The sequence below is a fragment of the Pipistrellus hanaki genome, assembly GCF_964339955.1.
Source record: "Pipistrellus hanaki genome assembly, chromosome: 3".
Lineage (NCBI taxonomy): Eukaryota > Metazoa > Chordata > Mammalia > Chiroptera > Vespertilionidae > Pipistrellus > Pipistrellus hanaki.
The window spans coordinates 169,667,028-169,727,975 of record NC_140505.1 but is presented as its reverse complement, the minus strand read 5'-3'; the positions used below and the strand labels follow the sequence as shown (position 1 = coordinate 169,727,975).

At 44.7% G+C, this 60,948-nt stretch overlaps 2 protein-coding genes across 3 annotated transcripts; one reads left to right on the top strand and one right to left on the bottom strand.

Annotated features, from left to right (window-relative positions):
• Positions 1–11,530: 11,530 nt before the first annotated feature.
• Positions 11,531–28,952, top strand: C3AR1 (complement C3a receptor 1). 2 transcript variants are annotated; one of them, XM_084879650.1, is made up of 2 exons: positions 11,531–11,648; positions 26,241–28,952. In XM_084879650.1, exon 2 carries the CDS (start codon positions 26,251–26,253, stop codon positions 27,709–27,711), a length of 1,461 nt encoding a protein of 486 aa, XP_084735776.1. In that variant the 5' UTR covers positions 11,531–11,648; positions 26,241–26,250; the 3' UTR covers positions 27,712–28,952. The 2 variants fall into 2 exon arrangements, with proteins under 2 accessions (XP_084735776.1, XP_084735777.1); XM_084879651.1 differs by lacking the exon at positions 11,531–11,648 and adding an exon at positions 20,733–20,862.
• A 1,783-nt stretch (positions 28,953–30,735) lies between these two features.
• On the bottom strand, positions 30,736–50,763 carry FOXJ2 (forkhead box J2). Its single transcript, XM_084879074.1, has 11 exons — positions 50,514–50,763; positions 44,220–44,566; positions 42,617–42,691; positions 41,584–41,652; positions 41,262–41,402; positions 40,604–40,802; positions 37,324–37,767; positions 36,799–36,900; positions 35,793–36,002; positions 34,801–34,899; positions 30,736–33,925 (listed from the first exon to the last, which is right to left on the bottom strand). Exons 2-11 carry the CDS (start codon positions 44,550–44,552, stop codon positions 33,837–33,839), a joined length of 1,761 nt encoding a protein of 586 aa, XP_084735200.1. The 5' UTR covers positions 44,553–44,566; positions 50,514–50,763; the 3' UTR covers positions 30,736–33,836.
• Between the last annotated feature and the right edge of the window lie 10,185 nt (positions 50,764–60,948).

Sequence of the window (60,948 nt, the reverse complement as noted above, 5' to 3'; positions counted from 1 at the left end):
TTCCCTAATGGTCCTGGGTGGGGATCCCGGACGAGTTCCCCCATATGTTATGCCCAGACTTCGTGATCCCCCAAGGACCACCAGGGAGCCAAGTCCGATGCATTAAACAAAAGAGCCTTCACCATGCTAGCATGGGCCCTTCCCACCAACGCCGGCAGCATGGTGGAAGAGCGCGAATTTCTCCCAGTCCAAGGGTTTTGAGGGCTAGGGATAACTCCGCCCTGCGGGGCGGAGTTGGGAGCTCATCCTCGCCCCGCCCTGCCCTCTCAAGAGCACTAAGTTAGGTATGCAATTTTACCTATATGTTCTCAAAAATTCTAGTTTAGCACTTCTTAGTTGGGATTCAGGAATCTGTGTTTTAACAACTCCACCAGGTGATTCTCATCATGAGAGAAGGTTGGGAAACACTGTTCTACAGTATGTCTCTGGATCCACTCCGTTCATCAGTTTATTTTGTTAATTAGATTCCACCTATGACTGAGCATGTGATACTTGTCTTTCTCTGACTGGCTTATTTCACTTAGCATGATACTCTCCTGGTCCCTCAAGTCATGGTTTTCTTTACTCATCTCCACATATAAGTCATATGTAGTATGTACATGAAATAGTAGTAATACGAAATAGTAACATATTTTCCAGCTGTTCCTTCTTTGACTACACTCAAAAAGTTACTTATCACAGATGTTTTGCTGAAACCAGTTTGGCTCAGCGGTAGAGCGTCGGTCTGCAAACTGAAAGGTCCCAGGTTCGATTCCGGTCAAGGGCATGTACATTGGTTGCGGGCACATACTCGGTAGAGGGTGTGCAAGAGGCAGCTGGTCGATGTTTCTCTCTCATCGATGTTTCTAGCTCTCTATCTCCCTTCCTCTCTGTAAGAAAATCAATAAAATATATATATATTTTAATTTTTTTTAAAAAGTTACTTATCACATATTTTTAATTTCTGGTTTATCTTTGTTCAGGGTACTGTTATCCATTATAAAATGGTACTTGTTAATTAGATAATTTCACTGAATACTGTGGTTGCTATAAATGCAGTGATAAAAATTTTAATGAGATTGAAGCATAGTTTACAGATCTTTCTTACTAAGAATGGGCCTCACTACCATTGTAGTTGACATCTCATATTTTGCATGACAGGTTTGAACCCTGGATTTATTAAATCATTTGTCCAAAGACAGTTGATGATACAGTCAGAATTGAACTTATGATTTACAAACTAACATTCTTTACCACACCACACTATCTAACATATGAAGCACCCAAGATACTAGTTTTAGAAAAGCACATTTATATAGTTTGTACTATGTACATCTATGTTTTTCATTTAATATAAAACTTAAATATAGCTTCATATCTATACAAAGATATATGGAATGGTTATTGTGGTAATTTTATAATTAAAAAATGGAAACAATCTAAATATTCCAACAATCTGGAATTGATTAATTTCATAAATATATGGTACATCTATCAATACAGTCTTATGTGCCTGTTAAAAATTGAAGTCATTTATATGTTTTGGTATGAAAAGGTAAATTGATTAGTGAAGGTACAGAAGAAAAAATATAATATTAAGTCATTGGTATAAAAATTAATATAAAATATTTAGGCATGATAGGCATAAAATAGTTTTGAAACTATAGTCAAGACTTTTTTTATTGATTGATTTAAGAGAGAGAGGGGAAGGGGAAAATAGAGAGCATCAGAGAGAGAAAGAGAGAGTGACATCTAATTTGTTGTTCCACTTATTTAGGCATTCATTGATTGCTTCTTGCATGTGCCCTAACTGGTGTATCAGAACAATGCTTTTCCAACTGAGCTATCAGGCTAGAGATATAGCCGAGAGTCTTAGCAGAGGCTGTTACTTCTGGGAAAAGGGAAAGGAAAGGAAACTTTTTTCTCTTATACCCTTCTTTCTGTTACTCTTATAATTATAGTAATAATTTCCCTGGCCAGTGTGGCTTTGTTGGTTGGAGTGTCATCTCATATACCAAGAGGTGGTGGGTTCATTTCCTGTTCAGGACATATGCCTGGGTTGCTGGTTCAGTTCCCAGTCAGGGTATGTGCAGAAGCAACCAATAAAGTTTCTCTCTCACATGGATGTTTCTCTCTCTCCCTGACTTCCTCTCTCTAAAGTCAAAAATAATATTATTAATAACTTGAAAGAGTAGATCAATAAATATTGCCCTGGCAGTTTGGATCAGAGGACAGACTGTTGGCCTGCAGACATAAGGGTCCTGGGTTCAATTCCAATCAAGGATGCATGCCTGGGTTGTAGTCTCAATCCCCAGTAGGGGGCGTGCAGGAGGCAGCCAATCAATGATCCTCTCTCATTATTGATGTTTTTTATCTCTCCTACTACCTTACTCTCCGAAATCAATAAAAATATCAATTTTTTAAAAAAGAACCATTTATGTAAAATTTCAAAACATAAAAATAAAGCTACACATTGCTTATGGAGCTATACATCTATAATAATAAAAGCATAATATGCTAATTTGACTAGATGGCCTTCTGGGTGTACTTCCAGATGAAGCTGCAGTGGCCACGGCGATGCCAGGGACTGAGACCTTGGCACGAATTTCATGCATCAGGCCTCTAGTATATAATAAAAGTAGAGAAAAATTATCTCTGAGAAAAAAGGGAGATAAAAAATTGGGGGAAGGTGTATATATCTTTTTAAAATACCTGAATTAACCAAACCAGTTTGGCTCAGTGCATAGAGCGTCAGTCTGTGGACTGAAAGGTCCCGGGTTTGATTCCAGTCAAGGGCATGTATCTTGGTTGTGGGCCCATCCTTGGTGGGGGGGGGGGGGAGGTGTGCAAGAGGCAGCTGATCGATGACTCTCTCTCATCAATGTTTCTGACTCTGTCCCTCTCTCTTCCTCTCTGTAAAAATTCAATAAAATATATTTAAAAAAAAAAAAAAAAAAAAAGAAGAAGCCCAGTGAGGAGAGACTTTAAATAATTAGTTAATTAATTAATTAATTAAATAAAAATACCTGAATTAAATATAACAAAATCTTAAGACCTAAAGTGTGGGTGCTGCCTGACTGGTGTGGCTCAGAGGTTAAGCATCAACCTATGAACCAAGAAGTCACAGTTCAGTTCCCGGTCAGGGCTCATTTGGGTTGCAGGTTCGATCCCCAATGTGGGATTTGCAGGAGGCAGCCAGTCAATGATTCTCATCATTGATGTTTTTCTCTCTCCCTCTCCCTTCTTCTCTAAAATCAATAAAAATACATTTTAAAGTACATATTCTTTATATACACTTTTTCATAGATATATCTCACCATAAAATTTAAAAGTTAATATGTGAAGCAGCTAAGTTGATAGTTATTGATTTCAACAATAAACTTTCTATCTTATATAATAAAAGCCTAATATGCAAATCGAACGAACTGCAGAACAACTGGCAGAATGACCAGTTGCTGTGACTTGCACTGACCACCAAAAGGCAGACGCTCAATGTAGGAGCTGCCCCCAGACCACAGGTCCCAGGCCAGCCAAGGAAGGTCCCAGGGGGGGCTCCCCTGATCATCCCACCAGTCTCCCCACAGAGGGAGGCAGTGGTAGCAGCAGGGGGCAGGGCTAGCAAGTGGGCAATGCCAGGCTGGCCAAGCCGAGTGCCAGCAGGGGCCCCCCAATGGCCCCACTTGTTGCCTCACAGACAGGCCTTCTTCACTGGCCAGGCCTAGGGACCCTACTCATGCATGAATTTCATGCACCTGGTCTCTAGTGTAACAATAATTATTATAATATCCTATATAATAAAAGGCTAAAATGCAAATCGACCAAACAGAATGACCAGCCACTATGACTCACTCTGACCACCAGGGGGCAGATGCTCAACACAGGAGCTGCCCCCTGGGGGTCACAGCACTCCCACAAGAGGAGCATGGCTCAGCCGGAAGCCAGGCTCATGCCTGGAGAGCACAGCGGCGGTGGCAGGAGCCTCTCCTGCCTCCATAGCAGCACTATGGATGTCTCACTGACAGCATATATTGTTAGTATGCCTGTGCCTATGGTTGAATTATAGTAATAACTAACATTCATTAGGTACTGAATGCTGTTTTACATGCTTATGTGCATTTTATCATAAACCCTCACAAAAGATGGGTACTTATAATTATCCTGCCTATTTTACAGCTGAAGAAACTGATACAGTGTGATTAATTAAATTGCCCACTGGCAAAAGTGACAGACATAGATCCACATGTCTTTAAGCTCAGGTCTTTAACCAATATGCAATTTTGCCTCAGCAATTCATTCCTTCTCCCTCCAACTTCTTTATCATTCTTTATTCTAGAAAATAGGTAGAATATTCAAAAGTTTTGGCAAATACAGTAGATCCTCATTATTCATGGATTCCATATTTGTGAACTTGCCTATTCACTACAGTTTATTTGTAACCATAATATCAATATCCTCTGAAATGTCACAGTTTTTCCTGGCCATGCACAAAGTGACAAAAAAAAAAAAAAAAACTTGAGTCACTGGACATGGATTTACATAGATAAGGTCAAACAAAGCAGTGCTCTGCCTTCCTGTTTGGGTTTTCATTTTGTAAGCCTAGGTTCTGGAGACCAACTATCTGGTTCTAATTCTGCCATTTATATAGTGTATGAACTTGGGTAACTGATTAGTCTCTGCATCATCAGTGTACTTTTTAATAATGAGATACTACTATTTGTATCTATCTCATGATTGGAGTGTTGTGAGAGTTAAATAATATACAGTCAATGAGATACTTAGCACAGTGTCTGGTAGATAAGCCCTCAATGTATAAGGGCTTATTACTATTATTACTATTATTAATACTAATTTACATTTGAAATAAGAATTATGTTTGTTTATGTAAATACTAGAGGCCCGGTGCATGAAATTTGTGCATGGTGGGGAGGTCCCCTCAGCCCAGCCTGCACCCTCTCTAATCCAGGACCCCTAGGGGGATGTCTGACTGCTGGTTTAGGCTAAACTAAACAAGCTGCCTGCTTGTTCAGTCTTTTGGTCATCCCTCACTACCCCCCTGTCAGCCTGGTCACCCTATGCAGCCTGCTGGTCGTTACTGTTACTGTAACAGTGTCCCAGACAATTTGCATATTCCTCTATTATTAGTTTAGTATAGATAAACATTGACACATTCATTCTTGGTATTTTAGAAGCTGTACAACAGAGAAGATAACTAAATGGAGTTACCATTTCAACAGCATTTTCCCCTAAATGGCTGACAAATGTGCCCAATGTAAAATGACTTGAAGATATTTAGAAGGAGCATTTATTTCACCTGAAATGAGTACATGTGATATTGTGATTTATAATAAGAAATTGACATCCTGGTCTCTACCCACGGTTTCTTATTCGGGGCTTCAAAAACCTTGTACATTTCAAACTAATAAAAAGCACCAGGGGCATCTTTTGTTCTAATATGTGGTCTTTGACCCCAGTTCATGACACAGGGCTCCTGAAAGCCTTAGGATTTCCTGAATGACAGAAGTGCCTTTTGTTCTAGTGAGGCAACTCTGGGTGGGCTCCTGGATGGTTCCTTGATAAGAGTTGGTCAGTCAATAGAAAGATCAAGCTATGATCAGAAGCTTAAATTTTTTAGAATCCCCTTTCCAATTCTCTTGAAGGTCATGGTTCGATTCCGGTCAGGGCACATGCCCGGGTTTCAGGCTCAATCCCAAGTATAGAGTGTGCAAGAAGCAGCCAATCAATGATTCTCTCTCATCATTGATGTTTCTGTCTCTCTCTCTCTCTCTCTCTCTCTCTCTCTCTCTCTCTCCTCTCCCTTCCTCTCTGAAATCATAAAAATATTTTTTAAAACACACAAAGAAAAAGGGCTGAAAATGAAGTTAATAATTTATCCTATCTACCTGATGAAGCCTCCACAAAAGTCTCAAAAGTACAGGGTTTAGCCGAAACCGGTTTGGCTCAGTGGATAGAGTGTCGGTCTGTAGACTGAAAAGTCCCAGGTTCAATTCCGGTCAAGGGCATGTACATTGGTTGCGGCCACATCCCCGGTGGGGGGTGTGCAGGAGGCAGCTGGTCAATGTTTCTCTCTCATCAACATTTCTAGCTTTCTATCCCTCTTCCTTCCTCTCTGTGGAAAATCAATAAAATATATTTTTTTAAATGCTAAAAAAAAAAAAAAAAGTGCAGGGTTTAGAAAGCTTCCAGGTGGGTGAACACATCCACCCTGGGAGAGGGATGGAACCTCAGCTCCACACGTACAAAAGCTCTTGTGCTCAGGACCCTCCCAGGTATCACCCTAGGTGTCTCTTCATCTGTATCCTTTATCATATCCCTTAATCTGGTAAAGGTAAATGTTTCTCTGAGTTCTATGAGCCACTCTAGCGAATAATCGAACCCAAGGGAGATGAGGTTATGGGAAACTCTGCTTTGTAGCCAACTCGGGCAGAAGTTATGGGTAACCTGGGGACCTACTGGTTGAGATTGGCATCTTAAGTTGGAGGCAGTCTTGTGGGACTGAGCTCATATAATGTGGTATCTGACACTATCTTCAGGTAGGTAGTGTTAGAAATAAGTTAATTGTGTGAAATGTAGCTGATGACACAGAAATTTTTTATGTGTGTGGGGAGGGGAAACCCACACATTTGATTACCAGTATAAGAAGCGATGTTAACTTGTGAAAGCAAAGGAGACACCCTGGAGATGAAGAACTGGGTTTTTCCCTACCCAAAGGTGGAAATGAGTGTTTTCTAACCCAATATGTTTTACATATTCTTTTACATGCATACTACCAGACACGAAATGAGGAAGGAAAGGCAAAAGAGAAAAAAATTAAGAAGACATTTTCTAAATAATTCACAAATAGGATAGCTCACCTAAAAGCTCAATAAAAATTTACTCAAAATTTTATCTAGACCTACAAAATTTATGAAAGCCATCTACCCCTCAATAGTTCTGAATCCTGCCCCCAACCCAAAAAGAGTTCCTATGGTTTCTCATTAGTCTAAATAAACACAAAATGAAGCTTCATGCTCTTGTTTACTTTCGTTATTATGTAACTGACCTCACAAAAAGTGTGAATTAAGCTCAGTTTACTTCCCCTCTAGACTCCCTTCCTTGGCTGTCCTGGATACAACTATAATAGACAACCAACATATTATTAGAAGAAGCAAGGTTGGTTAAATTTTCGTTAAACCACTCCGATTTGAAATATGGCTGATTTCTTCAAGATCTAAGCATAAGTACATTGGATATCTGTTGTCATAACTTCATTGGCTATTATGTTATACAGTTTCAATTTTATTACATTAGTTTCTGGGTCACTTTGTTCCTCAATTTGTGTTCCTACTTGGTTTTGCTATATGTGCAAAATTAGGCAGCTATGCTATAGAGAGCAGAATACATTTAATCTGTATCCTTGAGGGACATGGGTTGGGATTTGATTAGACATAAAGGCTGTGACTTAACACTAGGAAGGGAACATGCTGTAGTTTATTTGCTGCATGTCCAAGATGGGAGACTAGTTTATTTATTTTTTATATGTTTTTTATTGAGAGAGAGAGAGAGAAACATCAATGTGAGAGAGAAACATCAATTGGTTGCTTCCTTTACACACCTCTACCAGGGATCGAACCCGCAACCTGGGTATGTGCCTTGACTACCAATTGAACCAGTGGCCTTTCAATGCATGGGACTGAGAAGGTTAACTTGAAATGCAGGCAGATGGGGCAGGGTCCAGTGGAAAACAAAGGCAGGTGGAACATAGGCAGGGGCAGACTAATCACAGAAACCAACCAAGCAGAAATAATAAAATGTTTCTGGACTCAAAATGGGAGGCATGGACACCCAGGGAGGGCCTGCAACAGTAAGGTGAACTGAAACAGAAACAGAGAGAGCTCAGCACAGGAAAAGAGGGAGGACACGTAGAAACAGGGAAAATTCAGGACCGTGGCTGAGCAAGAACCATTGAGGGAATCGATCAAGCGATGCCATGGATAGATTTAGAAGCAGGCCTCTAGTGACTATGTACCCCTGGACTACAAAGCGTCAAAGAGGCGGGTCAGCCCATGGAGTCTGAATGTGGGGAGTCTCCGTGTGGGGAGTCTGAATCTGCTTGTAATAAACTTTCCACTGGGTAAAAATCCTTGGATCACCTTTCTGGTTATCAGGATGGCACTCAGCTGAGCCACACCCACCAGGGCAGTGGAAGATTCATTTTGATCTAATGAGTAAATGGAAGCCACATTAGTATTTGATATAATAATTGCTAACATTTATTGAAGGCAGGCACTGTTTTGAGTGCTTTGCATGTATTCATTTGCTTACATTAACAATCCTATAGCGTAGGCACAGCGAATATTTGATTTAGTCACTCCCAGCCATTGTAGATATTTCAAACAGGATATTGAAGACAAGGATGTGGGTACAAAAGTATTGAAAGGACTAGAGAAATAAATGAGAAGAAAATAATATAACGTCAAGAGGCTGCTTCCATAAAATTGGAAGAAAGAAGTAGAAAAAGAAGTTTCCTAGAATGGGCAAGTGTGAATTTGTCTTTGAGACTGGGGCTTTTGTTGCTGCTTAGCAGAAATCCAGGAAATCGCAGGCCTGTGGCTGCTGCTGAAACTACTAATTTTGCTAGAGCCCACAGTTGCCAGCAGCTGCCACTGACACACCTGGCATCTCTATTATAGGAGCCCACCAGAGTTTTTTGCCTCTGCAGAAACCAAAAACTAAGTGATTCCTCTCTCTCTCTCTCTCTCTCTCTCTCTCTCTCTCTCTCTCTCTCTCTCTCTTATTTAGTAGTTTGAATGTTTCTTCTGTTTTATAGTTTTTGGTCTTTTACTTTTAAAATGGGTTTGCAATCTCTGCACAAACTAAATTCCAGAATCAAATTCAATGATTCTCTGTTCCCTTCACTTTTCAATAACCCATGACAATCCCTCTAGCAGAGCCTTTCAGAAAGAAGGTCTAGGAAATGCAGTACCCAGGCTTCCAGTACAGAGACGAGCTTGAGTATCAACAGATAGTATTTGACACAATCCCCATTTTGCAGGTGAGCAAATAATCTGAGTAACTTCTGTACAGTCACATAGTTAATAAGTGGCAGAGCTGGGATTCTAACTCAGGCCTACTTACCCTTCATTCGTCCTTGGTGTATCCTGTTTACTCCAACTAAACCACTTTACTGTGTCATTCACTCACGTTGGGCTCACCTCCACCTTTTCCCCTCTGCTTGACATGCCCTTTCAGCCTCTCTCAAGCCCTGATCAAATGGGAGAATTATTGGTTGTTAGATGTGAAAGCAACCTTAAAATAGTTCCTCCCAGGCAGTAAAATTGAAAATGAAATTTTTTACTCTTTTACCCTTTATAATTCTGTATTTTAATTAATCTTTTTATAAGCATGTATTATTCTAGTAATTAGATAATAACAATGGAGATGATAGGTGATGATGATAGATAGATAAATAGATAGATAGAACAATAAACTCAACTTTTGGTATTTTTTTCTTTGGTCTTTCTGCCACAAAAAATATTCTTCAGTGATTTGACTGAAAACAAAGCAGGAACAGATATTATTGTTTGGACAATAAGTTGATTAACACAGAAAGCCCTTAACATAGGCAAGAGTGTTCAAATACTTTTGATCCAATAAACTTTATTTCATATACATACATGTAAAAGAATAATGTGGGTGAGGATTCCTTACAATGTATACTTTAGGCAGGAATCATTGCTCAAGGTCCTGCTTCAATCTTCTGCACTCTCCTGATACTACACAGGCTAATTCCCCAAACTCTTGTCTATTCTCCAATACCTAAAGCACTCTCCCCCTACCTGCTTCTGACTATGCTCTTCTTAAACTCTCTAAACAGCTTGTCATCTTTTTTGCCTTTAGAGACCCTACAGTTTTTTAAAACCTTATTTCTATGTATGTCCTCTTTCAAAAATACTTTTCTAAAGAGGACATACTGAAGGCCAAGAGATATATGAAACATGCTCAAAGTCAATAATTATCCCAGAGATGCAAATCAAAATGACATTGAGGTACCATCTCACACTTGTCAGAATGGCTATCATCAACAAATGACAAGTGCTTGCAAGGATGCAGAGAAAAAGGAACTCTGGTCCCTGCTGGTAGGAATGCAGACTGGTGCAGCCACTGTAGAGAACAGTATGGGGTTTTCTCAAAAAATTAAAAATGGAACTCCCATTTGACCCAGTAATTCCACTTCTAGGAATATATCCCAAGAAACTAGAAACACCAATCAGAAAGGATATATGCACTCCTGTGTTCATAGCAGCACAATTCACCATAGCTAAGATTTGGAAACAATATATGTGTCCATCAGCAGATGACTGGGTTAGAAAACTGTGGTACATCTACACAATAGAATACTATGCTGCTGTAAAAAGGACGTAACTCCTACCATTTGCAACAGCATGGATTGACCTGGAGAGCATTATGCTAAGCAAAATAAGTCAGTCAGAGAAAGATAAATATCACATGATCTCATTCATGTGTGGAATATAATGAACAACATAAACTGATGAACAAAAACAGTTCCAGAGATAGAGAAACATCAATCAGATAGTCAAACCTCAGAGGAAAGGCAAGGGAGGGTGGGAGGAAGGGGGAGAGATCAACCAAAGGTTTCATATAATCATAACCAATGGAAACAGACACTGGGTGTGGTGGTGAAGGAAATGGGGGGGGGGGGGGGGTAATAAGGACCCATATGTAATATCTTAATCAATAAAGAAAAAAAAATGAAAATCACAAGACTCAATAAGAGGGAATAGAAAAAAATCAATGGAAAAAATCCTCAGGTAAGGATTAACAATAAATAAATAAATAGAAAAAAACCTTATTTCTACCTTAAGACTTTCCTAGATTGTCCCAGGCAAAATATACTGTTACCTAGTTAAATATACTTAAGTTCTACTATTTTATGTCTATGTTTATACTGTTATAGCCTGAGTTGTATTACAATTTTTTGTGTGTATGGGTGCATATTTCTACTAGATTGTGAATCTCAAGAAATAAGAACATAGTTTAATTTATCTGATTTTGGCATGGCACATTTCTTTACACATGTTAAGCATTTAAGAGATGTTATTTGAGATTCATTACATGGGGTTGTGCAGGTCATTCCTCCCAACCATTCCCAACCCCCACCCCCACATACCCCAGAGATTGGGGAATTAGACTGTGTTTTATGAGGAGAGTGCAGAAGATTGAAGCAGGACCTTGAGCAATGATCCTGCCTATTAATCAACTTGTTGGCATATATTCCTACAAGTGTGATCCCTGGCTCAAAACAAAACAAAAGCAAACATTTAGGAAGTGAGTAGCTTATGAACGAAGTATTCTCTTCCTAACAATGCTCTGTCCTGCAGAAAACTTCTGAGAAGTGTGCTCTCCCACTTCTGTTTATTACTTTTCTTATCTGATAACATTTAGAAACGACTCATTTTGAAACACTTCCTGGAAAGTCAAATAGTCGTCAAAAATGTGTTGTTTATCAACCTAAAGGAAAAGAGAGGAGAAAGAGGAAGAGCTCAGCAAATTTCCTAAACATACTTCATGACTCTATGAGGACAGGACAGACAGGACTCGGAGGGCTCCAGTTCGGTGCTAAAGTCTTCAGCTACTGTCTCAGGTTTCTGGTAAGAAGCCCTAGACCCCCTTGATGACTTGAGCCTAGTTTATTTTGCTTTTTATACATGATGATTGGAGGGTCATTATCTTCTCTTTCCCCTTATTCCTTCCCAGCTTATGTATCTTTTATGTTCTCCTCATGTGCACCTTTCTTCTTCTAAATATTCCACATTCTATTTATCTTCAATTTTAATATATCCATTCTGAACTATTAGTGAATTTTTATGTCATTCCCCCCCTCTTAAATCAGCTATGATTCGCCTTCTGACTTTTGATTTCCATTTTCTCCAAAAGTTTTGTTTTGCAAATCCTTGAATATATGCATATATATTCTTATTCTATTTCTCTTTTATTTTTATTTGTCCTTTTTTCTTATTCCTTCTTGCAGACTCTTTCCCTATCACCAGTATTTGACTCTGGAATCTACTTGTCCTATCATAGTTGAATTTTAGTTTCAAATTTTACTTATATTTTTAGTTACTGACAGTCAACTCAGTATTTAAAGTAAAATAAGGAAATTCTCTATTTATCTTTTTTTTATTTAAAATTCTTTATTTTTGCAAGTATTACATATGTCTCCTTTTCCCCGGATTGAGTTCTCCCCAGCACTTCTACCCCCCAGCACATGCCCTCCACCCCTACTGTCTGTGTCCATTGGTTATGCTTATATGCATGCATACAAATCCTTTGGTTGTTCTCTTACCCCTCCCCCACCCTTCCTTGCCTTCCCTCTGAGGTTTGACGGTCTGCTCATTGTTTCTATGTCTCTGAATCTATTTTTGTCCATCAGTTTTACTCTCTATCTTCCATGTAGAGGTAATTTATAGTCAAAACACTTGAAGAATCATAAAAAGTGATCTTATTCTGAAAAACTTTAAAACCATTTTTTTAAATATGTTTTATTGATTCTTTACTGAGAGGAAGGGAGAGGGATATAGAGTCAGAAACACCAATGAGAGAGAAACATCAACTAGCTGCCTTCTGCACACCCCCCACCGGGGATGTGCCCGCAACCAAGGTATATGCCCTTGACCGGAATCAAACCTGGGATCCTTCAGTCTGCAGGCGGACACTCCATCCACTGGGCCAAACCGGCCAGGGCTAAAACTCTTTATTTCAAGACAGATAATATGTGATATTTAAAAAAAAACTCAGACTGGATGACTCAGTTGCTTTATATTGGAATTTTGCTTTTGTCAGTCTTTTTTTTTTTTTTTTTAAATATATTTTATTGATTTTTTACAGAGAGGAAGTGAGAGGGACAGAGAGTTAGAAACATCAATTAGAGAGAATCATCAATCAGCTGCCTCTTGCACACCCCCCACTGAGGATGTGCCCACAACCAAGGTACATGCCCTTGACCGGAATCGAACCCGGGACCTTTCAGTCCGCAGGCCGACGCTCTATCCATTGAGCCAAACCGGTTTCGGCTTTTGTCAGTCTTTAATACTTCAGTCTGTGCAGTTCTCAGTGCCTTTCCCTTCGTTAACAATACCAAAGGCATCTCAGTTATATTATTTTTTTGTCCTAAGAACTTACATGCAGCCCTAGCTGGTTTGACTCAGTGGATAGAGCATTAGCCTGCAGACTGAAAGGTCCTGGGTTCACTCCAGGCAAGGGCACATGCCCAGGTTGTGGGCTAAATCTCCAGTTGCAGGGGGGAGGAGAGGGAAGGAGGGTGCAGGAGGCAGCCAGTCAATGATTCTCTGTCATCATTGATATTTCTATCTCTCTCCCTTCTTCTCTCAAATCAATAAAAATATATATTTTTTAATTACATAATAAAAAATAACTTACATGCATATATGTATAGCCCAGGGATACAGACAATAGTGTGGTGAAGACCTGGTTGGGGGCAGGAAAAAAAGGGGGATATCTGTAATATTTTCAACAATAAAGATAAAATAAAAGTATGTACTAAATAAAAGATGAACATGGTGGATGATGCATATGGGTAGGCTAAATAGCCATCTCAGATGGTGATTGAAGAAAGATGACTGGGTCAGAAAACTATGGTCCATCTACACAATGGAATACTATGCTGCCATAAAAATGAAGGATTTCTTACCATTTGCAACAACCTGGATAGAATTGGAAAACATTATGCTAAGTGAAATAAGCCAGTCAATGAAAGAAAAATACCACATGATCAAACTCATTTGTGGATAATAAAAAGCATTATAAACTGATGAACAAAAAGATAGATGCAGAGGCAGTTAAAGCATCAAACAGAATGTCAAATTATAGCAGGAAGGTTAGGGAGAGAAGGGGGAGATAAAAGATCAACCAAAGGACTTATATGCATTCATATAAGAATAACAACAGCCGGGACCGGTTTGGCTCAGTGGATAGAGCGTCGGCCTGTGGACTGAAAGGTCCCGGGTTCAATTCCGGGCAAGGGCATGTACCTGGGTTTCATGCACATCCCCAGTAGGGGGTGTGCAAAAGGCAGCTGATCGATGATTCTCTCTCATCGATGTTTCTAACTCTCTATCCCTCTCTCTTCCACTCTGTGAAAAATCAATAAAAATATATTAAAAAAAAGAAAAAAAGAATAACAACAGATGCAAAACATTGGTGGGGAGAGGGCATGTTTGGAAGTGGGGGGAGGCAATGGTAAGATATGAATACATATAACACCTTAATTTAAAAAATCCACAAAAAAATTGAATTTATTTAAGGGAAGGGGATGGGGATAGGATACCCAAAGGGGGATAAGATATCCAGCCACAGGGACATTGGGTGGATGATGGCTGCACCCAGGAGCTGAGGTTTCATACTTATACTTCGTCATTGGTGGGAAACTTGTCATCAGTGGGTCTGGTGGCTGAGGTGGTGGCTCGGAATGCGGATGGAATGCAGGTGTGTGACCAGGTGCCTTCAGGACAGTTTCTATTCCTTGTATGCTCTGACTCCCGGTGTCCAGCAAGTTCTTCCCGGTCTTTTGTTCTCCTGTGGCGGGAAGCTTACAAATGGCTGTTAAGGATTGTATTGTCCTACAGGCCTAACATTTCCTTCTTCTATTTGTTAACTATTATTCTTAACTGGGACAAAGGTTTCTATCTTCAGTCAGTCGTCCTAAGGAACCAGGCCCCCTGATGCTGTTGGTGGAGGTGGGGGAAGATACATGAATAAAGTTACCTCACATATCAGAAACCAACCAGCTGGCAGCTTAGTATGTCCATTACTGTAAGGAAGGGTGAAACTATCAGAACAATTCATGTAGTAGTTGTTAGATACCAAAAAACAATAACTAGAGCACCTAGTAAAAGTCCGACATTCGCCTCAGGGAGCTACTGCAGCAACCCTAAGAGCAAACATCCCTACGTTCTTTTCCAGGACAGTGGGTCCCAAAGCATAACAGTCCCTGTATGTGACGTTCTTCCCAAAATGAATAGAATGAGAATAATTCTGTATATTAGCAATAGGTGACCCAAGTCCTACCAGGCAAGATGGGAAGGACCATTCTACATAGGTCCCTCCTTGAGGTGTTCCTAGGTTCAGTCACCCATTCTTCCCTTTCTGGCGCCCTCTTCACTTTGGTGTGATGGATTCTGGGCTTTACCCCTGGAGTGATGAGAAACACGCCCCAGGGTCCTGTTCATGTTGATTGTCCATGTTGATCGTCCATGAGAAACACGCCCCAGGGTCCTGTTCATGTTGATCTACTCATGTTTTGAGTAGAGCTCTGTCTCCTGCGAAGAAGGAATGGGGGGGGGGGGGGGGGAGGTTGTGGGGAGGCGGGGGGGGGGGTAGAATGGGGGGGGGGAATCCCTAGCACATGCCAAATCATTCATTACAGTCGGTGTTTGATGAAGATGCTGGGTAGAGTTTATTTGTGATACCCAGGGCTGAGGAAACCTGAGGAGTGGTTTGGGTCCTGAGGCAGTCACAGAGTCACCTGTCTAGTTCTGCTGCTTTTCTGGGCCTGCAGCTGAAATACAACTGAAGCTGAAATACAACTGAAGCCTAGATGTTATCTTCAGGAAAGAAAATGTCAGGGGGGTCTAAACTGCCTGACTAGTGATATGAAAGGGGAGGATTGGTTATCTTGGGAGCGAGGTTCTTGTTTTCCCAGTTTTGCCCTTTGCTAGACATCTGGAGCTTTCTGCGCAGGTGAGTTTCTGCATCTGGCCCATCGTCCTTGCTCTGAGGGTCTAACATTCGGGGGGGGGGGGGGGCCTGTCTAACATTTCCCCCCCATAAAGACTTTTGGCCCTGAATTCTTTCAGAGAAAAGGGGACATCGTGTCTCTTCTACAGATGCTTTCTGCTGAAAGAGGGAGTTATTTTCCTTTAAAGCCAAAAATCCTTGCTCTCTGTCAGAAGGAAGATGAGGCCTAGACATAAAAGGAAGTTGTGGTGGTGTATAAGGGTGGTATCTCCTGAGTTCAAGTAGGGCTTGAACCGGTAGGCACAAACTGTTTTGTAAACTTTAGTATTATTGGGGCAAGCTAGAACAATAAGAATTATGACAAATGATCTGGTGCAGTGGTCAGCAAATTCATTAGTCAACAGAGCAGTACAATGATTTAAATTTCTTTTGAGAGCCAAATTTTTTAAACTTAAACTTCTTCTAGCGCTACTTCTTCAAAATAGACTCGCCCAGGCCGTGGTATTTTGTGGAAAAGCCACATTCAAGGGCCAAAGAGCCTCATGTGGCTCGCGAGCTGCAGTTTGCTGACCACGGATCTGGTGAAAAGAAAGAGTCATTAGTTTGGAGGATTGTAGTCAAATATTTATGAAAACTAGGGAAAAAATCAGAATCTAGTTTAGACTCATGGGTGGAAAATAAAACTTTGAAGATAATGAACTGAACTTGAGTCTAACATTTACAACTGTGAAGGTGGAATCTATTGAAACACATCCTCCCCTCTAAAATCACCCTCATTTTTATTAAATTGCCAAATTGAGACCAATTTATTTACTGTATGTAGTTTAGTTTCAATATGGTCTGATAGTTTACATGAACACAAGAATAGCAATTGATTAAACATAGGCTTTCAAAAACCTTCTTTGCCAGAAACTCAAGATTGAGACTTAATTAGCCTCTAGGGCAAAGAAGACGAGTCACCTACTTGCCACCACGTTTGCCTGCAATACCTGTAGAATGTAGTGAATTCCTCAAGTTTTTGAGGTCCCCAATGATATCTTGAGGTTCCTTCTTTGTCATCTCTCAGGAAAGCAACCTTGTTCCTTACCTGAAAAGACTGCCATGAACCACAGGATCAAACAAGGTACCAGGCCATTTCTCATAAGTGGCTTTTGATTGGCTCCAATCTGTTTTGAGAATGCTTTGCCCAGAGTCTAAGCATCTCTCTCTCAGACATAACATTCCAGTCAAAGTCTTGGTTAATAAAACCATAATTAGAAACTGGTCTTACTAAATTCATGCAAAGAAACTTATTGCATGACTTACTCGTTAAGAATTACCAAATTCTGGAGGGATAAGATAGGGAGAAAAATATAAAAGCTTCCATATTGCTTATGAAGGTATAATTTACCAAATTATTCTAGGGAATGAAAAAAATATTTTTTATATTTTAAAGAGATGACCTGGCCTGTTTAGAAATCTCTAATTTAGAGTAAGTCAGAGTCCTTGTTACGAATTTTTCCAAAGACTTAACTAATGTAATTGAAAATGCATCAGAGAAAAATAATGATGTTCTGCAAATGACAAACTTGAGTGACATATTTATAGAATTGACCATAAAACAATTGACAAAGAATGTTGCTTTTCTGTAAGATATGTCAGACAATTTTTGGTAAATAATAATTATTATAAAATGACATAAAAGAACAATATAAAGTTTAGAGTTTAAATATATATATATATATATATATATATATATATATGAAGAACAAACAAGATGCAAGGTTTTAAAAGTAGTGAGCACTGGAGACAATTCATAAATGCCCCAATGTGTGGATTACAAACATCTGAAGTACTACTGCCAGATGCTTCCCATAGGGAAACTTACTCTAGGCTTGTCCGGTGTCACTAACAAAAGACCTGTTACTCCTTAAAATCTTCTTTTTGAACTTGGCTCTGAATCTTTGCAAGTTCCTTCCTAGAGCAGACTGAAATTTCTAGAATATTCACATTAACAAAAATATAGATGTATTATTATTTGGCAAAGCTTCCCATGTAATTTTTCAAGCATATTACATGGGTTTAATTAGTTTAAAAACTTAGGAGAGAGAATGAATCCTTGAGGTATTCCAGGGCCCATGGAATAGCTCAAAGTTGTTTCTCTGTTGGAAAGTCTTTTGAAATTTAAACTTTGGAAAGGTTGTCATATATACTTAACCAATGTATTATATTATAAATATTTTGTAAATCTAGGTAGAATAAAATGTTAACAAAAGAAACATTCAGCCGAAACCGGTTTGGCTCAATGGATAGAGCATCGGCTTGGGGACTGAAAGGTCCCGGGTTCGATTCCGGTCAAGGGCATGTACCTTGGTTGCGGGCATATCCCCAGTATGGGGTGTGCAAGAGGCAGCTGATCGATGACTCTCTCTCATCGATGTTTCTAACTATCTCTCTCCCTTCCTCTCTGTACAAAATCAATAAAATATATTTAAAAAAAAAAAAAAAAGAAAGAAACATTCAAACCTTAAAAAATGTTTGTGAGTTTATTTGAGTCAAACTACAATTGCTGGGAAGCAGAATCTCAACACATTGAGATAATGCTCCAGAGAATGGTGGTTTTTTTCATCTATTTTCATAAATTACAATCAAAGGAGGAGACATAAGTGGGCTACATGAAATCCGTTGGCATAGATTAGTGAGGTGGGAGAAAGCAAAGGGGCGGGGGGAACCTCTGGAATTGGAATAAAAGTTAAATGATATGCCGAAGCCGGTTTGGCTCAGTGGTAGAGCGTCGGTCTGCGGACTGAAAGGTCCCGGGTTTGATTCCAGTCAAGGGCATGTATCTTGGTTGCGGGCACATCCCCGGTAGGGGGTGTGCAGGGGGCAGCTGGTTGATGCTTCTCTCTCATCGACATTTCTAGTTCTCTGTCTCTCTCCCTTCCTCTCTGTAAAAAATCAATAAAATATATATATTTTTTTAAAAAGTTAAATGATAGACATGTGCTTCTTTTACATAGGTGAGCATAATTAATGGTCAACAATTAACATGATAACAACAACAATAATAATAAGGGAATTTGTGATCTGTGCCCTGGAACCATTTGTTGTGCCCTGCAGTGTCCAGAAAAAGGGCACAGGCATGTTATCTTAGATGCAAAAAGATAATAGGCTCAGTAAAGATTGAAGTTGATCTTTGTCAGGGAAGATACTGGCTAGGACTTGAATACCGTTATAAACTGCTTTTTAATGAAAAGGTTTTAACTTCAGACCATCCTCTGTGGTTACTTTAGGTCTATGAATTTTCTGGGCTGCCATGCAGGCCTTCCTTGAGTTAGTCAGGTTAGCATGTGGCCCCTTTCATCCACAAAAGGTATAGCTTTATGGTGACAATTTTATTAAAGGCTGCTGATTGAACTTAAAGTGATTTTGATATTAAATATTTTGTCTAGATCGTAGGATTCTATTGAAGTTGTGTATTTAATTTTTTTTATATTAAAGTTCAGTTTCCATGAATATTTTTTAAAATATATTTTATTGATTTTTTACAGAGAGGAGAAGAGAGGGATAGAGAGCTAGAAACGTCAATGAGAGAGAAACATTGACCAGCTGCCTCTCGCACACTCCCCATCGGGGATGTGCCCACAACCAATGTACATGCCCTTGACCGGAATCAAACCTGGGACCCCTCTACCACTGAGCCAAACCTGTTTCGGCATGAAGTTGTGTATTTAATTTATGTAGGCCAATAAAGCATTATGCCCTCGTAGTGCGGTCCAAACATTACACATAACGTACAGACAAATACGTGAAGACCATGAACAACCAGCATTTCTTAGATTGACATTTATGAACACACTTGAAACACACTCACTTCAAGAAACACACCTTCAACAAAGCACTAGACATTGCATCAACAGCTCCAAATTTACTTTATAGAGTTTCTGTAACAAAAGCTAAAATCAGGGGAACTTAAAACTTGTCTAACAGTAATGTTTTGGAACTTCATGCTATTTTAGAATATCTAGATGCTTATCATTTAACTCAGCAATGCTCCAAAGTTTTTAAGTTACCAAAGGCTTTGGAAAAGTATGTATAGGCACATGAGGCTGGAGAAAAGGCGGGGAGGGGGGGGGGAGCAGGCCCCGCTGCTTTTCCCAGGCCTCCAGCAGTTTCCTTAGAGATAACATGCTAAATTGTGTGATGATAGTAGCCCGGCTGTTATGTGTTTGCAGTTTTGTAGTAAAGGACGTTGCTCTTTGGGAAGGGAGATGGCGAGAAGGCAAAATCGGGGGTTCCATGTGGTTTTGGGGGGTTTGGTGTGGAGGCATAAACGATAGGACAGGAGAAGCAGAGGTCAGGGTGGTGATGGAGCTCAAAGAAGGCCTGGACATAGGGAATCTCTGACGATTTGCTTGGGCAGTGGCAGTATAAATCCAATTGGAGAATGGTGGATAATTAATTAACAGTGCCATCCTGGGGCCTGATCTCCTGATGTGCAGTCATGTGCCCTAGCTGGTTTGGCTCAGTAGACAGAGCATCAGCCTGTGGACTGAAGGGTCCCAGGCTCACTTTCAATCAAGGGCACATGCCTGGATTGTGGGCTCCATCCCCACTGTGGGGCATATAGGAGGCAGCCCATCAATGATTCTCTTCCATCATTGATGTTTCAGTCTCTCCTTCTCCCTTCTGCTCTGAAATCAATAAAAATATATTTTTTTAAAATAAATTAGACAATGTGTGGCCATGCTGCATTGCAATAAAAAAAGAAAAAAGAAGAAGAAGCAGCCGAATCCGGTTTAGCTCAGTGGATAGAGCGTCGGTCTGCGGACTGAGTGGTCCCAGGTTCGATTCCAGTCAAGGGCATGTACATTGGTTGCAGGCACATCCCCAGTAGGGGATGTGCAGGATGCAGCTGGTCGATGTTTCTCTCTCATCGATGTTTCTAGCTCTCTAGCTCTCTCCCTTCCTCTCTGTGTTAAATCAATAAAATATATTTTAAAAAGAAGAAGAAGAAAAAGAAGAAGAAGAAGAAGAAGAAGAAGAAGAAGAAGAAGCAGCAGCAGCATTTGTGTCTAGCTCTGTCTCGTAAATGGAGGGCCTTACGAGTCTGTAAAAGGCCGGCCAGAGGTGAGTCCTTAGGAAGGGATGAGATTGAATTGCCCATGGTGTCACTGCCATACGGGCATTTGCAGGGGGAAACCAATGGCCAGCACCCCAGCCTGGTTACTGCTCCTTCCTTGTGCTGAAGCTTATTCCAGGAGGCATCCCTCCATAACTAGAAAAGACTAAGTTCGGGACTCAGTGAACCCCCAGTGGCTAGGGATAAAGAGGGGTGCCCCCCCCCCATGCCGAAACTCACATGCGAAATCTCACAGTCCCCCAAATAAAATCTTACAGGGCGTTTTGGACAGGGGTTTGGGCGATGTGTGGTTTTCATAGTGTGCCTCCATTGCTTGGGCATGTGCTTGCGACCAGTGAGCTGCCTAGAGCAATCTTGCCGGTTCCCAGCCCAGTTTATCCTGTCACGGGAATCTTCTAGCAGCAGCCACACTAGAGGCGTTTATTTTTATTTTATTTTTTAAAATTTCTTTATTGATTAAGATATCACATATTTGTCCTCAACCCCCTATTCTAATCCCCCACGCCCACCTCACTCATGCCCCCATCCCCCTATTGTCCTTGACCACTGGTTAGGCTCATATGTGTGCACATAAGTCCTTTGGTTGATCTCTCCCTTTTATCTCCATCCTCTCTTTAAGGTCCAACAGTCTGACCCATGGCTCCTTATCTCTGGGTCTGTTTTTGTTCATCAGTCTATGCTGTTCACCATTTCCCCTAGATGGGTGAGATCATGTCCTACTGGAAATATACTTATAAGAATAAAAAATGAGACAAGCAATAATCATTATGCTAAAAAGTATATGAATCAGTCTGTAGTGAGTTTCTTTCTGGGCCACCAGTTCTTTGAGACCCAATTTCAATGTCAAACAGTTCCTTATGTGTACATGTCAGCAATGATATTTCAGTTCTGGGCACACTAGAGGCTTTTAAAAGACCGAAAATGGTGGCCCCAAGGGGAGCCGAGAGTCTTGGTCCCTAGTGCCCTCTTCCCAAAAATGAAGAAACTCACCCATTAGTAGAAATCAGAAGGTCTGATGATCCGGCACTCCTGCTGCTGCTTGGGAGTCCGAAGGCCTTGGTCGCTGTAAGACTAAAAGTCGTCAAGGGTAGGGGAGGAGTGAGGGGAAGGGAAGAAAGCTTCCCTCTGGATATCCCCTTACAAGCCGCCAAAATGAAAGGTGAACATGGTGGATGGTGGATGCAGGCAGGCTAAATAGCCATCTCAGGAAGTAATTAAAGAAAAATGAATTTATTTAAGGGGAGGGGGTGGGGGACAGGAGACCCCAAGGGAAGGGCTGCACAGCACCCAGCCACGGGGACCTTGGGTCAATAAGAGCAGCACCCAGGAGCTGGCGTTTCATCCTTATAAGCAGTCACTGGTGGGTCTAGGGGCTGAGCTGGCGGCTTGGAATGCTCAAGTGTGATCAAGTGCCTTTAGGACAGTTTCCAGTTCCTTGTGTGGTCTGATCTGACTCCTGGTGCCCTGCAAGTTTTTCCTGGTATTTTGTTCTCCTGAGGCGGGACTCACAAATGGCCCTTAAGGATTGTGTTGCCCTACAGGCCTCACACTAAATGTCAAAAGAGGGAGGGAGGGAGGGAGAGAATCAGCCTGACAGCTATTGGACCTAGGATTTGGGACCTCCTATTTGCATATGTAAAAGTCAACTAATTTGTTGAGTATCCGTGTCAAAAAAAAACAAAACTGCAAAATAAAAATAGAGACAATGAGAGATGATTGCTGAGTTTATTTTCAGTTCTAGCATTCTCTGACTCTATCCTGTCCTCTGTGTTTTATGAATCTATGCATGAATGTGTGTGTTGGAGTAGGACATGGGATCAGGGTCATTGTCATGCACAAAAAGAAAGGAAGAGACCCTAACAGGACTTGAATATTTGAATAGATAAGGCTAAGGGAAAGGGAATGAAGATAACTTTCGTTTAAGTATTATCTTGTTGACTGACTCAGTTACTTTAACTTCCGCTAATTACTTAAGATCCTATGTCAACATTGGGTTAACTCAGCAGAACTACTTCCAAGTGACAAAAATATATTGGGCCTTTATAAAGGGAAACATAAAATGCTGTTACAGCTACTGAGACTGGGAACTGAAAAACAAGGAGGAAGTTAGAAGAGACAGTATCCTTACTGGAGTAAATGGATAAAATAATATTTAATTTTTAAGTCATATAAGGCACTGTGCTAAATTCTGTGGGGCAAGCTTTTAGGAACAAGACTCATTGTTACTGTCATGAAAGGTAAGGGCATTATGATAAATAGGACAGCCACTATAATAATTAAAATACCAGATAAAATGTGTCATTGCACAGAGACTATGAAAAGAGATTCAACTCTCTCTCTCTCTCTCTCTCTCTCTCTCTCTCTCTCTCTCTCTCTCTCACACACACACACACACACACACACACACACACACATTAAGAGGCTGAAGAATTAATTTCTGATTGGGATTATTAGAGGAAGTTTCAAGGAAAATATAATATTTGAACTGATCTTGAAGAATAACTAGGATTTTAACAGGTAGAAATTAAAGATGGAAGAAAGAAGAGGTTAAGGTAAAGGACATAATTGCAGATAGAAGTAAACTTCATTAGCTAAAGTGCAGAAAATAGCATTAACTTGGAATAGTGAGCTGTTCAAGAAAACTATAAAGTATGGTACATTCAGAATTAGGGGAGGATAATGTCACAGAGGCCAAAAGAAGAGAGTGTCAAGGAGTTAATGTATCAAATGATACATATTATATTCTAGAGGATGGAGATAGGGAAAAAGGTGCTTTGATTTGTTATTTAGAGGTAATTTTAGTGAAATGATAGAAGCAGAAGGCCAACTACACAAAAGTTGAGAAGTGAGTGGTCAGAACAACAGAGCACAAAACAAGCCAGTATCTTTGAAAAAGAGAAAATAGGCTAAATTAAGACACTTAAGGAACATAACATTCTGAGGCAAATTTGATCCTAAGTTGAATATAATTGTGGGCAAATCAGCTATAAAAGATATTTTGGGGACAGTTGAAAGAATTGAATCAAGACTGAGTGATCCTTAAGGTACAATCATACTGTATACTGTGGAGACTGATAACTGAAAAAAAGAAAGCAGTTTATAAAACAATATGCATTTATACCCACATTCATAGCACTGTTATTCACAATAGCTAAAAAGGTGGAAGCAACTCAAATGTCCATTGACCAATGAATTCATAAACAAAATGTGACCAATACATACAATGAAATAGTATTCAGCTTTAATAACGAATAAAATTCTGACACATGCTATAATTTGGATGAATCTTAAGGATATTATGCTAAGTGAAATAAGCTAGACACAACAAAGATGAATGCTATATGATTCTACCTGTAACCATATAAACATTGCATAGAAACAAAATAGAATGATGGTTACAAGGGGTTAGGGGAGAGGGAACTAGGGAGTTGTCAAATAGTAGAGAGTTTTAGTTTTGCAATGTGAGCAAGTCCTTGATTTTGCACAATAATGTGAATATTCTTAACACTACCGAACTATACGCTTAAAAATGGTTAAGATAGTAAATTTTTGTTATTGAGAAGCCCAGATGGGTGGGTGGGACCTACCTAAATAAATAAATATTCTATCTGAGAAAGTTCTGTGTGATCCAATGTGAGGTCAAGGAGTACAAACTAAAACAGTTGGCCCGTGCAGTTCTACATCATTATGTGGGAAGGTTAGATTTCCAAGATACCCATTTTTAAAAAGATAATGTTACTTTAAATACGTTTGTTTCTTTTTTGTTGCAGAAATTTAGCAATGGAATATTTCCCGCCCTGTGACAGGGCATAGGCCAGGCTGGGGACATCCCCCCAAACCCCTCCTCCAAGTGCACGAATTTCGTGCACCAGGCCACTAGTATGTATATAAAAGATCCAGGAGGTATAAATTAAGGTGCTAAAGTAGTAATCAATCCCCGGCCAGTTTGGCTCAGTGGATAGAGCGTCAACCTGCAGACTGAGAGGTCCTGGGTTCGAATCCAGTCAAGGGCATGTATCTTGGTTGTGGGCACATCCCTAGTGAGGGGTGTGCAGGAAGCAGCTGATTGATGTTTCTGTCTCTTCAATGTTTCTTACTCTCTATCCCTCCCCCTTCCTCTCTTCAAAAAATCAATAAAATATATATTTTAAATAATAATAATAAAATAGTAATCAATGACTGGTAGCATATGGGATTTTTATTTTTTATATGTTTTTATTAATTTCAGAGAAGACGAGAGGGAGATAGAAACATCAATGACAAGAGAAAATCACTGATTGGCTGCCTCCTGCACAGCCCCATACTGGCAACCAAGCCCACAACCCAGGCATGTGCCCTGACTGGGAATCAAACCATGACCTCCTGGTTCATAGGTCAACACTCAACCACTGAGCCACTTCTGCCAGGCTAGTTTCTTATCCTTATTTGTCTATATTTTTCATGCATATATTCTGCTTCTGTTAATATTGTATAAAGCTATTGTTTCTATTATATTCAATACAAAACAAATAAACAAGAAAGAACTAATGGATGGTGAGAAAAATCAATGCCAAGAGTGTACACAATTCTTGAAAAATTGAACAGGAAAAGGAAAAGTTGATGTTGTATTTAAAAGATATAACTGAGTCTATGACCTTTTTCTGTGGTGATGAGTCCTTTGAAAATCTGGTAGGGAATGGATAGACCTCTGCCCTTGAGGAAATGAAAATATGTACAGTTAAAATTTCCCCTATCGTTTGAGGTAAAAATGGGGCTTCTAAAAGCCTTTTCATGGAGTTAAAGTTAGGAACCTCTGGTATAAAAGTTATTGTTTGTTTGTCCATTAGACTTGTTTATTTGTTTTTGAATATTAAGTAAGGAAAGTAATCAGTGGAGAATGAAAGATTAAAAGTCCAAAAAAAAGGGAGAAATTTACATTGATATAAACTTCCAAATGAGTTCTTTTGATACACACTTAGATACAGATTTAAATGGTCTATCTGAACCTGACCAGCATGGTTCAGTGGTTCAGTGTCCATCTATGAACCAGGAAGTCACGGTTCAGTTCCTGGTCAGGGCACATGCCTAGGTTGCAGGCTCGATCTCCAGTGTGGGGCATGCAGGAGGCGGCCAATCAATGATTCTCTCTCAGCATTGATGTTTCTATCTTTCTTGCCCTCTTCCTTCCTCTCTAAAATACATTTTTAAGTAAGTAAATAAATAAATAGTCTATCAGAGAAAGTTTTGTGTAATCCAATGTGAAGACAAGGAATACAAACTAAAACAGTGTTAAGGGCCCATGCAGTTCTACATGATTATATGGGAAAGATACCCATTTTTAAAAAGATAATGTTACTTTAAATATGTTTGTTTCTCTTTTTTGCAGAAATTTAGCAATGGATTATTTCCCTGATGAGACCAATTCAACGGACATACACTCCCAGCCTTCGTATAAGCCCCCAATAATTCTGTCCATGGTCATTCTCAGCCTCACTTTCTTATTGGGATTGCCAGGCAACGGGCTGGTGCTGTGGGTGGCTGGCCTAAAGATGAAGTGGACCGTGAACACTGTTTGGTTTCTCCATCTCACACTAGCAGACTTTCTCTGCTGCCTCTCCTTACCCTTCTCCCTGGTTCACTTGGCTCTCCAAGGACACTGGCCTTATGGTTGGCTCCTATGCAAGCTCATTCCTTCCATCATCATCCTCAACATGTTTGCCAGCGTCTTCCTACTGACTGCCATTAGCTTGGACCGCTGCCTTCTGGTACTCAAGCCCATCTGGTGCCAGAATCACCGCAACGTGAGGACAGCCTTCGCCATCTGTGGATTTATCTGGGTGATGGCTTTTGCAATGTGCATACCTGTGTTCATGTACCGGGAAACGTTCCCCGTAGACGACCAAACTATGTGTGGCTACAATTATGGGAGCAATAGCTCACCAGATTATTCATACTACTCTTACGATCAACTGGAAAATGGGTCTCCTGACTATTCCAATGTTCAGTTGCTTGAAAAAATGGTTGACAAGTCAGATGCTTTCTCTTCACAAAGAAATGATCATCCTTGGACAACTACCACTCTCCTCCAGTCTGAAACATTTCAAAGACCTCCTGGAGATTCAGTCCCTGTGGGTTCAACTAGATTATCTAATCAACATCCATATTATAATTTAATTAAACCTGATAATGAGGCCTCCCCAACAACCCCCATTGGCCTTCCCATTGAAGATCACAGAATTAACTCACAGGATGACTCTGATGCTTTCCTCTCTACCGATTTAGAACTTTTCTCTAATACCTCTAGTAATGCTGTATACACAATTGTGCCACCACAATATTTCCAGTACTATACTTATACTGAAGGACACTTTGAACCTAGCAATAAAGTTCCAACACCGGAGGTGATAATAACCATCACTAGGCTAGTGATGGGTTTCCTGCTGCCCTGTATTGTCATGGTGACCTGTTATAGTCTCATTATCTTCAAAATGTGGGGTCGCTCGATCAAGGCTCAGAGCAAAACCTTCCAGGTGGCCATAGTGGTGGTGGTGGTCTTCATTGTCTGCTGGGCCCCATACCACATTTTTGGAGTCCTCTTTTTGTTTTATCACTCAGAGTTTGAAGGGAGCTTGAAGGAAGCTCTGCTAGCCTGGGACAGTGTGGCCATTGCTCTAGCATCTGCCAATAGTTGCTTCAATCCCTTCCTCTATGCCCTTATGGGGAAAAACTTTAGGGAGAAAGCAAGGCAGTCTGTGCAGGGCATTCTGGAGGCAGCTTTCAGTGAGGGGCACACACATTCTACCAGTTATACTCAAAGCAAAGGCTTTTCTAAAACCAACACCAGCACAGCTGTGTGAGGATATGGAGCATTTGACTCAAGCACTTGACCCAAGCAGAGCTTCTTAGCTATTCACCACGTGTGACATGTCTCTAAAAGAGCAAGGGACTTGGTGAACAGGGATTTCGGAAAACACCGAAGACTCAACCTTGAGGCCTTCCAAGTGTGGTCCCAGACTAGTGACATCAGTATACCATGGAAACTCTCTGCTCGAACCTGACTTGAAAACAAGTTCTCTTGTTTCTGACGAATGCTATGTCTGAGAGACAATGCACAAATTAATCTGTTTCTATCCCAAACTGAGCAACCCTGAGATAAATGAGAATCTAATCTGTTGTAAAATGTTTCCTTCCATCCTTAAATTTTTTATTTAGTATATCGAAATCCCCTTCCATATTCATTTTAAAACCAATTGCTCTAGCTCTGAGTGAAAGATGATCATTTATTCTATGGCTTTATTGTTATACTGTTGGGGGGGGTGGTTTTAAATAAAGAGAAGGGGAGGTAGTAAAGGGTAAAGGGGCCAAATATAGTGACACAAGATTATTTGACTTTGGTTGGTGGGCATACAAAGCAATATATACAGATCATGTATCATAGAAACGTATACTTGAAACCTATATGGCCGTATTAACCAATGTCAATACATGTAATGAAATAAAAATAATTTTTTTTGAAGAAATAGTTTATGAAAACAAGGATTTATGAGTCTGGAGCAAGCACAATGCCAGACACGTCCTGTTTGGAATACTCATGAATACCGGACACAATTCCAAGTGTCCTTTATTGTAACTGATTAAGCATCTCTCGTGTAAACACAAGACGACTAAGGCATCTAACAACTTACTCATGATCTGTAATGTAAGCTGCCCTTTGAGGAGTTCTCTCATCTGTTTCCTCTATCTGCTTATAGGTAGAGCCATCTTCCTTCCACTCTTTGTCTTCTTAAATAACTTAATTCCCTTATTTCTCTTCCACCCCTAAGTCTTCTTTCATTTTAGAATTTGTACCTTTACTAACCTCTAATTTCAAAAATTTAAAATCACTGAAAAATGATTGAGTACCCACCAGGAATACCATCAAACTTATTAAAACATGACTATAGGTATTTTTCATGTTATAATCACCAGGTGTGTGTGTGTGTGTGTGTGTGTGTGTGTGTGTGTGTGTGTATTTAGGTTTCTAAATTAAATATTTTCCAAGTAATACATACACATAGTTTAAAGCCATTTGAGGTTTATAATGAAATCTGAGAAGTTTCCTGCCATACTCTGCCCTCCCATCGCCCTTTTCTGAAGTAACAGTTGCACAATTTTATATGTTCCTTCTGATCTTTGCCATGATGTTTCTAAGTCATGGGCTTATGCTGATCATTTTTGTAGATAATGATAAAATGACTTCTGATTTTGCAAAATGAAGAATTTTATCCAAGCACATATTCATATTTCTTGTTTATCCAGAGTCCCAATATTCATTAACTATCACACTTTAATTTGTTCATGACCACACATTTTCTTCTACTTTCTCCATTCCAACCCTACATATATGCATATAGCTTTCCATCTATCCTTCTTTCATTTTATAAAAGCACTGTTCAACTCCCTATTACCTTCTCATTTTTCTGTATATAAACCTGTATGTGTTAAACATTTAAAGTTTCAGGTTTGTTAAACATAGTTTCATCAAAGCTGAATACAGTGTTTTAATGTAAAGACAGAAAATTAAAAGTTGAGGTGAGGGTCTGAACTACAAATTTGTTATAAAGTATTATACAGGAAATTTCAAACAACTAGGAATTCTTTCACTTGTGAGGTAATGTCTAATATGATGTATATTTGCAATGCTAACTTTTATTTTAATCTGCTTATATTTTTTATGGAAATAAATGCTTTCTCATGATTCCTTGCAAGACTCAATAGATTTGTGGATTCTGTTCATTGTGTGATACTCAGAATATATCAAATCTCTAGATATGCAGCAAATAAATCTTATTGGGAATATCTATAGTCTTGCTATAATAGCAGTTGGCTAGGCTTCTGGAAATCCCAACATCTCCTAAGACCCTAGGTCCGTGGTCGGCAAACTGCGGCTCGTGAGCCACATGCGGCTCTTTGGCCCCTTGAGTGTGGCTCTTCCACAAAATACTACAGCCTGGGAGAGTCTATTTTTTATTTTTTATTTTTTTTAATATATTTTATTAATTTTGTACAGAGAGGAAGGGAGAGAGATAGAGAGTCAGAAACATCGATGAGAGAGAGTCATCGATCAGCTGCCTCTTGCACACCCCCTACTGGGGATATGCCCACAGCCAAGGTACATGCCCTTGACAGGAATCGAACCTGGGACCTTTCAGTTCCCAAGCCGACGCTCTATCCATTGAGCCAAACCGGTCCCGGCTGGGAGAGTCTATTTTGAAGTGGTGTTAGAAGAAGTTTAAGTTTAAAAAATTTGGCTCTCAAAAGAAATTTCAATCGTCGTACTATTGATATTTGGCTCTGTTGAATAATGAGTTTGCCGACCACTGCCCTAAGTCTCAAACTCCTTTACTCAAGAGTAAAGGATATGAGGAGGAATGAATAGTTGGCATGGCTGGTCTCCTAGATTACTATTTACCTTGGAAATGTAATCTGAAATATTCCTAAAAATGAAATTCCCTAATTGCTGATGAGAAACTCTGGGGAGTACCTATAATTATGACCCAATTCCTCCCCAAATTGCAGTACATTTAATCTTTAAAATATCCCAGAATTAAAGCAAGGTGACCTGTCCATACACCAAGTTGCAAAGGGTGAATGTCCCTCTCAACAATATTTCACTATTTTTAATAGCATTTGAAAATGAGAACGTTAATGACCTACTGTTCATTCTTGTCTCTCATCAATCTTCCCTCCCCTCCCCCCACCAAAAAAAATAGTCATCTAATCAAACCCTATGGTATGAGGTGGGGAGGGGCAAAAGACCAATTGAAAACAAACACTTCACATACCCTTCCCATCCTGGCATAGAAGAAACTTGAGACCAGCATCAATAAGATAAAACCATAAACATTCTTCTTGGTTTTTATTATGAAAGCATGCAAAAAAACAACAACAACAATTGTGAGACCATACCCCCCCTTCCCAGCCTGCACCAATGCAAAGCATTACGAGTGGTAGGAAGGACTCACCAAACCAGAAACATAGAGGTTAAAGAGAGGAAGGCAGGGATAGGTGGATCTACACCAAGTAATTGTTCCTTCTGTCCCTCTCCTCCTCTTTCCCCCGTATTTCCATCTTGCAGGCAGTGAGCTCCTGCAGTTTTGCACACATCACCCAACACAACGACGACTATACTTCCAGCCCAGCAATGCTGAACCAACAAGAAAAAGTAGTATTCTTCCATTTCGTGGTGGGGAATGGGGAACTAAGACCCAAAGAGGGTCAGGATTTTCTGCTGCCACTGAGCAAGGCTGAGTTTAGCGAAGGGGGACCTTAAGTCCAAGGAAGCCTAATGGCCAATCTCCAGCCCTAGCCCCGAACTTCAGTTACTCTGGCAGCCCACCAGAGTTCTTAATGAAACTACCCTGTTTCCCCGAAAATAAGACAGTGTCTTATATTAATTTTTTCCTCCCAAAGTTGCGCTAGATCTTATTTTTAGGGGATGTCTTATCTTTCCATGCGCTAGGTCTTATTTTCGAAGGATGTCTTATTTTCGGGGAAACACAGTAGTTTTCTTTGAGACACAGATGATTTGTAAACAAGGGACATTTACATGGATGATTTAGTCTACCCTTGCTGAATCTGAGTAGAAAAGGAGTTTACAAAAGAGGAGTGGTAACACATAAAGGGGACATCTTAGGGAGAACAGACAGGAAGTTGTGTGCAGGAGGCACCTTGATTGGAAGGAATAAGAAAGATGCCCAAAACAGAAACACTGGGCAAAGGCATTGTGCCACCCTCTAAGAGAAATTCTCCTATCCCCAATTTTAAAATATTATGTCATACTTTAACCCCACTAACTGCCCTCCAACACAATGGGGGAATTCAAGCCACTCACACCCCCACTTCTTACAAAGAACTTCAAAGAAATAAAGTGCTCTTTAGTCAACGGCCCTTCCCTGCCTCTTTACTTCAGCCTCACTGGACATCTTCAACCAACTCTCATGTATAACCCCCTTCTAAAGAAAGGAGGGGGATGAGAGGGGGGGGAAAGCAGCAGTGGAAAGCTAAATCTTTTGGAAATCATCAGTAAATAAAGAAATATGAACAAAAAAAAAACAACAAACAGAAATCACTGAGAGAGTGGCCCTGTCCAGTCCATACATTATATCCTGTAGCTTTCAGAAACTAAACATTCAGAGAAATAAAAACGGTAGTAAAACTGTTCTTCCCACCCATAACTACAATTCAACAATGAATATCAATATACTCTGAATACTCTGCAGCAATAAATCATGGCCACTCCTTGTTAAAGGAGAGAAGTTATCCGTATACCTTTTCCTAAGGGGTCTCCCTTGGTTCTCATTGAACTTTTCCTTCTAGATTATTTACCCCACGCTGCCAAGCTCCTTCACCCCCTCCAAAGGCCACTGTAAACGTTACAGCCCCAAGGGTCTGGATTCCAACAGAGCATTTGCCTATATAATGAAAGAACTTGAAAGAGTTCTTTCCTGTGTCGATGCCAGCTCCATTTTCCTTTGCCCACCCTCCTACCACCAATTCAGGTTGGTTCTGCTATGATCGGTGGGAAAGGGATTCCCATCCTGTCCTGGGACATGAGGACATGAAGAGTGATAATGGGTTACTTTTCTATCATGAGAATGCCAGAAAATGAGGGGAGAAAATAAGGTGAGTAGGGGAGTTGAACCAACAACCAAAAGGAAGACAACATAGTATTTGCTGAGTGGGAAAGAGGATGCAAGACTAATCTGTAAATGCAGGTAAGAGCCACAGTACATTTCCAGAGAAAATTATGTTTCAAAAGCCAAAACGGTTACACTGAAAACATCTCCAAAAAGCCGAGCCTATGCTGAATAGCTGTCCTCATTCCTACATAGCAACAGAGTTCTGACCCAGACCCGCCCTATCTCCCTTCGAGAATGGCTTAGGAACAAGCCAATGGATGTTGATTTGATAAGAGTATTATATACCAACTAGAAGCCTGATGCACGAAGATTCGTGCTAGAATGGGCTTTCCTTTCCCTGGATGCCAGCACCATCTTTCCACTTCGGCCCAGCCCCTTTCCACCCAGGCCCCGGAGCCACCTCTTTCCAGCTCCAACTCCGCCTTCCGACACTGCCTAGAGTCCCTGAGCATCCCGCCCCAGTCACTCGGCCACTTTAGTTGGGTTAATTTGCATATCACTCCTGATTGTCTGGTGGCTTAGCGGAGGTACAGTCAATTTACATGTTTGTCTATTATTAGGTAAGATCGCTGGATGTTTCACATTTCATTGCCCTGCTGCAGTACTCTACACCACCCAACCCAGGCCTCCTATTCCACCAGGGTTCTGCTGTCACCTTCGGGCACCACCACCATCACTCTTACCCTTAGTGGGGAATGAGGACCAACAGAAGTAAGGACTGAAAATATGAAGGGACAGGGAAGAGCTCAGAGGCCAAAATTAGCACCATTGAGTAAAACCTGCAAAGTCCTGGCTGCCAAGCAGTGTCTAAGGTCCTTCTACTTGGTAATGTGGCCTCTCCAGTCCTGGACTGAACTGACAGGAACAGAAAACAATTTAAGGTCGAAAGGTATGGTCAGCATTGAACGTCTCAGAGTGAAAGGTAAATCCGAGTTGGAAACCTTTCTCTGCAGCTATCACGGCCTCGCCTTCCAGCCAGATGACTTTAAATTAGCAAGGGGTGCACATGGTTGATGGTATAGAGATGGGAGACAGGGGACCGCATATAACCAATACGCATAACAGTAACATAATAAGAATAAAAGAATCAGGGGGGAAACAAGAAGGAGGAAGAATGAGGCGGGGAAAAGGGGTTATCTTCGGCAGCATCTTGCGGTGATTTCTCTGACAGAGAAAGAACAAAACAAGAGGATATATATCTATATACAGGCAGCGGGGGAAGGGATGGGCTGGGGCTGCTCTTTCCCCACTGCCAGGCTTCACCGCCCGGCCCTGGGCTGAGAGTCACACTCTGTGATGCACTAAGTGATCAAGTCCCAGTCGAAGTCATCGGGGATCTCCTCGTTGGCACCAGGATGTGGAACCGGCGGCCGGGGGACCATGTGGTGTGCTATCAGGAAGAGAGAAAGACATTAAAAGGGGAATAGACAGGAAGCTATTCTATCAGTTAGATGGACAGTGCTCAGCCCCCACAAACCACGAGGAATGTCCGGTGAACCTACTGTTCTTATCATCCCTGAGTTATTTTTGTGGCCAGCCACAACTTCAATGAGGCCCCAGGAAATAAACTAGACCAAACCAGCTTCCATGCCAATATAACAGTTTGCAGCCATCACACTTACACTTACAAAGACTAGGTAATAATGACAAACAACGTACAGAATGTACTAGTATTTGAAAAGCAGCACAGAAATGTGTGTATTATATGGTAAGGAATACATGGACAAAGATTCCAATGTCACTCCCACAACTGAAAACGCTTATGGCTTGGCAGGATTTTTTCTAAAATGGATTTCAGGTGAAACAGTTCATTTTGTACTGTTTCTGATAACTTTGGGTGTCCCCTGGCACTCCTACCATCTGAGATCATTTAATCCCAGGCCCCTGATACCAGAGGTCAGGCAACAGGAAAGTAGCCAGGGACACAAAGCAGCTATGTTTTATGTTTTGCATATCATGTTCATTTATTTGCCTGAGTATATCTCTCAGCTCCTAAAGTTAGATATAAATATTCTACGTTATCCATCTTTTATTTACAGTCATGCTTTTACTGCCTTTCGTTATCGCAGGGACCAGATAATTTCAAAGTAAGTGTCTAGTCTCCCATGACATTCGCCTCAGGTGACCCAAACTCGGGCCTTTAGAATCATGAAGGCTCGTTCCTGCCAGAAGGTGCAGGGAATGAAGACCCAGAGACAGAAGAAAGTGAAACATCTGGTCAGGGAAGAGAGTGCTTGGCGGTCAAACAAGCTCTCTGGCTCTTACCTGGGCGATTGTACGCTGCTGAGTCCTGGGTGGGGATTGGATACATCGGTGACGGGCCAGGGTATAGGTGCGGGGCTTGTGGGTGTCCGTAAGAGTTCACTGCCAAACAGGGGAACAGTTACTTGAGTGGGATCATTCTACTCAATGCAGCAGAGTCCCATAGAGAGGGGGAAAAGCAGTCCCTTCCCTCCCTTTCCCTTCCCCTCCCCTCCCCTGCTCTGTTCTACAGCCTCCGAGGGCATGAAGGCTTTCTGCGGGAGCTATCAATCCTCACCACGGAGGGTATAAAGGACCCCCATAGGAGAACTGTGAAAGAACATAGTCATGTATTAGAAGGATGACAAATATAGAAATAGGATCACTGCCGAAACCTGTTTGGCTCAGTGGATAGAGCATCAGCCTGCAGACTGAAAGGTCCCGGGTTCTATTCTGGTCAAGGGCATATACCTTGGTTGCGGGCACATCCCCAGTAGGGGGTGTGCAAGAGGCAGCTGATCGATGTTTCTCTCTCATCGATGTTTCTAACTCTCAATCCCTCTCTCTTCCTCTCTGTAAAAAATAAATTAAAAAATTAATTAATTAAATAATTAAATAATCAATAAAATATATTTTTTTTAAAAAAGAAAAAAAGAACTAGGATCACTGAATCTCTCTGTCACTGGTTTGATGATCATACAAGTGCAGAGAACCAAGACTTCACCTGCTATGATTCAGGTATGGGTTACTGAGCACAAATTTGGAATGGAGACTTTCTCCTCCCTTTTCTTACATAATGCTCATCTTCCATGTCCAGGAATCACACGGTCTATTTCTTTGGCATTCTTCAGGACTTTACAGATAAATGTTCAGTCAATGTGGTGAACAAACTTGTCCTGCTGCTCAGTTTGGATCCCTGCCCATTAGATGATTTCTCTCCATTTCCTTCTGTCCTTCTCCTTCCCCTCCCTTTTCATCAGAGTCTCCACCTCCTTGACCACTAGCTTTGTTCCTACCTTGGTTTAGGGCTGGCTCTTGTTTGCAGCTGGTGAGGGCACAGGAGTCAGCAATTCGGGCAGGGGCTGGTGGCCGGTGGGACGGCCCCTGAGGGGGCACGTGACCAGTCTGAGTAAGGAAGTGGTTGAGGGAGTCGCACAGATTGGCAATGTGATGCTGGTCCAGGCTCCAGTTTTTCTGCTCTGCCTGTCGCAGACTCTCCATCAGTTCTGCAAGCGGAGAAGCAAGAAAGGCTAACCTTGCAGAGGCCCAGAGCCCCTATCGGATCTACCCCATCTCACTGTTCCAACCACATCACAAATCAATACCACCCATTAAATGCATTATCCATTATAACTGGCATTCCATTAGAGCTCTATGTTTTCAAACTCTCATTCTACTTGTTTGTTATGAAATTCGTGTTATCGTTTTGATCTTACTGATGAGTGAAACAAAGTTTCAAAGTAGCTGAAGGAATGAGCCAGGGTCACACTGTCAGGAAATGGTGACAAAAATTCAAACCACTTGTCCAGGTTTTCTGAATTTCTGAGAGCCTTCCCTCTCTCCCAGAGAAAGAATTGGCTAGGATAAACCACTCTCGTGTTTTGAGATAAGGCTAAATTTATGGAACTTAATTTGCAAATCATATCAATATCATCTACCTTGTGAAATATGGAGGGAAGCCCTAACCGGTTTGGCTCAGTGGATAGAGCATCGGCCTGCGGAATGAAGGGTCCCAGGTTTGAGTCTGGTCAAGGGCATGTACCTTGGTTGCGGGCACATCCCCAGTGGTGAGTGTGTAGGAGGCAGCTGAATTGATGTTTCTCTCTCATTGATGTTTCTGACTCTCTATCCCTCTTCCTTCCTCTCTGTAAAAAATAAAAATCAATAAAATACATATATTTTTTTAAATACGGAGGGAAAATAATGAAATCTTCAAGCCACTTAACCATTCCCTTCTGGTTCTGATTTCTATGGGGTTTGTCTATTCCAACTAGATCCCTCCTCTCTTCTGTCATCACTAACCTGAGAACTGTGACTGCTCAATGCTGGACCAATTGAGCCGATTCACCATCTTGAAGCTTTCCTTTAAGGAGTCGATATTGGAGCACCAGTCAGGAGGAAAGGCTGTAAAGAGGACAGAGTGGGGCATAAGAGAGAGCCAAGTGTAAGATGGCAGTCAACTCATTAGCAGACTGACCACATGTAAGATTCTTGCATCCATACAGGCGATCGATTGCATTACGTAGACAATTTTAGAATCTCCCTCCCTGGAGACTTGGGACAAGTAAAGCTATCTATGCATTAGGTATTGACAGCTCAGCTCATAGACTGGAGAATATACAAAACAATCCCAGTTTATCTACAATTTCTCTCAATCAGAGCTCCAGTAGCAGTGAGTTAGATCAGATAAGCTCACAGAGGAGAGGCCAGACTCGGTATTTACTTCCTCACCAATTGGACCTCCATGCCAGAGTCAGAAAAAGGGGTCATTCGCCGCCCCCACTTCCCAGCATCCCCCCAGCATATCCCTGTACTATCCTTACTCACCAAAACCAGTACTATTGATAGGAGCCTGGCCTTGTGCCTGGGGCTGTGGTGGCGGCTGCTGCTGGGCAGGGTGGGTGTGGGGATGGTGCTGATGAGGGTGGTAGACTCCATGCTGCAGTGGGGGTGGATGCATGGCCATCACAGAGGGAGGCCCATAGCCTTCAGCCCCAGCCTGCTTGCCCCCCGGTGGGGTACAACCATCTGGGCTTGGGGTGTGCAGTGGAGGAGCACCCGCTACAGTTGAGGGGCCCTGGGCTGGTGCCTGCTGCTGCTGCTGCTGTGACTGTTGGGGCTGTGGCTGTGGTGGTGGCTGCTGCTGCTGCTGCTGCTGCTGCTGCTGCTGTTGCTGTTGCTGCTGCTGCTGCTGTTGAGGAGGCGGCTGCTGCTGCTGGTACATGTAGTAGTTGTTAGAGGGTGGCATGTCCCCCAGGAGAGAGGAAAAGCCTGCAGGGTGGGAGGAAGCAGGCGAGTCACTTGGGCAATGCATTTTCACTCCACAGGATTTCCACCGGGTTGAGGTGGGCAGCCTCACATGGAAACCACAGACTCCAAAGACAAGGATGATCTGGGACAGCAGGGATGGCACTGGCCCCTCATTGGTAAAGCAGAGGGAAGGCCTTGACAGTGTGGTGACCACTGAAATTTTAGGTCTGCAGGTACCTTTTTATGCTTTTTAAAAAAATATATTTTATTGATTTTTTTACAAAGAGGGATAGAGAATTAGAAACATCCATCAGCTGCCTCATGCATACCTCCTTGACTGGAATTGAACCTGGGACCCTTCATTCCACAGACTGACACTTTATCCACTGAGCCAAACAGGTTAGGGCCCTCTCTATGCTTTTGTACAAGGATTTGAGTATAGGTTTTAATCATAGTTTCGAAAGACACCAGACATCAGGTCAAGTTTTAAAAGTAAATCATAAGCCCTAACAGGTTTGGCTCAGTGGATAAAGCATCGGCCTGCGGACTGAAAGATCCCATGTTCGATTCCAGTCAAGGGCATGTACCTTGGTTGCAAGCACATCCCCAGTAGGGGGTGTGCAGGAGGCAGCTGATCGATATTTCCTCTCTCATCGATGTTTCTAACTCTCTATTCCTCTTCCCTCTTCTCTGTAAAAAATCAATAAAATCTTTTAAATATATATATATAAAGTAAATCATAAATAAAATAAAGCCATGAGAGTCTATTCTCTCCTCTTCCTTATTGTCTCTACACCCTTCTACTGTATTCACTACCAACAAATGGAGCTTCAGTGAGCAGTAGATAAGGAATTGATGAATTTCTCAAACAAATTAGGCAGAAGAGAATTAGAGACTGAGGCTAGGGGCTTTAGGCCAACATTAAAATTCAGCGAACACTTTGCTGTCCTCACCAATATAACTTTTTACTTTGTTTATGAAAGCTCCTCCATGTTCCTCCCTTCCAATCAACCAATCACCTGAGTTGGATTAATTTCTCATGCAAATGCTACAATTTTAGAACACAACTCTAGATTCAAATCCCCAGGCTGTGTGGCTCAGTAGTTGAGCGTCGACCTATGAAGCAGATCATGGATTCAATTCCAGATCAGGGCATATGTCCAGGGAGAATCAATGATTCTCTCTCATCATTGATGTTTCTATCTCTCTCTCTCCCTTCCTCTCTGAAATCAATAAAAATATTTTCTAAAAGAAATTCATGACAATTAATATAAAATTTCCAAACAGTAAGTCCTAACTACTTTTAATCATTCCATTCATCTCCTGATGTCTGTACAAGGCCACAGTATAGAACAAGAAGATCTGGCCGAGCCGAAACTGGTTTGGCTCAGTGGTAGAGCGTCGGTCTGCGGACTGGGGGGTCCCAGGTTCGATTCCGGACAGGGGCATGTGCGTTGGTTGCAGGCACATCCCCAGTGCGGGGTGTGCGGGGGGCAGCTGGTCGATGTTTCTCTCTCGACGTTTCTGGCTCTCTGTCTCTCTCCCTTCCTCTCTGTGGAAAATCAATAAAATATAAAAAATTAAAAAATTAAAAATTAAAAAAAAAAAGAAGATCTGGCCGAAACCGGTTTGGCTCAGTGGATAGAGCTTCGGCCTGCGGACTCAAGGGTCCCAGGTTCGATTCCGGTCAAGGGCATGTTACCTTGGTTGCGGGCATCTCCCCAGTAGGGGGTGTGCAAGAGGCAGCTGATCGATGACTGTCTCTCATCGATGTTTCTAACTCTCTATCTCTCTCCCTTTCTCTCTGTAAAAAAAAAAATTAATAAAATATATTATTATATAAAAAAAAGAAGATTGATGATTTACCTAATGTCTTTTATTTTTTACATTTTATTTTATTTATTTTTCCATCACCATTTATCCCCATATACCCTCTTCCATTTCTACCCATCCCCTCACCGAGAAGTCTTGACTTTACCACTACCTCTAATTTATTTAAAAACAAAACAGAACAACAACAAAAGAGGAATTCCAGAGGGCTGAACCAGATTGAGTCTCCCAATAAGGACTTTAAATCATTCTCAAATCAGGAAGTTGAGTATGAACAAGATATAAACTTACATTAAATTGTGGTGGGTTAATATATATAAATAACAAAAAAAAATGTCTTTTTTGTTAAGAATGCATGTTGAAATGATATTTACAGGTAGATGACATGTCTGAGAATTGCATCAAAATACTCCAATTAAAAAGAAGGGGATGGTGGAGGTAGAAGAGGGCATCAAGGGGGATAAAAGGTGATGGGAAGAAGAAAAAAAGCTGAGCGGTGAATGAAACAAGCTTAACAAAATATTGGTAACTGTTTAAGTTGGGAGATGGAAACATGAGGGTTTATAACACTATTTTCTCTAATTTTACATCTGTTTGAAATTTTTACTTATAAAAAATTAACAAATATAAATATGCTAAAAAATAAGATTAAATTGTTCTCACAAAGAAAAGTAGGGCTGGAAGGGTTGAGGGGGGGAGTAGGCAAAGAAATACTGACTATTAAGGAAAGAGAACTGCTGCCCCCTAGTGGTCATTACAGCAATAAAATCCTCCTTCCCTCTACAAGGGGGATGCTTCCAACTCACTTCCTGAAGCTAATAACCCAGACCGTGTGCTGAAACAGCTGTCCTTCAGAACTAAGCCAGAAGAGCTCAACTCCAAACAGTACTAATTCATGACATGCATCCCCTGGCCAGTGATCAACCTCTCCTTGTGTTAAAAATAAGAAAGAAGGGAGAAAAGAGAATGTCACCATCTATTCAAAAACACAAGGATGCCCATGCTCCCGTCCCACCTTCAGACTCACCATGCTGAGAGGAGGAGGAAGACTTCTCCAGCATGGATTTGTAGAGGTTGCGGAAGGACCAGCTCAGATCCTGAAAATTGAGCTCTGAATAGGAGAATTTGAAGTCCTGGTTGGTGTTATACAAGGGAGGGGGGCCCTCAGCACTTTCGCGGCCTGGAGCCCCTGCAGCCACTGCTCCACCATCCACAGATCCTGTGCCCTACAAACAGAAGAAAGACTTGATCCGCATCCCCAAGGAGGGACCAGTACCACCCCTTTAGTGCTCCCCAAGCTCTCCTGCCTGTCTTCATCCTCTACCAACTTTGCAACGAATGAGCATATGTTCATATTTTGATGTAGCCTCTTGTGCTTTCACTATGCTACATCCATGCACTTATTTCTCTTATAAACTTTTTTTTGCCCCCTTCTTCTCATCCCTTTTTTTTCCTAATCTTTCTCAAGTTTCTGTTCTCATTCTCTCTCTCTCTCAGCTTCCCTCTTTTGCTCCCCCCTTCATGACCAATTTATCTGCCTATTGTATCACAGGTACTCAATACTTTTGAACTGAAAGGTAGATGACTCTATTTAACCACCCAATCACCTATCCACCCATTCACCCAGCCACCAACTCATCCATCCATCCATCTCCCTCTATTCCCCTGCCACCTCTCCTTACTACCTGGCTGTAGCTGGTGATAGATGTGGGGCTCTGCAGCGACATCTGAGGATTCCCTTCTGGAGGCAGTGAGGCTTCTCCGCCCCCTGGAACGCCTCCCCGAGGGCTCTTGCTTGCCTCCTGTTCTGGTGAGTCCTGGGATAGCTGAGGGGCGTGAAATAGAAATCCATAAGCAGAAGCTAAACTTCCTCCCCAAGACCCATGGCTTCACCTCTGCTGGTATTTGGCCTTTGCCCCGATATATAAAAGGCCTGAGAACTCAGGAAAGAGTGCGGAAGGAGCAGCTGGCTCAGAAAAGACATCTCTCCACAAGGTGGGGACTTACATCATCGTCTGGTGGGTGTCTCCTTTTCCGGGAGATGTCGGGACAAGTGTCGATGGTCCAGTAAGAGCCCTAGAAGGAGAACCAGCACCAACAAAACCATTTTCAATGAAAAGTCTCACCTTTGGGAAAGGAGATATTTGGGAGGATTTTCTCATAAAGTAACAGTTCTATGTATTAAGTAAAATGGACAAAAAAATATATATATATGACTGAAAATTCACACAGAAGCTTGAGGATACTAGCTAATTTTGAGGAGTAAGTTTGTCCTAATAGGGGGTATCAGAGATATCCCATATGGTGTAAACTCAGACCTCTTGTTCTGGAGGGATAGAACAATAATACCTAGTTCAAATAGCTACTCTTCCATGTGATCTGAGGCAAGACTCTCCTGGGCTTTAGCATCCAAATCTGTCAAACGAAGAGAATGACCTACCTCTTCTTCTTTTAAAAGATAAAAAGTTCTTAAAAGGTTATTAAGACCACCTTTTACATCTATTATAGAATGAGTCATACACACACACACACACACACACACACACACAAACCCACAGGGCAGCAAAGTCAACTTTAACATAACTATTTCTATTTTTTATAAGATTTCACACCTGGCGGGTGTTGCTCAGTGGTTGAGCATCGACCTATGAACTAAGAGGTCATGGTTCGATTCCTGATCAGGGCACATGCCCAGGTTGTGGGCTTAATCCCCAGCGAAGTGGGTGCAGGAGGCAGGCGATCAATGATTCCCTCTCATTACTGATGTTTCCATTTCTCTCTCCCTCTCCCCTCCTCTCTAAAATCAATAAGAATATTAAAAGGAAAAAAAAAAAAGATTTTACAATCTTCCTTAGTCACTCGTTTTAGTGGGGCCCTACAAGCTTGATTGCCAAGCTCTTCCATTGAGAAAAAATAAAGCTGCTTCTCTAACATGATTTCCTCTTCTGAGTAATTAAAACAACCACAAGAGTCTGGGCTGTCAGCTACTTCTCTCTCCTTCCTGTTCCTCCTTCAGTGCTTACAGCGAGCGGAATCTCACCTTCCCAGGGTCATCCCGGGGCCTGGGCACCTTCCGGAAGCACTTGTTGAGAGAAAGGTTGTGCCGAATTGAGTTCTGGGAAAGCACAGAAACCAGTTAGATTTGAGCATTGTGCAAAGCAGAGCATTTTCCAATCAATAGGATACACAGGGACACCAAAGGACATAACACAAAACAAAGTTCAAGTGTCAGAGTAAACGCAACCTTACTGATGAAGGAGCACACCTAACAGATGGCAAGAACAATGAACTAAGAAAAAATGCAGAAATTATATGGATGAGCAGTGTTGGCTATAAATGTGGCTACCAGGTGCTTCTGGAAAGCTGTTTCTGTAGTTTTTCAATCTTCCCACCCAATTGATGATAAGAATATATAAATGCCTCAAAATCACATCTGCCCAATTTCCATACCATTCTATCTAGAGTTTAAAAAAAAAAAAAAAAAAGTTTTAGCCTTTGCCAGTTTGGCTCAGTAGATAAAGTGTTGGCCTGCGGATTAAAGGGTCCTGGGATCAATTCTGGGCAATAGCACGTACCTCGGTTGTAAGCTAGAAAGAACTCTGGCCCTGGTTGGAGCATGAGCAAGGCAATCAATCAATGTGTCTCTCTCATATCTCTCTCTCTCTCTCTCTCTCTCTCTCTCTCTCTCTCTCTCTCTGTCTCTCTCTCTGTCTCCCTCATACCCTTCCACTGTCTCTAAAAATTAATGGAAAATATCCTCAGGTGAAGATTAACAACAAAAACTGTTTACAAACAGTTTTAAAACTGTTTCTATTCATGATAATAAATACAAGTTATGGGTAAAACAAGGCACAGTTCACCCTTGTTTTCTCAACAGCCCATAGATGGGTTACATCTGAAGGAAAGAAATAGTGCCGTGTAAATGTGTCGGAGATTTGGTAGCTAGCAGGGGCGTATGCATAAAGGAAAAGAAAAACTGAATGCTCTCAACAGTCTTCAGCTCATCATCTGGTTTGTATATCAACTGGTGATTCATACAGGGCGAGAGCTCCATTAAAACCCCATTCTGCGCTGCAGTGGCCAAATGAACTGGTACTCCAAAGGACGGACACCATCCATCTTCCTTCCTAGCTCGGAAGAGGAGTCCCCTTCTTTTTTTAATCTCTAGCCAAGTGACTTATCCTCTCATCACTTGCTTGGTCGATGAGCTGTTGGTAAAGGACCTAATTATATATTTTTTCCTGGTGGACAGTTTTTAAAAAGATGATGACTATGTGCAATGAAGCTTTGGAAATGTGATGGGATTCCTACGACCATGTAGGAAGAAGCAGTGCCATCCCTTGCACAGTGACTTGAACACAGTGGAGTGGCAATAAATACCTGTGAAATGAGTGGATATTCTTTTTGAGGAATGAGAAGATAAGAGGGAATAATGCGTAACAACAACATCCTACTAGCCCCGCAACTATACTTAGAGGCTCAGTATCACTGTCGTTTCCCTGATGTAGCTGATGGGAGTATATATCATATGCCTGAGGCAGGTCAGTCAACTGGGCCAGATTAAAGAAACAAAAGTAGGGAGGAGGGGGGAAAAAAAGTTGTCAAAGGCTGAAAATAACCGCTGGTTACAGAAGCCATCCCACCTTCCAGCCGATGCCAGCGTTCTTGTAATAGGGGAAGTTGTCGCAGATCCAGCGGTAGATCTCGCTGAGGGTCATCTTCTTGGCCGGGGAGGAGTTGATGGCGTAGGTGATGAGGGTGGCGTAGCTGTAGCGTGGCTTGCCATCCTGGTGGACTGCCGCCTCATCTTTGCTCAGTGTGGCGTTAGGGTCTGTGGGTGAGCCTGGCGGACACTTGCGGCTGCCCCCCGGGGTGCCGGCCTGGGAAGCACTCCCCAGCTTCTCGATGGTAGCCCGGAGGGTCAGCTGGGGGAGCCAGTCTATGGAGGTGAGGCTGCTCTCCAGATCAGAAGCCATGGCTCTTCTGGGTTCTGCAGAGAAATGGGCAAAGGAAACGGAAAAAGGAGTGTTAACTCTGTGGCAAGTAATACCCGAATCCCAGTGCTTGAAAGAAGGTAGTTTCTTTCTTCTACAATCCCCTCAGTCAACTTCTCTGAGAGACAGCCAGCCCTCCACGTGGTCCTAGAACCCAAAAGCATCTATCACCAATCAGACTGACCATCTACCAGATGACAGACTGACTGGTACTTACTCTACATCTGAATGTGGAACATAACCTAGAAGTCTCCCCCTTCTAAAAGTGAGGTCAAATCACCCAACTAAGCTATTCCCTCTGTTCTCCTTACTGAAAGCCCTACAACATAATATCTTTAAAGTATGTACAAAATAAATTTTTAATATATTTTTTATTGATTTTTTACAGAGAGGAATAGAGAGTTAGAAACATCGATGAGAGAGAATCATCGATCAGCTGCCCCCTGTACACCCCTACTGGGGATGTGCCTGCAACCAAGGTACATGCCCTTGACCGGAATTGAACCCGGGACCCTTCAGTCCGCAGGCCAACGCTCTAGCCACTGAGCCAAACCGGTTTCGGCTGTACAAAATAATTTTTTTAAAAAAAAATACACTTAGATAGCAGGAAACATCTGCCAAGTCTATTCTTCAATTATGTGACACTTGCTGGTAATTTACATACAACATATACCGACAGCACAAGTGAGCATGTGAAGAAAAAGACTCTAAACAGAAATATACACTGATGAAGCATACACCAAACGCTAGAAAGAGTGAGCATCGGCCTCTTTTAGCCCACATACATGTGCATGAGGCATATCAAATATATACCAAGCATACATTACATACGACTACCACCAGCAAAGGACAGATGTAAGACAGACACGTAAACAGAGATCACGATTAGCTATACCGCATACCTTACCAACACAGCACGAAGTCACACACACACAGAGGTAACAGCTCCTGAGCTCTGCTGCCCTCGCACCTTGAAAGCTACCTCTTCTGCAAGCTCGGCCCACAGACACCTCCACCAGGAGGAAGTCATCAGCAGGGCCCTCCCACCTCTCTGGGCCTGCTGGGCTTCACGAAGCCAGGGAGACACCCAGCTGGGTGCACACCGCTAACAATCAGATAGCCTGGCTAAAAATAGCCACTCTGGGGCTAAGAACTGGCTCCCCTTCTCCCGCCCTCCTCCTCCTCCTCCTCCTCTCTCCTTTCTTCCCAGCCAGGCACGCACGCTCGCTCGCTCGCTGCACCTTCATGCAAACTTCTTGGCGCTGCCAAATCGCCCACGCCTGCTGTGTGCACGCCCAGCTGCCACCCACACAGCCTGGGCGCTCTCACTGGCAGGGAGGTGTAGCTAGAGTGACACCTCGGTGGGGGAAGGAGGAGAACGGTGGGGGACTTCTGTGTCGCAGGGTCTAGCAAGGCCGGCAGGAACTGCGTGGTAGCCGTTTGGCAACTCCCCTGGAGCTGGTGCCAGCAACCCCCTAAGCACTTGCTGCCTGACAGGTTTGTGCCTGCACAGCCTCCAGATTCCAACTAGTATTTCTTCCTCCCTGTCCCTGCAGACAGCCCCGCCAGGGCATTTCTCTAGCACGCCTCGGATTTCAGAATCCTGGACAGAAACGCATTAGGTGTGTAATCTCTTAAATCCACGCACAGATACTGTGCACACGCGCATACGTACAACTACACACAAGTCCACAACACCTGGCCACCCGGAGCTCAGTCCTAGCTATAGCTGCCTCCCCCTCTCCCGATTCCAACCCCTCTTCCAGGCTATCCGTCGCTCTTCATGGTCAGCGACTCTCCCCCCATCCCCCGCCCCCTTGACACTCACCCCTTTCTCCTAAACGTCAGCATTCGTGGTCATCTCTCTCCCCCGCAAGGTCCCCACCTACACTGTCTTTGCACATACACACCGGCACCCAGCCCTGAGCTCGTCACCAGCAGCACGCCTACTCTACAAGGACGAAGGAAACACCTTAGTGCCTCAGGGGCCCAGGCAGCCAGAGATCCAATTGCAACCCAAGCATTGCTTGACAAGAGAAGGGGATTGGGGGGGGGAGGGGGGAGAAGAGGGGGAAGAGGGGGAGATCACGTTTATAAATAGTTTTATAGAGGGGTTTTCCTTTTATTCCTATCTTCTCTCCCACCACCCACAGAAACTTGGACACTTATAGGGATACTGAATCATCCCAGGAAGACTCAGACCTCCTGGCACTATCCTAAATCAGAGCACCACAGCCCCTGTGGTAAAGCAGGGCTGTTGGGGCAGTAACCGGGTCCCATGGCCGGCTTATCCCAGCTGGGCAATACTAGACAATGAGCGGGTACTCGGTGACCACAGGGAGGTCTGTGAAGAAAGTCTACCCTACCCCCTAGGACCTCCTGCTAAAGATCCCGGGGAAATCTCAAGCCTTTAGTGGATATTTCATTTGAAACTCACCCCCCACATTGGACAGGAGCATGAGGGTAGATGGTCAGAGGGCTTACAGAACCCATTGGGCACATGCCAATCAGGGTGACTTCCGGGAAGGGAAGCACGCTCAGCCTGTCGCTGGCTGTTCTGCGCCCTTCCCTATCCTTACCCCGGCACCAGGTTTAGGACACGGGGGTTAACTTTAACCTTTCTCCAGCACCCTCCGGGTCAGCCCTCCAGATATGCCCCGGCACTCAAAATATATTCCAGTCTCATCAGCTGCAAGAAGCTTTGCAGCAAAAGGTCCTCCCGATCTTTCAGCACCATTCGCCTTCCACCCATCCCACTTCCTCACTCCGGTCACTTCCCCATTCTTGAAGGGCAACCCAGTGTGAAAAAGCTCAGACTCGGGAGGTTCCTGTGTTCCATTCCCACCCTTGACACTGACTCAGTAAACATCCCTAACCACCCCTTGCTCCCTCAAGTGCCGATGCCTCAGTTTCCCCTGCTAATAAGAGGGCCGAGGTCCTGAACACCGCCAAGGCTTCATCCCTTGGAGGGAAGTGAATGAAGCTTAATGAGCTCGTGGCTGCCACACATTCCACGCTCCCCAAAATAATGGCATGAGGCTGGCGTGCAGGGCTATTATTAGAAAGGCAAACAAGAGGTACTTCCATTTCTCAGTCCAACCAACCTAGTTCCCCAGACCTCTCTCTCCAGGTGGGCCTGGTGCCACGGGGCTCGGGCAGAACCTGAGTCAGGCCACATTCTTCTCTGCGCGCTGGAAGACTGAAAGGAAATACCCACAGAAACTGGGAAAGGCAGCCAAAGGGCAGGCTCCATCACATCCACAGGGCGTCTGAGGAGGACTCCAGTGCGGGGAGAGAGGCAGAGGAAAACAGAAAGACGTTCTGTTGGAGTGGAAGGCTGAATTCTGGATGAGACATGTAAGACCCAAAATTACAGGCACGGTTTTCTTCCCATTTTATCTGCAAGGCCAGTAATTATTCTCCGTATGGTGCCAAGGCCAGGCATTAAGGAGCGATCGTTTCCTGCTTTGCACATAATAGAGCAATGGCCAAGCTAACCACATTACCCATTACCAGTGGGCTGCCTGGACTTCAGTCCCGGCTCCACTACCTACTGGCCTTGCAACCTCAGGCAAGTCACTTAACCCCTGTGTGTTGTAGTTTCTGCATCTGTAAATTAAAGATGATAACTATACCTACATAGGGTTGTTGTGAAGATTACCTTAATACTCTTTTTTTTTTTTTAAATTAACTTTATTGTTAAAAGTGTTACAGATGTCCCCTTTTTCCCCCCCAGGTACCTTAATACCTTAAAGCACTTAGTAAGTGTAACTATTATTTTTTTTTTTTTCTGAATGGGGGAAAAAGAACCTTAGACATTAAAAAATTAGAAAACTGACAGATCATAGAGGTAAGACTGGGAGCGGAAAGCCGGAGATGGTTTATACTGCAAAGCCTGCACACTGAGTTTGCAATCATTCGCAGGATGTCAGAATTTCAAGCTTTTTTTTTTTGGGGGGGGGGGGGGGGGATAGTATCCCTGATCAATGTCAGGACCGAGCAAACTCCAGGGATGAAGGAATGGGAGAATGTCATCTCTTATTTTTCAGTGGGGGGAAGGGGGGAAGGGGGCGGGGCGGGAAGAAGGGGGTGGCCTAGATCTGGCCATAAGACGTGACCCAGAAAACAGCGCTCTCTAAATCACAGCCCGCTCAGCCCAGAGCCATGTGCTTCTGACGGACTCCACAGAGGCAGGGACTGGAACACTCGGAGCAAGCAGGGCCTGGGCGGCCGTGTGGTGGCGGTACACCTGGAGGTGTTACCGCTCAACAAGTTGCATTCCAGCATCTGGTAAAGTACTTTGGAAGAAATAAACTGCTGTTGCACCAGAGCCGTTTTTTCAAAAGTCAGGGAAGGAGTTCTGGGACTAAGAGCCGAAAGATCCTCATGCTCTTGAGCCTAGAGACACCAGGAATGAAGCTCTCTTGTGAGACCTACAGAGGCGATCCCAGCCTGAGGCTGGGCTGCCCTGCTGCCTGGGATGCAGCCGCGCTTGAGGGCTCCCGCCGGCCAGGGGAGGCCCAGCCTTTCCTTCCAGCCGGGCATCCTCACCAGAACCCTCCCTGGGTCGCTGCACAGGGGGACCTGCTTTCAGAGCCTTATGGGAACATACAATTCTAGGTCTGAAACGCACACCTGTACCTGTCTCCAGAAGCATACCCACTTGAAGCACAGACAGAGGTCAGATGGAGCCACACTCACCGGAATGAAGAAACATATGCGCCACATTGCTCTAAAGCACAGCCATACAACCCTGGATTGTGGCTCTGTCTCCTCTACTCCTATATGGCACACAACTGACAGGTAGACTCCGGGTCCAAGTGGATGCACGTAGGGACTCAACCCATCCATGGGCCAAAGAGAGAAAGAAGAAACACAAAAACCCAAAGCCTCCCACCTGGCAGTGCCATGGGCTGCAGTACCCCTGACAGAAGACATGCCCTAGGGACAAGGCAAGAAGGCAGGTGTCCCATTCTCGTTCGTGATCCTAGGCCGAAGGGCAGAGCTCCCCTAAACACCAGCCTGGGCTCAGCTAGAAGAATTTCCTGGCGCCTTTTCCCCGCGTTTTCTAAAGATTCTGGACTTGGATGAGTCCTTACTCCAACCTTACAAAGAAAAACTGAAATACAAGGTTCCAGAGACTCGGGACTGAACAAGAACCAGGAAGGGAGGAGACGAGACTCAGGTGCTTTTGGGGAAGGGAACTCCTGAGAAGTCACATCTCCCTGGCGGGTCAGCTTCTTGAGAGGAAAAGCTGGAAGGAGGCTGAACAGGTCCCTTCTTCCCATGCAGGACCTGATTTTTCCGGAGGGACCGTCCGCCAAGGACAGGAGTTGGACAGATGGCGGGAATATCGGGACAGGAGGCCTCGAGGTGGCTGAGGCACAGTTGAGTGGGGACCGCATGCTTTTCTTTCAAGGGAGCGGTCATCACAGGGACGGGACATAAAGACAAGTTAGGGCTACAGATAAGAAAAGGTCCTACCAGCGGCAGCCCCAAACCAGGGCAGGCCATGCGATGCCACCATGACTCGAGTGAGGGGGCCCTCTGCAGGTGAGAGGGCCCACTGTCCAGGGGAGACGGCCCCAGGGGTGCAGGGTGACACGGGAGTCTAGTTGGGATGTGTCCATCACTGTTACACAGTATGGATGGATAACACCGAAAAACGCAGGTGTTTTCCCATAGCCCTTTGCTGTCAGCCTGGAAACATACACTTCCCAGGTGAATCCCACCCCTAAACACTAAGGAGCCCACTTCTCAGAGCCTCTGCACAGAGCAAGGTGTGGGTTCTCGAATCCAGGCGTTCCTTCAGAACACAAGTCTCTTGAGTTATCCTTCTAACCATTCCCAGGGATCAAACCCAAGAGCCACCATCTCATCAGACCCCTGCACCCACCACTGCCTAAAGCTGACGTCGGAGAGAAGATGAAAGAATGCACTAACCTGTCTCCGAGGTTCCCCCAGCCAGAGGAGGGAACCACCTGGTACTGGAGTATGGGGTCGGAGGGACTCCCTTCTTCAAAGGCGGCTGAGGCGTCTCATCCTCTGTGGCTCTTCCGGTTCTTGGCGGAGCCTCCCGAGCTGGGGAGGGGATCTGGGTCCCCTGAGGATGAGGAGCCGAGGGAGGAGGAGGAGGAGGGGAAGGGGGTCCCACCTGGGGAAGGTGGCACACCCCCCACACCCTGCCTGTGACGCCGGGGAGGAGGGGAGGAGCCTCTCCCAACCAGGAGCTGTCTCCTCCCCCTTGGGGGAGTCCCCCTCCCCCCCAAGCTGGCTCTTTCGGGAGTGGAGGGCTCCTCCCGTCCGCCGGACACCGGAGCGGAGGGGCTCGGCCCCGTTCCACCGTCTAGGCACCAGGAAGGCGAGGGGGCAGCTCTGCCCTCTCCTCCCCCCGGGGTGTCCTCTGCTCCTGTGAGTACCGGGGAGGATGGAGGGGTGCCTGCGCCGTCAGCGCACCCCCTTTCGCTCCAAAGTCCCGAAGTGCGGAGAGTGTGCGTGCGGATGGATCGCCCCCTTCTCCTTCGGAGGTGCGTCCCCGGCCGGAACGGGGATCTCGCTCGCCTCCAAGAAGTGGGGGGACGCGTCCCCGACCGGGGTGTCCTCTCCTTTCCCCCGCGCGCGCGCGCGGACGGCAAGGGTCTCCTCCTCCACCGGGCGAGGCGCCCCGTCCCCGCTCCGGGGTGCCCCGGAGGGTGGGGTTCTCGGGCTCCCCGCTCGCCCCGGGCGGCCTGGGCGGGCAGCGGGGTCCGGGAGGCCGCGGCTCCGCACCCCGGGCACCGGCTACGGCGGCGCCAGCGCCTCCCCGGCCCCGTGCCGGCCGGTGCGCTCCCTCGGCGCGTGGGGCTCCCCGCGCTGCCACCGCTCCCCGCGCGGCCGGGCCGGGCTCCCCGGAGCCAGAAGGCGGGCGGACGGACGGTGCCGGGGCTCGGCTCGGGCTCGGGCTCGGCTCGGCTCCGCTGCAGGCCCCGGCTCCTCCCCGGCCTCCGCGCCGCGCTGCGGCCCCTCCCCCGCCCCCGCCCGCCGGGCCGCCGCCGCCGCCGCCTCCCGCGCGGGTTAAGGAGGAGCGGGCGGGCGGGCGGCGCCGGGCCGCGGGCCGGGTTGCGCCGCCGGGGGGCGCTGCGCCCGGAGAGGCCGCGCCGCTGCCCCCTCCGGTCCCCCGGGGTTGCCGCTGCTGCTGCTCGCAGCCCGGGCCGGGCGCAGAGCCCCGCTTTCGGCCTGGACCCCGCTGCTCCGCGCCGCTCGCCATCCTCCCATCCACGGCTCTCCATCCTCCGGGAGGCCGCCTCTCCTCGTTCACACCGGACACGAGCTGTCAAGTGCACAGCAATTCTGTGTCGCTGGCCTTTTCTCATGCTGGTGTGTTCCATAGGCAGAGGAGCATGCCCGTTTTTCTCAGGAGTATCTGTGATGGGCTTCTCTGTCCCCCGAGATAGGTTATAGGGTTATGGGGATTAGGGTGAAGTTAAGGTGTTACCCTGATAACATCCTGGAGTTCAATAGATGCTTGTCGGGTGAGTGTTATGAAGAGGTAAGTGAGCGTGGAACTGAGAAAACTCTGAACTGAGCATAAGGAAGCCGAGCATTATAAATCTGTAATATGGAACCGGTCACCAAAGAGAGGCCCTTGATACTCACCGTGCCTACCCAATACAGGCTGCTTTTTCAATTGTACGGTATACAAAATAGGACTCTAATAGGACATCTGGTTCGCTTGTGCAGGAAGCAGCTGATCAATGTTTCTCTCTCATCTATGTTTCTAACTCTCTATATCTCTCCCTTCCTCTCTAAAAAAATCAATAAAATATATATTTAAAAAAAAAAAAAAAAAAAAGACAATGCCACACCCGGGAAGCTACCCGCCACTTTTCCTCCCGGAGTCATAATATTTCTTTGCAGATTCTTATATGTTTCATCCTCTGGCCTATTAAGCTTTTCTAAATCTACTCTACTTTCTATCACATAAAATAATATGAAAGCAAAAACTTCCATGAATTATTTGAATTGCTCAAAAAAAGCCTGCCTACCTAAGATTACAGCTTGAAGACTACATTTCACATTTAAACACTAGTGTTTTGCCCTCTGGCTAAATATATGATACTATATTCTATTTAAATTATCTATATATCCCTGATTGGTTCAGCCCATGGACTGAAGGGTCCCAGGTTTGATTCCAGGCAAGGGCACATCCTTGGGTTGCGAGCTTGATCCCCACTAGGGGGCCTGCAGGAGTCAGCCAATCAATGATTCTCTCTCATCATTGATGTTTCTTTCTCTCTCTCCTCCCTTCCTCTCTAAAATCAATAAAATATATTTTTTTTAAAATAAACTATCTGTATACATAAAAGGCTAATATGCTAAGTGTCCTTCCACCGGCTGATCAGTTGCTGTGACGCACACTGACCGCCAGGGGATAGACACACAATGCATGAGCTGCCATGATGCACACTGGCCATTTACAGAGAAACAGCAGCACGGACCTGGCACTGACAAAGCAACACTTGGATTACCCCAAGTGGGACACAGGCCCTGCCACCACCCCGGAGCAACACCCCACCAAATCACAACCAATGCTGCGATGGCACAAAATGAGGTCCACAGCCCAGCCCAGCCTGGAAATGTGGCTGTGGGTGCAGGATAATGACATCACATAGCAACGCCTAGCTTCCTCTCCCTAGCTACTAGCCTCCTTGGAGTTTCTTTAGCCCAGGAACATGACTTGCTTTATAGCCAGGTGGAAACATTTGACACTTTAACCAAATGTCTGTGAAGCGTTTTCTGGTGCCTCATCTCATTTGATCTTCACAGAAGTCCTGGAGTAGGTAAATAGGAGACTCAGTGGAATCCTATTTTATTTTCATTAACCAGAAAACAGAGATTTAGAAAGCCTAGAAACTTGACCTGGCTGAAAAGATGTAAGAAATGGTGGACCTTGAAAATGACTTCAGGTTTTCTTACTGCGCAGAATATAGTTAAACACTGCTGCAGTTAAATATTTTACCCTTTGTTCTTCTGCGTGATCTACAATAATAATCTGCTTCATGTTGATATTTACAGCAGTGTTGCTAACAATTACCTGAAAGAGAAGTTGGGGTGCTTCATAATATTTAATATGAGCTGGAAAAAGTTTAGCTAAATCAGAAAGCAGGTCTAATTAAGCAAGATCTAATTTATTCTACATATATAAAAGGCTAAGTTGACTCACACATGCCTGAAACATATAAAGCTCTCACTGCTACCAATTGCACGCGTGTGTCTCAATATGTCATTGTTGATTGTGAATTTAGGTTGACACTTCTATTATAGAGAAAGGGCGAACAGTGATATTAGAATATTTCTTCTGATCTTAGCAATGGCCTCTGTTCCTCTCTGTAGTGTTGCCTTACACTCTGATGTTATTACTGCGCTTTTATCATCCACTCGCTCTAATAAGATTGTGAATTTTTTAAGGACAGAGATCATGACTTGAGTTTGTGTTTCTCTGTCTTGGTGTCTAAATAAATACTCCAATGCGGGGGAGGATCCAAGATGGCTGCTCGGGTATACACCTAGCCGCAGCAGCTCACAACAATTTCAAGGGAATACAACTAAAATGTAGAGTGGACATTGCCCAGAGCTACAGGTAGTCGACTGACTGAAAACTCTACAATAGGAAGGAGGGAGAAAACCAGAAAGAAAATCAGAGGAGCTGAAAAAAAGCCTAAGGTACGGAGACATGCTGCGCGCTCGCACGCACGCGCGCGCGGAGAGGTCGCAGCCGGAGAGGAGGAGAGGGCTGGGTGCTGCCTGGCGTTCCCTAGCAGGAAGGAAATAGAACCCCCAGCCTGGGCTGAACCCCCGAACCGGCAGCGCTGAGCCCCAAGTTATGTGCCAGACCCTGGGGACCCAGGCTCCGGCAGGGGGAGACAATCCCGGGGGACAGCGAAATGCGGGGCCCCCGGAGTCGCGCGCACATGGCGCGCAGAGGACTGAATGTTGACTCTGATGCTGGATTACCCTAGCCGGAAGAAACAAAGCCTCCGGCGGCAGCTCTGAGCCTCAGTCCAGACCGCCCAGAACTCCAGGTCTGGGCCAGTCCCTGGGGACCCAGGCTCAGGCAGGGGGAGACGGAGCTGTGAGGTGGAGTCCTGGGAGCGCGGCGAAAGGCCGAGCCCCCGGAGTCACGCACACTGTGCGCAGAGGACAGTCTGTTGACTCTGATCCTGGACTCCCCTAGTGGGAGGGAGAAAGAAAGCTCCAGACTGGAGGAACGCCACGAGGAGCAGGAGCCACTGCCGGACACCGGCCAGCCGGGCGCCAGCAAGGAGCCGGGTGACGGGGCCCCCAGTGGGAGGGGTGCCCCTGAGCCTTCGACTGCTGAGCGCTGGCAACGGAGCCAAGGACGGAGGCTGCTTCCTGGGCGGCGCCGACCCCGGCAACAGGCTGGAGCAGCGTGGGAGCCCGCGGAGAACAAAGGGGTGCCACAGGCCAACCTGCTGAGCTCCCAGGACAAGGAGGAAGAAACCAAAGAAGTTCTCAATGTGAAGAAATCAAGTGAGAGCAAATGATAGTAAAATTACTTAAGAAAGAATACAAAGAAGATCTTGAAAAATCAAAGACTAAGTCAGAACTCAACGCACCAGCCAACATTGCAACATAAATGCGTTTTGTTTTGTTTTTTTTAAAAAAAGAGAAAAAAGGGACAGAATGTTGGAACAGCGGCGACCAGGCCTAGAGTGGCCAGGCACAAGGCAGTGGCAGCTGGGCCCGGAGCAGCAGTGGCCACGCCCCAGAGCAGCAGCAGCCAGAACAAGAGCATCAACGGCCAGCACTGGAGCAGCCAGACCTGGGGCAGTGGCAGCCAGGCCTGAGGCAGAGGCGGCCAAGCCCAGGGTGGCCAGTCCAGGAACACCCAGACACGGAGTGGCTGGGCCCGGAGAAGCCCGGTCCAGAGCAGCCGGGTTGGGAGCAGCCAGGCCCAGAACAGCAGTAGCCAAGCACGGAGCATCCAGGCTGGGAGCGGCCAGGCTCAGAGCAGCCGGGTCGGGTGCGGCCAGGCCCGGAGCAGCGGCGGCCAGGCTGGGAGCGGCCAGGCCCGGAGCAGCTGGGTCTGGTGTGGCCAGGCCTAGAGCAGCGGCTGCCAGGCTAGGAGTGGCCAGGCCCGGAGCAGCAGCTGCCAGGCTGGGAGCAGCCAGGTCCGGAGCAGCCGGGTCTGGTGTGGCCAGGCCCGGAGCAGCGGCTGCCAGGCTGGGAGCGGCCAGGCCCAGAGCAACAGCTGCCAGGCTGGGAGCGGCCAGGCCCGGAGCAGCCGGGTCTGGTGCGGCCAGGCCCGGAGCAGCGACTGCCAGGCTGGGAGCGGCCAGGCCCGGAGCAGCCGGGTCTGGTGCGGCCAGGCCCGGAGCAGCAGCTGCCAGGCTGGGAGCGGCCAGGCCCGGAGCAGCCGGGTCTGGTGCGGCCAGGCCCGGAGCAACGACTGCCAGGCTGGGAGCGGCCAGGCCCGGAGCAGCCGGGTCTTGTGCGGCCAGGCCCGGAGCAGCAGCTGCCAGGCTGGGAGCGGCCAGGCCCGGAGCAGCCGGGTCTGGTGCGGCCAGGCCCGGAGCAGCGACTGCCAGGCTGGGAGCGGCCAGGCCCGGAGCAGCCGGGTCTGGTGCGGCCAGGCCCGGAGCAGCAGCTGCCAGGCTGGGAGCGGCCAGGCCCGGAGCAGCCGGGTCTGGTGCGGCCAGGCCCGGAGCAACGACTGCCAGGCTGGGAGCGGCCAGGCCCGGAGCAGCCGGGTCTTGTGCAGCCAGGCCCGGAGCAGCGACTGCCAGGCTGGGAGCGGCCAGGCCCGGAGCAGCCGGGTCTGGTGCGGCCAGGCCCGGAGCAGCAGCTGCCAGGCTGGGAGCGGCCAGGCCCGGAGCAGCCGGGTCTGGTGCGGCCAGGCCCGGAGCAGCGGCTGCCAGGCTGGGAGCGGCCAGGCCCAGAGCAACAGCTGCCAGGCTGGGAGCGGCCAGGCCCGGAGCAGCCGGGTCTGGTGCGGCCAGGCCCGGAGCAGCGACTGCCAGGCTGGGAGCGGCCAGGCCTGGAGCAGCCGGGTCTGGTGCGGCCAGGCCAGGAGTAGCGGCTGCCAGGCTGGGAGCGGCCAGGCCCGGAGCAGCAGCTGCCAGGCTGGGAGCGGCCAGGCCCGGAGCAGCCGGGTCTGGTGCGGCCAGGCCAGAAGCAGTGGCTGCCAGGCTGGGAGCGGCCAGGCCCGGAGCAGCGGCTGCCAGGCTGGGAGCGGCCAGGCCCGGAGCAGCCGGGTCTGGTGCGGCCAGGCCCGGAGCAGCGGCTGCCAGGCTGGGAGTGGCCAGGCCTGGAGAAGCGGCTGCCAGGCTGGGAGCGGCCAGGCCCGGAGCAGCCGGGTCTGGTGCGGCCAGGCCCGGAGCAGCGGCTGCCAGGCTGGGAGCGGCCAGGCCCGGAGCAGCCGGGTCTGATGCGGCCAGGCCCGGAGCAGCAGCTGCCAGGCTGGGAGCTGCCAGGCCTGGAGCAGCCGGGTCTGGTGCGGCCAGGCCAGGAGCAGTTGCTGCCAGGCTGGGAGCAGCCAGGCCCGGAGCAGCGGCTGCCAGGCTGGGAGCGGCCGGGACCGGAGCAACCGGTCCCAGAGCAGCCGGGTCGGGTGCGGCCAGGCCTGTAGCAGCAACAGCCAAGTCTAGAGCAACTAGGTCGGGAGCGGCAGTGACCAGACCCGGAGCAGCTGGTTGTGGAATGAACCAGAGCAACAGAGGCCAGGCCCGGAGCAGCCAGGCCCGAAACAGCTCGCTCCTCGCCTGTACCTGCCCACGGCTGCCTCTCAGACATGGCTGGAAACTTTTGCGGGAACTTGAGGGTCTGCTGAATCAAGTGATGAAGGCTTAGATCTGGATGTGTTGAGTTAGTATAGCGCTGGGGTGTTGATCTGTGAGTGCCTTGGGTGGGGCCTGGATGAGGCTGGTTGACCTATTTGAAAAAAAAAAAAAAAAAAAAAAAAAAAGAATATTTCTTCTAATAGATTTCCTTTCAATGTGCACAAATCCATGCACTGTGCTACTACGGTGGTACATATATAAAATTACATTATATTTACAATGTGCCATGCATTGAGCTTAGCACTCTGCATGCGTTATCACATTTAATTCTTCTAGAAGTCCCATAATCTGTAACTATACCTATTTTACAGATGAGAACACTATGACTAACAGATATTGACTGTGTCTAAGTTCTCATGATTAATAAGTAGCAAAGTCAGGACTTAAATGAACAAATCCAAATGACTCTAAGGACCCAGCTCTTAATTTCTATTCCCTTGTCCAGAGCTGTCAGAATTAAAAGTCAGCCTTTATTTTTTTAAAAGTCATCCTTAAACTTAAAAGAAGTAAAGACCTGGGGAGTCTTTTCTTTCTCTGTACCCTTCTAATATCCAGGTACCGCCCCTCCCCACCCCCCCACATACACACACACTTTGAAACATTAACCATCCCTCCACACAAAGATAATTTGCCATCAAACGTTTCTTGGTGTGAGTTTGACATTTATTATGCTTCTTTTTTCAAACTTTTTTTTTTACATTTTCTATGTATGTAAATGGAATTTGGGAAGCAGGTGTAAAAATATTAAACATTGAAAAGCTAGGGAAGGATTAGACTTTTTCAGTAAATTCAGAAAAATTAAAAGCTCAAGAATTATTTGTAATATACAAGATATTTGCTGCAGCATTATTTGTAACTTCAAAAACTAGAAACAACTTCAAAAAATAATTGGCCAGTATGCTCAATTGGTTAGAATGTCGTCCCGATGTGCTAAGGTTGCCGGTTCTGTCCTCGGTCAGGGCGCATACAAGAATCAACCAATGATTGCATAAATAAGTGGAACAACTAATGGATGTCTCACCCTAGCTGATATGGCTCAGTGGATAGAGTGTCAGCCTGAAGACTGAAAGGTCCCAGGTTCGATTCTGGTCAAGAGCACAAACCTCAGTTGCAGACTAGATCCCCAGCCACATGTGGGAGGCAACTAATCCATGTGTCTCTCTCTCTCTCACATCGATGTTTCTCAGGAAAGGATCCACCCTTCTATACAATAGAACATATTGTGTAATTCTTCGTATTAGTTTTCTTTGAGCAAAATGCTTCTTCAGCCGAAACCGGTTTGGCTCAGTGGATAGCCTGCAGACTGAAAGGTCCTGGGTTCGATTCCGGTCAAGGGCATGTACATTGGTTGCGGGCACATACCCAGTAGGGGGTGTGCAAGAGGCAGCTGATCGATGATTCTCATCGATGTTTCTCTCTATCCCCCTCTCTTCCTCTCTGTAAAAAAAGCAATAAAATATATTTTTTAAATGCTTCTTCATAATATTAGTAAGTAATACAGCACAGTACACATTTCAGAAGCATTAAAGAGCTATGTATTATATGAAACTATGTAACAAAATATAGTGATATGATTCATGTATTCAAATCCCAACTTTAGCACTCAATAACTAAAAACTTAAGTCATTAAACTGCTCTGTTCCTCAGTATCTCATCAGTAAATGGGGATGATAATAATAATTCCTACTTCTTGAATGTAATGCATAAATAAGTGCATGAGGAAAGGGGAACCTAGAGAATGAAAGAGGCTTAAAACATATTGACCAAATGCAAACATATATGGATCAAGAAACATATCCGTGAAATACAATATGTGGAGTTTTGGGGGGAAGTCCTGATTTGAAAAAAGCAGCTGGAACAAATATTATGAAGCAGTTGGTGACATTTCAATCCTGACCGTGGTGATATTAAGAAATTATTGTTATATTTTAGATGTGCTAATGAAGTTGCTATTATTTAAGAATCTTTATCTTTCAAAAATGTATACATAAGTATTTAGTCATGAAATGCCTAAAATTTGCTTCAAAATAATAAAGTGATGGCATAAATGATGAAAAATTTGCCCATTGTTGTTTCGTCTTTTACTACTATTCTCTCTACTTTTGTGTCTGAAGTTGTACAAAATAACTTGTCTTTAAAAGTGCTGGGACAGCCGAAATTGGTTTGGCTCAGTGGATGGAGCGTCAGCCTGCGAACTGAAAAGTTCCGGGTTTGATTCTGGTCAAGGGCATTTCCTTGGCTGTGGACACATCCCCAGTAGGGGATGTGCAAGAGGCAGCTGATCAATGATTCTCTCTCATCGATGTTTCTAACTCTCTATCCCTCTTTCTTCCTCTCTGAAAAAAATCAATAAAATATATTAAAACACACACACACACACACACACAAAACTATAAAAAAAGTGCTGGAACATAAGGATGTTGTAAATCTTTATTATTATTATTATTATTATTATTATTATTATATGCTTTGTATTCATATTATCTACTGTTCCTTTATACCTTTCAGATTACGTGTTTTCATTTAATAATACATTACATCTTCAGGTATTCGCACTAAACCTAGAAGGTCGGTATTATTATGCCCACTTGATAAGTGAGAAGACTGAGCCAGAGACCAGACTGCAAGCCCAGGAAATATACCACCTCCATTCTGCCAGCTATAGGGGACTCGTGGTAAAAGGATAGGAGGTACCCTCAGCCACTGGCACAAGGTCCTTGTTTCCTCAGTGGCTGTAGTCAGATCTAGTCGGGAGAGAATAAAACATAAGATACAAAATGATTCATTTAGGAAGACCTATCAGACAAAAGTGGAGCTCTCATTTGCACATCAGGAAGAGTCCTAGCTGCTACTGTAAAAGGCCCTCTCAGAAGAACGGAACCTCGCAGAAGAGATTAAATCATAAGGGAAAAAAGTTCTCTCCACCATTTGTATTTCCTTTACACAACTATTATTTTAAGTTTTACTAATTTAACTTTATATCCTCTACCAAACCTGTTTATTCTTGGGAAAAAGAAAAAAAAAAAAAAAAAAGTCTAAAACTAAGGCTAGGGGACAGCCATGTGAAACAAGGTTGAGAAGCAGGTATCTGGAGGCCCGGCCACCTAACAGTTCCGTTCCACCTTAAGGAGCTTCGGCCGCTCCCGCAGCCAGCGGGCGCCCGGCTCCGCCCACTCCCGTGTCAGCCCCGACCCGGGAACGTGGGGCCGGGGGGAGACGCGCACCGAATGGAAAGATTGGCGCCGGGGCTGCGGGGGTCTCTCCTTCCCCCGACTCTACCCGCGCGGGGAGGAGCGTGGAAGGCGCCGGGCGCTGGGGTTTGGCTCTTCCCCGGGGCGCTCGGGGTGGGGATGTGCTCCGCCAAACTGGGGAGGAGAAGTGAGGGGTGGGGCTCATCTTGGGGTGGAGTCGAAGGGGACAGAACTGGGGCTTAGGAGATAGACAGTAGGCAGTGACCCCTAGTTTTTAAAAAAAATAATAAGTTCACGAAGTCCGGACGCACCTTTTCAAGCCATTTCCAAAAGAGGGGCAAGTTTTCC

What these genes read in the sequence shown, in the direction of transcription:
- C3AR1 (XM_084879650.1), top strand. Translation starts at nt 26,251, where the DNA reads ATGGATTATTTCCCTGATGAGACCAATTCAACGGACATACACTCCCAG.
- FOXJ2 (XM_084879074.1), bottom strand. Translation starts at nt 44,552, where the DNA reads ATGGCTTCTGATCTGGAGAGCAGCCTCACCTCCATAGACTGGCTCCCC. An exon ending in TATCAATAGTACTGGTTTTG is followed by an intron (nt 36,901 to 37,323) that starts GTGAGTAAGGAT and finishes TCCTCTTTACAG; the next exon opens with CCTTTCCTCCTGACTGGTGC. An exon ending in AGCAGCGTACAATCGCCCAG is followed by an intron (nt 33,926 to 34,800) that starts GTAAGAGCCAGA and finishes TCTTCCTGATAG; the next exon opens with CACACCACATGGTCCCCCGG.